At 35.9% G+C, this 72,089-nt stretch overlaps 2 protein-coding genes across 7 annotated transcripts; both read right to left on the reverse strand.

Annotated features, from left to right (window-relative positions):
- Nucleotides 1-7,997: 7,997 nt before the first annotated feature.
- On the reverse strand, nucleotides 7,998-34,627 carry CTC1 (conserved telomere maintenance component 1). 6 transcript variants are annotated; one of them, XM_088716123.2, is made up of 17 exons: nucleotides 32,866-34,110; nucleotides 32,498-32,616; nucleotides 32,318-32,392; nucleotides 32,131-32,209; nucleotides 31,965-32,027; nucleotides 31,436-31,513; nucleotides 31,149-31,349; nucleotides 25,527-25,631; nucleotides 23,204-23,491; nucleotides 22,670-23,107; nucleotides 21,924-22,541; nucleotides 21,744-21,835; nucleotides 14,056-14,272; nucleotides 13,743-13,860; nucleotides 12,733-13,061; nucleotides 8,292-8,404; nucleotides 7,998-8,170 (listed from the first exon to the last, which is right to left on the reverse strand). In XM_088716123.2, the coding sequence occupies exons 1-17, from the start codon at nucleotides 33,970-33,972 to the stop codon at nucleotides 8,140-8,142; spliced, it is 4,071 nt and encodes a 1,356-aa protein (XP_088572249.1). In that variant the 5' UTR covers nucleotides 33,973-34,110; the 3' UTR covers nucleotides 7,998-8,139. The 6 variants fall into 6 exon arrangements, with proteins under 6 accessions (XP_088572249.1, XP_088572253.1, XP_088572251.1 ...); XM_088716127.2 differs by lacking the exon at nucleotides 32,866-34,110 and adding an exon at nucleotides 34,609-34,627 and having other exon boundaries at nucleotides 8,101-8,404; XM_088716125.2 differs by having other exon boundaries at nucleotides 8,101-8,404; nucleotides 32,929-34,110.
- A 495-nt stretch (nucleotides 34,628-35,122) lies between these two features.
- On the reverse strand, nucleotides 35,123-52,493 carry LOC148714767 (P-loop containing nucleoside triphosphate hydrolases superfamily protein). The gene is made up of 28 exons (XM_088716128.1): nucleotides 52,287-52,493; nucleotides 51,893-52,082; nucleotides 51,010-51,156; nucleotides 50,761-50,913; nucleotides 50,270-50,523; nucleotides 49,929-50,110; nucleotides 49,714-49,838; nucleotides 48,533-48,569; nucleotides 48,333-48,424; nucleotides 48,139-48,252; nucleotides 47,955-48,068; nucleotides 47,526-47,612; nucleotides 47,281-47,413; nucleotides 46,289-46,389; nucleotides 45,685-45,783; nucleotides 45,494-45,607; nucleotides 45,306-45,422; nucleotides 45,143-45,223; nucleotides 44,020-44,091; nucleotides 43,845-43,938; nucleotides 43,662-43,693; nucleotides 43,444-43,529; nucleotides 40,928-40,999; nucleotides 40,602-40,829; nucleotides 39,635-39,776; nucleotides 38,174-38,272; nucleotides 37,135-37,740; nucleotides 35,123-35,871 (listed from the first exon to the last, which is right to left on the reverse strand). The coding sequence occupies exons 2-28, from the start codon at nucleotides 52,025-52,027 to the stop codon at nucleotides 35,551-35,553; spliced, it is 3,837 nt and encodes a 1,278-aa protein (XP_088572254.1). The 5' UTR covers nucleotides 52,028-52,082; nucleotides 52,287-52,493; the 3' UTR covers nucleotides 35,123-35,550.
- Nucleotides 52,494-72,089: the final 19,596 nt, after the last annotated feature.

A 72,089-nucleotide genomic window follows, 5' to 3' on the forward strand; every position in this document is an offset into this window, starting at 1 on the left:
CTTTGGAGGCTGATAAAGATTACAAAAACTATTGACTACCAAAAATATGCAAGGAATAGAAGGATCATAGGAGCTCCATGTGGCAATCTTAGACATCCCATTCAACATGGTGAAATAAGTGTTAAAAAAAAAAGATTGCCTTAGCTGTAATTTTTAGAGTTGATATGCCTGTGAATGTATTTGGATTAATTGAATAACATTAATATGGATTTCTAAGGTCAGAGTTTTGATTAGATCCGGTTTATCGTATTAATACCAATGGCTCTTACTTCAAACGAAAAAATTCAGTATGCACCAACATTTGATTTCCTTCTAAAAAACAGTATTTGAAGGTACACCTGCATCTGTTTTTTTGTAGGAGACAACATTTTGCTGCTTTATATACTCGCCCCTTATTCAGTTCTCATCAGAACACAAGGAAAAGATTCTTTTGTAAAAATTATGGCCAATAAAGTGATATAGAAGGGGGAAATATTTTCTGTAACTCCAACCCGTAAGACGGGAGCATGACAAAACTCTAATGTTTATTCCATTTCTCTGTCCCACTAGATATCCACCAATAATTCATGTTTAGTTCTCAGACATTTTAGCAACAAACGCTATGAATCAAACTCCAGTATTTGATGTTTAAATTTCTTGTTGAAAATTGAAAGACATTTGATCTTCTATTAATTATGTATCTCAACATGACTACTCAGAGTACGCGCTACAGCTTGTTTCAAATACTCGGCAGCTTCATAACTCCAAGCCTCTGCCATTTTAGCATCAACCTGAGGATGCAGCCTCCTAGAATGATGATGCATAGGCTAACTCAGAAGACCCACAAGGGCCACCTGCCTTAATTCAATAATACAGATCATGAAGACAACTTGAACAATTGATGAACATCAGTACAACCCTTTAAGCTACATCCAAGAAGTACCTGTAACATGTCTTCCCAATCACAATGCAGCTAGCAACTTCTAGCTCCCATTGCACCAAAAGTGTTGCCAAACAGTCTAGCCACAAGATCTAGAGGAATGAAGACATCAAGGGGGTGCGTACAGCATCAATTTCATCAATTGAGTGCCTCAAAGACGCATGCACGTAGAGATCCATAAGAATAATTTTGTTTTCGTCATCAGAACCTTAGATTAGAAACTTGGTAATGCGATCTTCAACAAGAATGTTGATAGAACTTTACAGAGATATCGTATGTTTATGCATGCGTGCATGTACGATCCTTGTAGTAAAATTTAAAAAATTAAAAAATTAGCTAGTCTGGTAGCTAGTTCGTATTATAGAAGATGGAGTCATGTACGAGCCTATTTTAAATAATGCATGGATTAGAGAGGTCCCAAAGTGATCTGGAAATTGTTCATAGATATCTAATATGAGAGATTCCAAGGGAAGCTACAGATTTTATCTTTGAAAGTTTTGGCTTTCTCTAGTTTTAGAGAAAAGAATTGGGTTCGTAAGGCTTCTAAAGATTCAAGCTAGTTCCTAAAATACAGGCAGCTCGATTGCGTATAAGTAATTCCCATTACTTATACGCTGCTTTTATGTAAACCACCTAAAGCCAAAAAGATCCGTATCTAGCAAATGGATTTGCTGCTCTACCAGGACCCCTCGGTTTACCCAAGAGCACCGATGCCCGGTACTTAGGAATGGGCACGGGTCCGATTCCTGGGTTTAGACCCGCAAGAAGAAATTCTTAAAGATTAGAAGCACCAGATCTTTCACAAACCCCCCAACAACTGGCACTCCAATTCAAGTCCATGAAACTTGGAAACCTAGGGAGAGTTCTTGACAATATGCACTGACCTTCGTAGGCTCGCTGAAATGGCGAGCCCTAACGGAAACATTGCCAAAGTCCACAAGAATCGTATCATTATCGGAAGTGAGGAAAAAAAAAAAAAAAGAGGCAGGCATATATTTGTACCTAAGCTTGGGGTGGCCGCCGGGGCTTCCGGAACTCCTTCCGGTGACGCCCGCTGATGTCTCCGGGGAATGGATTGGCTCGCCGAAATCTTTAATAATAGCAACCTCGAAGCAGTTTCGGCATTCTGAGTGCAGGAACTAGTTCATAATTAACAAAAGCGAACTTAGGATCCCTATAAATTTCATTATTGTGGTTAAGCTCCTTCATACCATTTCCGATCTAGTTCAGTCAGCCTTTTGCCCAAATTAATTCAGAATTGATATAAGGATTATTACGTGGGAGACCTGACTTAGATAGATAGTTTTCTCCTACTACTACTAATATTGAAGTAGCTCCGGCAGTTCTTATATGGCCTACCACTCTAGAAATATATTGTGGGCTGAAAACTTATTCTTATGTTGCCTATAGCACTCCAAAACTTATTATTTTCTGATTTTATTGGAGGAATCCATACTCGTAGTGTATGAAATATCCGTTTTAGAAAAAGAAAAAAAAATTTTCAGCCACTAGAATGATGGAGCAAAAGATCATTACTAATTTAAAATTAGTGTAATGATCCTTGGACATAAGTTCCTCCTAGTTTAATTTAATTATTAGAACAAGGTCTCTTAAAATAACTTCGAGCTAGTTCCAGCAACTAGAGTGATGGAGCAAAGGTAAAGCTTAGAATGATTATTATTTATTATAGGTGACCGCAGCTGTTTCATTTCCACCGTCATGGTGTCACCAAAGGACGGGGAAGGAGCGGCAGGACCATCGCTCGGCAACAGTGGGGTAGGGCTTGGGTCTCGACATGATAACCATGGGTTTCTGGACAATTGCCTCTCGTCAAGCATGTATTGAAATTTGACACCTTCACCCCTAGCACCTAAGTCATGATTATGCAAAATCATCTATTAAAATCAAAATCTCACTAGGTTTTGGCATATATTATAACCATAGATTTAAATAATGAATATCACAAGGATGCATGTGTTAACGAATAATGCTATGCGGTGTAATTCATGCAGATTCGTAGGATAAGATGCACCAAGCACTAGTGATATCTTATGCGGATACTATTGTGAGAATCTTTGTGAGTATGTATTTAATTCACATTAGTTATGTATTGGATAAATCTTGGATACTTATATTGGGCCAAGAAACTTATTTCTTTCGGCTAGCATTTTTGAATAAGGTTCTAAATTGTTAAAAATAGTAACAAAATATATGCGACTCATGCTGTGGTATTTATGATTGGATTTGGACCATTTGCCTGGCGAGAATGCTAGGACTTAAATACGAAGTGTATGTGAGGATCTCTGTGGGCATCTATTTAATCCTATATCAGCTATGCATGTTCAACACAATCATGGGAACAAACTTTATTGGATTCAACGAAGTCATGCGAGCTCTTGCAGGCTTTTTACTAATAGGTCCACCGCTACAAGCAAAACTGAACATGAGACCGTTTTAGTAGGTACTTCACTGAAGTGGAGGTCTTGGGTACTCGTTGCGTGGTTAAACATGGATGTCTTACCATCGATCTACAATTTTTTCCAGAAAAACTAGCAATGGACAATTTAGCATATAAACTTCAATGGGATGATAAAGACTATATCAAAAGATGATTTTGTGAAAAATAGCTCAGGGAACCTGCGCATCCACAAAAAAACAAAAAATGAGGCTCACAAATATTGATTTGATAATTTAATAATCAACCAATCTATGTATGGTAACAAATTTATGATCTATACCAATCCATTTATACAAGGTGGTTAGAGATCTATTTGTGGGCACATAACAAGAGCTGATAGCATTACTCTATAGAACGGCATGTTACTCAGTGTAAATCAAAGTCCACGATCCAAAACAAACATCAATTAAATCAAGCAACAACAATGGAAGAAAAAAAATTGGTAGACAAAAATAAATTTATTTAAAAAAAATAAAGCTCTCAAAGAGATTTCACCAAAACTCGAAGTCTAAAAAAAATTCTTCCAACTCTCTTCATGCAACTCTCACCATCTCTTTAAAAAATTATACTCTTTCTCTTACTACAAGATAAAATAGTCACCATCTATATTAAATAATGAAAATATCACTATCCCATTTTAATGAAAAAACAAACTCAAATATACTTAGTCTAAAGCTCAACCTAACTTAATGTAGAATTGAATCCTAATAAGACTAGAACTTGGCAACAATCTCAACACTCCCCTTTCATGCAAAACTATACCGACAATACTAAATTTGTTGATATCGTGAAGGCCAAAATAGCCTTTGTTATTATTGCCACAGCAACAGCAACATGTAACAACTTGTCAAACCAACAATTAAACAATATAGGTTCTTTATTGACTCAAATAATAACACCTTCTCTAATGTATATGTCGAAAAAGATGACATTCTCCAATACTTCCACTCAGTATTCACTCCATGATCACTATGTCGAGATTCCGAACAACCGGTTTATCTCAACGAATATTAAGTTGCCAATTGCAATCACTACTCAATATAGCATCGAGCTTACCTATACACAAGTAAAATCAAGAACAAAACTATACCTATATCCACATGCCTCTAGTTGAGCAGCTCCACTTATTTGCATATAGTTGACTGCTATATACAAAATCAAATTCTCATGCGTAGAGTTTTTTAATAATTTAAACTTTGAAATAGTTTCAAAACTAACTAGTGCAGCAAGAGTCATATCAAATTCCAAGGGACAATATGAATCATCCACATCAAGCATTCCTCTTTATTGCTTAATCTTCGAAGCTACTTTAAAATCCATCGACTCTTCATCAGCATGGCTGACTAATTCTCAAAAAGAAGCATACTTATCTTGGATAGCACTAGCATAAAACTCTCCTACATGATTTGACTCCTTAACATAGATCTCCATGGCCGGATCAACTGTGCCATCCTTTGACCCTTTATGAGCAATTTCAAAATCAATAGGTTCTTCAATAATAATCTCTTCTAAATTTGCAGGAACATCTGATCAAGCTTCTTTTGCTCCAAATTTTATTTTTGAACTGATTGATCTTGAGCTGATCCACTCTACCAAATGTTCTAAGTCTTTAGAACTTGCTACAGTCTCTAATTGATCAAGCTTCCTCTGCTTCAAATCTTCATCTTTAAACTAATTATACTCTTCTTTCGGATTTTTAAGAAAACCTAGAACTTTTTAGACAATTTTTGTTTGAGATATATTAGCTTGTTGGATCTCGAATTGATGGATGCATGAATATCCCATGATTTCTTCGGTTACATTATATCCTAAATATGAAGATAATTTTTTTTTATCAACTACAACTTGGAGAATTTTTATCACTTTCTTAGCTTCCAAATTCAACTTTCTTCTTGCAATCTCATTGTTAAGGGTATTTTTTGGCATCATCTCTAACTCTTCCAAGATATCCCATAAATCTTATCTCATCAAACATGTTTTGATATTATGCATCCACTTTGGATAATTAGTAATATTCAGCATAAGGAAACAAGTGGTAACAGCAAAAGCAATTATGTTGATATTGGTCAAGTCGATCATCATAATCTGAATATGGAATCATAATAAAGTCCACAAGTTTGTACACACGCGCAACGAAATACTAGAAACTCTAGAACTATGCCGAACAATCACCTTCAAAACTACCAACAATCAAGTTGCTGCTCTGAAAATTGTGCTCTACATAAATCTAATGAAGCCACAAAACACTTAACTACACTCTAACCTCGCTCTTATACCATGTGGAACGACATGTTACTCGATGTAGATTAATCGCACCGGCCCAGCATCCAGAACAAGCATCAATTAAATCAAGCAATAGTAGTTAAAAAATTGGGAGACAAAAATAAATTTATTCAAAAGAAAATAAAGCTCATAAAGAGGCTTCATTAAAACTCTCTCAACTATAAAGACATAACAAAAAATTTTCCGACTCTCCCCGCATAATTCTCTCCCCCTTTTTATAAAATCATACTCTCTCCTATGACAAGACAAAAGAATCACCATCTCCTACTAAAAGATGAAAATATCACAATCCTACTTTAATTTAAGAAAAAGCAAACTCAAGTATATTGAGCCTAAGCTGAATTCTAATAAGACTAAAACTTGGTAATGAATCTCAACGTACTCTTCCCAAAATAGATTTGGATCATCAAATGCCACTTCCTCTAAAATCTAAATTTTCACTCTTCAAGATTTTTCAGCATTATAATTATCAATCAATCCAAATATTTAAAAGGAGAATGTAACTTTGTGTAAAAAAAGACAAACACAAAGCTCCAACGAGAAAAAAAATTCACCATGGCTCCCATATTTATCTGGTTAGGTTGTTGCCAGATGTCTAGTAGGCTGAGGGTTCATGTCATGATGCTTCAGGAGGAAAAGAAAGGAAGAGGTAATCATAAATTCCTCCATTTTTATTTTCCTAAAAAAAATATTTTTTTTAAAAACAGAGAAGTAAATTTCTTCTCATAATAAAATCATTATCTGCATAAGATTCAGCCTAAAGTGTATTTCAAAATTAAAAATAATAGTAAATCAGTAATATACTAACAAAAGACACTTTAACACCTGCCTTTCCACAAAAATAATAAATAAAACTATTTTCAGGGTTCGGAAATTATTTTGAATGAATGAACCCTGACATTATCTCAAATGCGACCCTAAAAACTTACTACTAGCTGCTGCCTTAAAATAGTACATCTTTCTAAACAAATATTAAATTTTCTAAATAACTTTCTATTTTAGTAAGAATACATTTTGGGAGGAAAAGAAAAGAAGTAGAGGTATTCTAAAATACCTCCAATTTTGTTTTCTTAAAAATAGAAAGTAATCCACAAAGGTCAGTATCTTTATATGATTCAGACCAAAGTGTATTTCAAAACAAAAAATTAAAAGGAAATTCTGTTACTAAACAACATAGACAAAATACTACCAACCAAAGAAAATTCTATAACACCCGCTTTCCACGAAAAACGATATATAAAACTATTTTCAGGGTTTGGTAATTTCTTTGAAAGAATGAAGCTAGAGATTATCTCAATTGTGACCTTAAATTCTTATTACTAACTTCTGCCTTAAAGTAATCCATCTTTCTAAACAAATATTACATTTGTTATATGAATTTTGCGTTTATTAAGGATGTATGTAAGTGCATCACCACATACAAAGATAAAGAGATACATTTTGTATTTCAGAAAATTGACAAAATACCTTTTTTACAAAAATAGTTCTAGATATTTTTCAGGATGCTAAAACCAATATGATTTAAAGGAGGCCTAGATAGCCAAAAACTTATTTGGTCTCTTTTAATATATCAAGAAAATGGATGTTCTATCCATAACCCCATTGATAAAGAACACCATAAATTCTAATCATTAACACAAGCAATTAAATTAATTTACGAAATTATTACAATGCCATTGGATTTTGTTAAAATTAAATTTAAAGGAAATTTAAAGTTTAATTTAGATATTTTGCATTTACTAGTAATCTGGCTCCACTTTTACAAAGTCACATTATGCAGAGAACTGCCGGGAAGCAACATCATCCATGAGAGATGACACAGTTGGCTGCGGGGAGGCCTTTGGTCTAATGGTCTACTTTTAAGAAAGCTAAAAAGGAAATCTTTTGCCGACATGGGAAAACCACCACATCAATTTCCTAACAAATTGCCAACCTTAAAGAAACCCCACTAACTTTTGTTCTCGTTCCTGCTTCAATCTAACACTGCTCGACCACACTAACAACATGAAATTTTTAACTCATACGAATGCTAGAAGCTTGACCAATATATTTCTGAAACATGCAAGACTCATCTTATTATCCAACTCTCGTTGCAAGAGGTACTTTTGCTGATTACAATAAAATCTTAGACATGTGGAATCAAGGATTATATGATTATATATATCAGGAAAAGATCCGGTGCAATTTCTACATGATACAAATTAAATAAGGGGAATCAAAACTCAGTCACTTCAATAAACATGAGTTAGCCAAAGGCATGACGTGTTAAAAGAACCTACAAAAACTGTTGGGCAAAAAGGTTATCACAGCCTTGCTTGCTGCTAGTTCTTGGCACAGAACTGAAAGGCCCAGTCACAACTTGCAGCCTCTAAGCCTCAAACTAACGTCCAGTTCAGGGTTTCTTTCCTCCTGATAAAAGCAAAAACCATCTCTTGGCCTGTAGAAGCAAAAGCTTGTCCTGTTTGACATAAAAGCTGCTTTACACGAAAGCTTTATTTTTACGACCACGCCTGCAACCAAGCCTAATTCCACCCATTATCTTTCTTCCACCTTTGAAATAGAATATTAAAGACTACCTGAATAACAGATCAAAGAAGCAAGTTTCTAGCCTCATTCAGAGGATTTACATACCAAACTTCTTTAACCCATACATTCTGCAATGACTGAATTGGAACCTGCGATTCTAGAAGCTCCAAATCCAACTGCTTTAAAGAATCTGAATCCAGTTTATTGCCCAGGATGTTCTGTCAAGTAAAAGAAATAAAATAAAATGGAAGAAAACTTTGCAATCAGTAAACATGGTACAGCTGCAACCACCCTGCTATAATTATTCCACATCCCATAATAACTGGGGCATGGAAAATATGAAGGCAAAACTGGGGAAAAAAAGGGATTAGCTCAAATATTCAATACTCATTGCTCGCACCAACCACTTATTTAATGGCTAGAAATGTTGAAGGAAATATACTAGAAGATATAATAAGCTGATCATTTCCACCAATCAGTGGTTTACTGACATGTATAACCAACTTCCTTGAAGTTTGCTCCTGCAAGTATGAATGATGGTAGAGAACCTTGGTTAGCGGCCCAAGTCACAGTTCGCCACCACCTCACAAGCGGTGTGCTCTTACTTTTAATAGGTGGCTAGGGTTACAAATGAGTCAGATTGGACCGGATCATGAGTGACCCCGACTCAACCCGGTTCCTTGTTCGAGTCCTAATTTTAGACCGAGACCCAACCCAATAAAAGATCGGGTCGGATCCACGGCTAGTATTTTTGACCCAACGGATCATTCAGGGCGAGTCGGGTCGGGTCCATGAATAATCCGGACCCAACCCAAAAAATTCGAGTCCGGTTAGGATCCGGTTCGGATCCGGATCGGGTCATGCTATAATTCATAATAAAAAAACATAATTCACTATTTTAAGGTTGAACTTTTTATTTGAAATTTTTCTTTACCAAGATAAGCAAGTTTAAACACATTTTAGAATATATGCCATTGTTCCTTTACTCCAAGAGGAGCTTGTGGGTATAAAAATCTCTACAGTCAAGGCCATGGGACAAACACAGCATTGTGGGTATGGAAATCTCTCAGCCAGTTTTCCAACGTATTGCTCAGTACAAGGCATGCATTGTCCCTGTTCAATACAAAGATAAACATTGCCATCAGAAACTCAACCATCTTATAACTCCGATAATATTATTCCTTTTAATTCCTTGTGAAATGAAACAGGCGGAGGGTTATACTACACCCTTTGCTCCAAAAAAATATTACAACCAAAAGCTCTGTAAAGTCAACCATATTCATCATAGCACTGGCTTCTTGCCTCCAATCTGTAGAAACTCCCACTTCCAACAGAATCCGTTTTCTAAATATTTTTAAACTCAATAACACAAAGTTTTGACTCCTCCTAAAAGCCATGTTCCCTCTGTTCTTAATCTGTCTTTTTACCTCTAACCTCTTTCGATATCAGCTTGAATTAAATGGCACAAAGATCTTTTTCAAACTTTGACTGCATCACAGGGACTCCTAAAACAACTCCTAGAGAACCTTTCTCATCCCAGTAGCACTAGCATCCAACTTAAGAGAACATTCAAAAGTAGAGACTTCAAATAAAACATTATAATTTTCTTCCTTTCGAAAGAGAGACTTTATTAAAACAGAATCCCCTCTCCCTTCTCCTCAAACAAAAAAAACTTTATTTCACTATCACTCTATATAACTCACAAACAACTTCCTGTCTCCATGTTTGGGATCTGAAATACTATAGTTCTGAAACAAAATTGCAACCTTTTTTCCTTGCAGGGTACCATATGTGAAGAAGGGGGGATTCAGGTTCATCATCAATGGCCACTCCTACTTCAACCTGGTGCTGATCACCAATGTAGGTGACGCTGGGGAAGGAAGGGTTTTGCACTTTCGTTAAGGCTCCAAATGGTCCTCAGAGGAGATCGAGAGAGAGCGATTGGGAAAGCCGAATGGCTAAAGCAGTGAAGATTGAAGAAGAGATTGGGTCACGGGCCTCATGGAGTCGGAGCGACAAAATCGTAGTCTCACAATCACTGCACCCCTGCAGCCTGAGACCAGAGAGTCTCAAAATGGATAATCCCCTGCGGCCTGCGGGCCCAAAATGGATAATCCAGATTCGGGTCAGGTCGGATCGAGTCGTTGGGTAAACAATCCAAAATTGATCCAAAAAACAACGGGTCGGGTCGAGATTCAATAAACCCAGACCCAAACCAAAAAATAGGACAAGTCCAATTTGAGACCCTGACCCGGCCCCATAGGTCCTCAAAAATGGGTCAAATCAAGTCGGATCATGGGTCAACCTGACCCATTTGCAACTTTATAGGTGGCCACAACCCCTGTTTTTCTTACTACAGGTTGTAACTTGCACCCCACCACCTCTCTCTCTCTCTCTCTCCCTCTATCTCCCTCCCTCCCTACTATCTAGTCATCAATGCCTCTCCCATTCCTCTCTCTGTCTCTCCGCCCCACCCCCCTCCCATTCCTTTTTGATCTATCCCTGAACACCAACACGAGCCGAGAGCCTTTGCCTCTCCTTCCTCTTAGACCTAAGCGCTACTAGATCCCAACAACCGGGCAGCTAGCCATCCACTGCTGGATTTAACCTCCAGTGGCTGCCAGTGCTGTTTCTTCTTAACGGAATGCACTAGCAGAATCCCCTTATCGATTAATGTGATAATAGCCATTGTAATCCTTCTATTTGTGATTAAATAGTATCATTTTTAGAAATAAATAAATGAAAGAATTATGATTAAATATTTGGATTGGTATCAGACAGTTTTGGATTTAACCTATATGAGCCTTTAGCATTAAATAATTGTTTAGCTTTACTTTGAGGTTAAGAACGACCTTCATTAATTATTATAAATAAACTAAGAAAAGTTAATTGACGACTCCACAAATTTTAGAAATTTTTCCTATCTTGCCATATTTGTATAATGGTTTATTAGATCTTGGAGGGAAAAGTTTGGCATAGTTGGACTTCCACATTCGCAAGGCAAGTAATGTTCTGCACTCTAAAGTATTTTATTAAAAAAGAATTGTTGAAAATATTTTATGCACAATAATGCAAAAACTATCATAATTTAAGTTTAATTATTAAGATTTTATTTTTGAATTACATGAACTAAATTTGCTTGAACTTACTACTAATAAATATATTTTGCAAATAATCTCAATACATCATTGGCATGCATTAAATTATATCTTTTAATTAGCTGCATTGTTTCTACATGTTGTGGTGCAAATCTTTCTTGTATTTGCAAATCAGGTGACATGTTGAAAAATTGTTGTAAATTGTGCATGTTTAGAAATACTGAACCTCTAGAAGAATTTTATTTTTGAAACTGCTTGGATAATCCTAAAAATTGGAAAAGCACACATTTTTGAATTTGATATGTATATGTGTGTGTGTGTGTAAGTTTGTCTAGCTACATTCTGTGATCCACTCTGCAGGGTTAAATACAGTATGTGACCTACTTTACAAGAGTTAATTGTGATAAACTGATCCTTTTGCAGGACATATTTGCAATGTAGTCGTATAACCAGTAGAGTTAAATGGATTTGAAATATTAATGTTTGTGATAGAATATTTGAATATAAGTACAGATCCGAATATGGAATTTAGATTGTAAACTTTACTCCGACAAAAATGTATGATTGCACTATATGGATATATTGTAAACTTTTACTTTGGTAAAAACATATTAGTTCACTATATGGATTTTTTGCGATGAATTTATTGGTACTCGCTTGATTCACCTTTTTACAGTAGACTTTTATTGAGCTATTGAGCTCATTATTTCACTTTTATCTTTTTGGATTCAGGGGCTTAAAGACTGGCATGATATTATTTTTCAAGAGTGAGACAGGAGATAAGACTAGATTTGTAATATAGACTAGACCAAGCTTTATTAGTTTGTATACTAAAGCTAATTGACGACTATGTATAAGTAAGTACTTGTAGTTCAGAGTTGTAAAATGGGTGAACTACTCTGCCTATGCCTTTTGGTGATCAGTGTGAACATATCAAATATTTCATTCAGAGAGTTTAGCTGTTCTGATATTCATTGCTTGTGTATGAATTACAAAATGTTCTCAAATTATATTAAATGCATAGGTGAAAGCCTTGCATACTTATAAGGTCAATTCCCTATGAGTATACAGCAGTTGCCATGCTCTTGAATTCTGATTTTTGGATCGAGGATGTGACATATGGTTTTCTTGATCATGCATGGGAACATTATGTTGTCCTATTAATGAATGTCTTCTAGTGATAAAGTGTTCACTATCTATTTTTATCTATTTTTGACCGGTGAATTCACCCCCCAAACACGACCCAAGAGTTCTCTGAAATCTTTAATCTGTGACTGCATTGTGCAGAGCTCTTGCATGATTGCATGCATACAGTAGTAAACAGGTGACAACAACATTCCATGCGACAAAAAAAAATTCTATAATAGACATTGAGGCTGCATGGCTAATTAAACATGAAATCTGGACAATATGAAGTGCACAAGGGAGAGAGGAAAAGGAGAACTCACCAATATTGAACCACCACAGGCATTAAGGATGATGAACCTGAGGAGTCTCTCTTCCGAAATACTGAATACTTTATCCGAGTCAAAAGAAAATGTTAAATCTAAACAGGACAAATCAGGTACAGCTCCGTGATTTCTTATGATGACTCTATGGTGCTTCTTTAGAAACTTCTCTAGTTGATAAGCAATTGTATGTCGGGAGTTTCCATTTCCTGCCCTTCCTGAAAATTTGTGGCCACGGAAGAAAGCTTGGCAAGAAGTTTCATGCAATCTAAGCAACGTCTCAGCTTGACCATCATCAGCCCAACAACAGCACAAGGATGACCCATCATCTGTGCAAATGAAGATAAATTTATTAGAAAATAAAGGTCCCATCTCATACCACACCCATGAACTAGCAAAAATGCCAGTTAGTATTCTTCTTTCTATGCTGAATTGTTAATGTCTTCTGTTGACCACCCTGGAACAGCCCATGAATCAATCAAACAAGATACAAAGAGCAAGGTAAACCCCTTATAAGCCAAATCATTGTGCAATATTTCTACATAATAATACAACCACTTCTTTTCTTGTGCTTGTTATAGAGCTTGAGTTGCCATGTCCAAACAGGAGATCAAATATCCTAGAATAGGGGCTGCAATGCTGCAGTTACCAGTGGCCGGTGCATCTCACTCACCACTATCATGTCAAAGCTAGCTACAGAATTTCCCCTTTCAAACAATCAAGAGCCGCCACCCACATGAGCCTCCTCCCAGGAGAGGGCTACCTTAATTCTGAACTTTCTAGCCAAAGGAATTTTGACTTAACTACCATCCTACGACTTCTCTAAGATCCCAAACCTTACCATGTCAAAATAGATTATTTAGTCTGTTAAAAGTTAAAATACCTACTGAGCAAGATATATGCCTCCCAAAATCAATAGGGGAGAAACAAATTGGCTACATATATGGAAAATTGTGCAAGACACCCTAACTGTTCACCAGACATTTTATGCCATCACGTGTACAGCTTACCCAAGACAAAACCAGCTAGTGGGATCTTGACTTCTGGCATCTTTAACTGTCTACCTGATTGCAACCTTGCCGAGCCAGTGGCATGGCTTTCCAGAACCAGAGTATGGACGGTTACAACCTGCATACAAAACCCCCACACAAAAAACAATAAGGAAGAAACATTCACCTTCTGGTAACAACAAGAATATTTACAGAATGAAACATAGCAAGTAATAGTCACTAATTTATAAAAGATTTTGAGTAAAATACCCATGGACAATAGAAATTAGAAAGCAATAACACATTGCTTAAGTGTAGAAAGTAGAATTCTTACCCTGCAACGAAAACGAACAAGCTTGCTGTCTTCGCGTTGCTTCATCTGTGAGATCAAACTTAAGGAAAATGTGTTCAAGAAATTCTCATCTAGTATGCTCGATCTGGATGATGATAGAAATCCTTCTTTTCCACGTGGACAATCGACTTCTTTTATGGAGTTGATCACAATGAAAGAAGTCGTGGTTAACACCAATTCAGGCCTTCTGCTAGAAGTGCTGGAATTTAATGGGCATGTAGTTAGAGAGAACTGCAGATAGTTTTTCTCCCAATCTACAATCTGCTTTGCAAACAGAAAATGTGGTGATATCCCATGAGATGAAAGAGAATGTGGTGATATCCCATGAGTAAACAAAGAAGAGACAACACCATATTTACAAGCAAAATATGGAACTTTATTGCTTTATTGCAATATCCAACAGGCAGCATTATATGTTGACCTATGTAGATGCCTGAGCAGCAGTGCAAAGCTTCAACATATTTCCTAGACTTTATATTGTCCTGGCATTCAGTCATTATGAACCAGATTTTTTATACGCTAATGGTAGATATATTGTTAACGTCAACTTTCAAAGAAAGAGACATACTGCACCCTGTGGGCATGGTATCTTCCTGTAACTTGTTGATATAAGAGACAGGAAGTCAAACTAAACCTTCCATGAGATGATGGTAGCAAGCATGATTATGAAGAAGCCACCATCCAGTTAAAGCATCAGATGAAGCGTAAGGGGCCAAGCAACAATCAAATGAACAAGATATTTATCATTTGCATGTTTACAATAAGTAAAATGGTTCTCCCCTAGTGCTTGGGCTATAACAAAATAGCAAAAGGGCTCGGTCCCTTCATGTAAAGCTGGCAATGCAAGTTCTGATTGACTGCCTGGATCCATAGTCAAAAATTGATGTTATAAGCACAGGGTGCATGTTAATTCAATCACTGCCCAGCAAAATCAACAACATCTTTGAAAAGAATAGAAGAGCTCAGAAGAAGTTATACATAACAACACACAATCATTAGCTCAGATGGTAATAAATAGGAGCCGCTATCGACATGAACTAACAATTGGGTGTGGTGCAGTAATCTTAGGGAAAACACGAGCCACCAGAATATCCTCATTACACAAGACAGAGTTATGGAACTATGGAGCATGGACCCCATAGACTTGAAAGAAATTTGAGTCTTGCCAAGTTGAAGAAAAACCAGATTCAACGTTTCGCATTGGCAGATTTTTATCTACCTAATTACAACCATTTGTCAACCAAGGGACCCAGACAGCATCTTGGCATATATTCAACTACTAACATGAATGTTTAGGGGCACAGAAACATTAAATATTCAGGATGTTGGCACCAGTGGAGGAAAAAAAACACAATAGAAATTAGGAAGCTTCTCCTGTAGACGACAAATGCAAAGTAACTGGTAGATGAAAAAAGCAAAGTACCAATGCTCGAAGTGCAGTAGTGGAACAATCATTAATCCATGAACCAATTGTAATACCTAAATACCCAAATAGAATACTTAAGAAGAGGTAAACATCATGTACCCTACCATAAATGTGAACAATGGGAGGCCAAGGATGAGCAGAATGATTTAAACCAATAAGAAAAAGGAATAAGTATACTAAAATATAGCAAAAGCGTCAAGGATATAATTAGAATAATGTCAAATTACACATGAACAACTACACAAGTAGAATCAAAGAAGCCAAAGAAAAATATTGCTAAGTCATGCCAAAATAGAGCCTAGCAAGTCAATTACGCAAGGAAAAAAGAGTGTTGTTAGATAGGCATCAAAACATCAAAAAGAAACCAAATAATTTGATGAGGCAGATAACACCTCCACGTGGGAATCCTGAGTGACAATGAATCAAGGAAGTGGATCCAAAAAAAAACACACACTATGCTAACAGTTTATTCTATGCCCCTTGATGCTCATTATAGGATCCTTGGCATGTATATGTTTTGTAAAGGTAATAAAACCATGTAGAACTTTCTCCTGACTCAAATTAAGCAAAACCAGAACAAGAGGTCGCCCCAACTATATACATATCTAACGAATTCAATTCAAGGCAATTTATTATCAGTTTAGGCCTTCTCATAACTTCCTTCCCTATTATCTTTGGTCCTGCAACTCCTTTACATTACTCAAAACCCTTCTTGCTGGAGCTTCCTCATGTCTTCATTCTACGGGCCCATACCAATATATCTAATTTGGACCATTTTATCCTTGATTAGTAAAACTCCCATGTTTCCTACCTCTCTCTCTCACTTTCTCACTCTCTCTCTCTCTCTCTCTCTCTCTATATATATATATATAACCTGAGATTTACAAAATTTATAACAGATACATTAACAAACTTATCTCAAAAAATTTCATGTCCTTTTGAAAAGACTCTAGACAATGCATTCTTTAACATATTTATCTTTTGTCTTTTCAATGAATTGGCAAAATAGAAGAAAACAATCCTGATATTTGATGCTTCTGGCACGAATTTATCAGCATTCTGATAAGATCTGCAAGGCAGATCTCACCGGTGGATTGTTAGGAGAAGAGAGTGGAGAGAGAGAACGAGAGAGCGTGAGAAAGGGAGAGAGAGAGAGCACGTGAGGAAAATAGAGGGCGTGAGCTGGAGAGAGAGTACGTAAGGAAATTTCAGAATTATTATTCTTTTCCTAAATTGAAAACGATTACAACTCTTATAGGGGTCGGGCGCCTCTATGCCAATTAGACTCCTACCTAACTTGGACTCTTATTATAATGGAAAGATAATGCTTAATTGAGAAAGACAACCAGTTCCCCTTCTGGAGAGAACGTGAGCAACAGAGGAAGCGCTCTACCTGCATTATTTTCACGCCCAGGCTGGTACACAACCTCAAAATCGAACCCCAAAAACTTCACCACCCACTTCTGTTGGTCCATAGTCAAAATCTGCTGCTCCAATAGATGCTTTAAGCTGTGGTGGTTTGTATGAACAACAAACCGGCGCCCGATCAAATAGCTATGCCACTTGTTGACAGCATGTACGACGACCATCAGCTCCTTCTCGTAGGTGGATCGTCCTTGACCCCTTTCTGACAATGCCTGACTGTAATAGGCAATGGGTCTACCCTCCTACATCATAACCGCTCCAATGTCGCTTTTGGATGCATCCGCCTCCACCACTAAGGTTTTGAAAAAATTCGGAAGGGGTAGCATATGTGTAGAAGACATAGCGACCTTGAGATCCTCAAAAGCCTTCTCTGCTGCGAGTGTCCACTGAAACTTGTTCCTCCGGAGGAGCTTGGTCAGTAGCTCGGCAATCTTTCTGTATCCTTGCACAAATTTCCAGTCGTAGCCGGTCAGCCTAAGGAAGCCCCGTAGAGCCCGTACATTCTGCGGTCTCGGCTAGTCCACCATGCTTCGAATTTTTTCTGAATCAGCTGCTACCCCCTGGGCGGATATGAGATGCCCAAGGTAGTTGACCTCCCGCTGGCTGAAAGTTCTCTTCTATTTTGCAAAGAGGCAATGCTCCTGCAAGATCTAGAAGACGTATCGAAGATGGTGCAAGTGGTCCTCCCATGTCCTGCTGTAGACCAAAATATCGTCAAAAAAAATGAGAACAAACTTACGCAGAACGGACCTGAAAATGTCGTCCATCAAGGCCTAAAAGGTAGCCGGAGCGTTGGTAAGACCAAACAGCATCACCAAGAACTCAGTATCGTCATGGGTTCGGAAAGCTATCTTTGGTACATCCTCCGGAGCGATCCGAATCTAATGATAACCAGACTTTAGGTCCAATTTGGTAAAGAATACTGCCACGTGGAGCTCATCCAGTAGTTTGTCAATCATTGGTATCAGATATCGGTCCTTGACTGTGATGTAGTTCAATGCCCGATAATCGACACAAAACTGCCACGAACCTTCTTTTTCACGAGAAGAATTGGAAAAGAATATGGACTCGTACTCGGTCGAATGATACTAGCGTCCAGCATCTCCCGGACAATGCGCTCGATTTCCGCTTTCTGCATGTGTAGATAACAGTGTGGCCTCACATTAGCCGGTCCAGCTCCTGGAACAATCTCGATCCAGTGGTCATGCGATCGAGAGGGTGATAGTCCATGTGGCTCCTCGAATAAGTGGTTGAACTCCTCCAGCAAGGAGTCCATGGGGGAATCATGCTCCTCACTGTCCAGGCTTCCTTGCCCAATATGGCCTGCCATCATAATGCACGCATTGGCTCCTTAACATAGGAGTCGTTGGATCGAATGCAGGGTACACGACAGTACGGGTGCCTTTAAGTCGCCCTCCAACTAGTACTGGACACCCTGCACCCCAAACTGCATAGTGAGTTTCTCCCAATCACAAAGGACCGGTCCCAAACTCCTAAGCCACTGAATGTCGAGGACGATGTCCGACCCTTGGAGACCTAAAGGATACATATAAACCTGGAACAAGTACCCTTGAATTTGAACGTCCGCAGCCTTGCAGACCTCCTTGCATGCTAAACAATTGCCATCAGCTACCATCACTGTGAAAGACGTTGCGGGTGCGATCTTACAATGAAGCTTCCGAGCCAACCGATCATTCATAAAATTGTGGGTGCTACCGCTATCTCTTAGAATCGACACCGATCGACCTCTACCATCCCGACTACTCACATCATCTGAAGTAAGGTACATCCTGACAAAGCATGAATCATGATCTCGAGGTGGTCGAGCAGGCCTTGCTCTCCCTCCGTAGTCGCCTCCTCCTGTACCGATGTCTCCTCTTCTGTCTCCGATATCAGCAAAAACAACTACTGAGATTTGCAGACATGTCCTCGTCCGAACTTCTCATCACAATTGTAACACAAGCCTTTCCCCCTACGAGCTTGCATCTGTTCCCAAGTCAGGCGCCTGAGGCCAACACCTTTTGGAACCTGCGACGAGGCCGCCGGGGGTGGGAGTCGGCCTGGCCCAACGCTCGGGGCCGGTCTGGGCGGGGGCAGGGCCGGCGACGGCTTTTGCACTGGTGTAGGAAGTAGACCCTAACAAGGTGAGTTGCGTCTCACCCGAAGGATCGCCTTCCTATAATCGCGCCAAACTGACTGCATGCGCCATCGTCTTTAGCCGGAAAGGCTTAACCTCCAAACAAATGTCCTCCCGAAGGCCGCCTATAAAACTCCCTAAAAGAGCCCCTTCTGGCCAGCCCTGAACTCGGAAAGCCAGCCACTCAAACTGGTACTGATAATCTCGCACCGACCCCGTTTGTTGTAGTTTGGCAAGAGCCTCATCAAAGTTTTCATATTCAGATGGCCCAAAACGAACACAAAGGGCTTGTGTGAACTCTAGCCAACTTGCTCGAGGATGCATGGTCTCATACCGCTGGAACCATTGTAGGGCGTTGTCATGGAGATGGAAGGAAGCCAACAGTACCTTCTCCGCATCTGGGGTGCCTTGGTAGCGGAAGAACTGCTCGGCCTTATAGATCCATCCCGTCGGATCTTCACCCGTAAGTTTCGGAAAGTCCACCCGCGTGAGCCATGGTTGAATTGTTCCACCGTTATCCAATGAAATCCATCGAGTCGGGCTCCCTTGAGATCGAGGAGGCGGACTCTCCCTATCCTTCAGGAGGAGAGCCACGTTAGAGGAAAGGGTCTCTAGGTTGGCATTGATGAATTCGAAAGCGTCCGCATGTCAGCGTATGGTCATGTTGACGTTGTTGAGCTCGACCTCTACCCTCGACATACGATCTTCATCTGTAATTGAGCGCGTGGAAACCATGCTAGATGCCAATCAAATACTGTAGCGAATCGGCTACCATAGCAAGTCGACTACTGCAACAGATCGGCTACTGTAGCTCCGATACCAAGTTGATAAGATCTGCAAGGCAGATCTAGTTGATAAGATCTACAAGGCAGATCTCACCAGTGGATTGTTAGGAGAAGAGGGTGGAGAGAAAGAGAACAAGAGAGAGCGTAAGAAAGGGAGAGAGAGAGCACGTGAGGAAAAGAGAGGGCATGAGCGGGAGAGAGAGTACGTAGAAAAATTTTGGAATTGTAATCCTTCCCTAAATTGAAAACAATAACAACTCTTATAGGGGTCGGGCGCCCCTATGCCAATTAGACTCCTACGTATCTTGGACTCTTATTATAATGGAAAGACAGTATGCTTAATTGAGAAAGACAACCAAATAAAAGACAACTAATTGACTAATCCTGAATTAAGGCAATTAAGACCTAATTCCGTCCGAATAAGGAATCCAACGCCTCCGATGGTAGACATGTACAAATGGAGGTGGGCGCAAATCCTAGCGTCTATCACATTCATGAGACATGTTTGGAATTTAGAAGTCCAGTTAAAAAAAGAAACATCAATATCTTCAACCCAAATGCGATGTATCTTAAAAAACAACCAAGTCATTGTGTCTGATATACCAACTTGGCAATAACATGCAAATTTCAACATTGTAGTTTGTGCATACACATCTGGTTCTTTACAATGATAAAATGTTTTTGTGTAAAAAATGACAAGTATATATTTCAGTCTTTTGACATTTTAGGCATGCATTTTGTATGTCTCTTATTCTCATAATTGTTAAAGTGTATTTTCGCATGATAATGTAAGCAATAATGCATTACACACCAATGGAATATTTTTCCACAAATGCAGGAAGTACAAATGATAAATCACAGAAGAAAGTACATGCAGAAAGGCAAATTTTATTTTCCTGAGAATAATAATATTAAAACATAAAAAACTAGAATATGCCTACAGGTTTATCACCTTTGTAATATAGAACAGATCACTGAACAGGTTCTGGGACAAGTGGTTCTCAGAGATTTTAAAAGCTAAGAAAAAAAAACTTACAATTAAATATCAATCTAATTCCATTAAATTGCTTAAGATTTAAAATGACAATCCTCATACAAGTTTGATTTACTGAATTATAAATGTTAAGTATCAGAAAGTAATAAAATATTACTACTAAGAATGTCGTTACCCAGTTATGTTCCCGATAATCCATGAGGCAAACAAGGGACATACCTACCTTTTGGCTATTTTTATTTTTACACTAAGTGGCTGCACCGGGACTTGAACCCATGCTATTGCACTTGTCATCCTAAGCCTTCATCATTGCACCAAGCAATGGCAACTAACAACAGACTGGTCAAATGAATGTCAATGTACAACGTTATGCCTCTTAAATGGAAAGTGACTCTTAAGTTTTGACATACATGATATGAAATCAAACAAATCACCAATAGGCTTAAAAAACAAAGCAAAATAGAAAATGATAACAGTAGTGATAGTAGTAACAACGATGACAGCGACACTAACAATAAGAATAACAATAGACAACAATAATAACAATAATAATATCAATAATAATGATAATAATAACAACAATAATACTAGTAGTAGTGGTAGTAGTGGTGGTGATGATGATGATGATTGAGGTCAACAAAAGTCATATACTATGACACACTGTAATTTAATATTTTGGTCCTGCATCACATGCAAATTTACAACATTATATCTTAAACAACACACATTCTGATGACCAGTTACGGAGCCAAAAGTTCATTCCCAAACTAGGCAAAATGTAGTCCTCACCAGACATCTTGTAGTGTAATGTAAGTAAGTTTTCAAAAGCCATTTCTAAACAAATACAAATAAGCTGAGTTGTTAATCTGATAAAAGTGCAATATGAATACAATGGAGGCACACCATGTGACAAGGACTCGGTGGAAAGTTGCATTGGCTCCAGGTCCCATTCCAACAGGACAGGCACATCTACTGATACTACCACGAATCCGAACCTGTGAAGCCAAAATGACAAAGCAAGGATATTGCGTCACTAACCATAATGAAAGATAAGACATGAGAGCATAACAAACAGGAAATTACCATCTGACGATCATCATTGACATGAATACAGATATTGCAAACCCTCCACTGGTCACTGTTGGCAACACATTGAAAGCTCATACAAGAACCAGATTTGCAATCATATATGTGAACATTCTCTATATTTCCATTTAGAGATATCTGATTTCCTTGGAGCAATTTGCTACTCTGTGGATCAGTTAGCCCAGAAGGCCTTATGAACTCATCCGTCATAAACTGGACACATGATGACACACTTAGCACGTCGCCTGAAGTTGCAAGGAACCTGTTCAGTGCATGTTTCACTGCTTCTGTTTCGTCCTTCATTGTCTCAGTTGCACCAACAGATAAATGCAGGTGGACATCAGAAGTCCCATGAACATGGTCCAAAGACTGTAGGAATATTAATTCATTCTGAAAACTTGTAGTTCCACCAACTATCACTGAAGACACTCCAGAAGAGTTATCTTGTGATGGCTTATGTTGCACAATCTCACCACAAGAAAAGGAAAGGCTCCATAGGTTTGTTTGAGAATCCACTAGAACTTTACCCCCAGCCAAACATTCACAATCTTCTACGTAACATAGAAGACCTTTGTTGGAACACTTAAGAATATAATATGCACCTAGACGTAGTAACTGGCATATACATGAAAACATGTTCAGAGATTTCTTGTAGGATGAAGAAATTATAAAACCGCCAAAACATAGGTATATAGTTAGTTTTGGCCAGGGAAAAAGATTGACAAATAGGAACATAGACATACCTGATACTTGCTGAAGTTATCAGACTTAAATTCTAACAAAATCCTTGAAGCAGGATGGCTAGCGAGTAAACCTTTCACTGCACTGCTATGACCGCTACATAGATAACCAGGTAAGAGAGACCCATTAAAATTTGATCTTCTGAATGTAAATGAACAAGAACAAGGAATATTGCAGAGCCTCCTTTCATAATCTTGACAGCTATTTCTTGAAGCAGTAAGTGGAATTCTACTTGATGAATTAACAAGTCTGGGTCGCTTAGAACATTCTTCTGTCAGGTCTTTCTGATGATCAACAGAATCAAATTTTGATTTTAGCTTATCGTGGACAACTTCTGCAAATTGGCTATATTCATTTGTCTCAGGAAAATACAGATTATAAGGAAAGACAAAGGCCTCAGCGAACAAACTTGAGCTGTCTGACATCACCTCATCTTGAAACTGCAACAGCACATCAATAAAGTAATGAATGAAAGAAATTGAAAATATGAAATATAGTGATTATTAAATGCATTCAGAGATTATAGTGAAACATACATTATCATTTGCAGGAAATTTGTGAGTTACAAGCAACAAATGAAACATTTCGGCACCACCACTATCGAGCTTGTTACTCCTAACCGTGAAAGAAGGAACATAGGAAGGAACATTAAGGCCAGTTGCATCCCTGAGATAAAATTGGACGTAAACTGATAGCTGATTCAGTGTTCTCTTATAAGAGAAGTGCTTAAATATATTCTTGCACAAGAGTGGTTCATCAAAATGATAATGCCAATGATCTAGTTGCATCGGCAGACCTTCCAAAACAAGTTTATAATTTTTTACCTGTAAAAACACATGTTTATTACTGTCAACATATGCTGCTAAATAGAATATAACCACTTGGCCAACCTAAAATCCATCAGTCAGATTAAAACATGAGCAAATAACTCTCCACTAGGGAACAAACCTGTAAGTAACATATGAGATTACTAAATATTCCTCAGTTCACAGGTTTTACAGAACTTGGTAGCGTATACAAGATGAAAATGTTCTGTGCTTGGGAGGTCGAAACTGCCAAAGTGTGTCAACAAATCATGCAAGGTACATCTACCTATGATGCATGCATAAAGTGCAAATATCAATGTATAAAGTCCATAAAGAACCAAGTAGTTGATACAGGTTTGGATGTCAAATGAGAAAGTGTAAGTCCAAAAAAAAAAGTGAGAGAGAAGATAATACCTGGAAAGAGCAATCATGAACATGAAATGCAGGGGCGCAGAATAGATGAAGACTCTACTGAACACAACAGATAAAAGTCCTAAACACTATCATAGTTTCATGCAAATGATGAATCATTAAATTTATCTAATATAAAATAAATAAAATATATAAGTCATATTTACCTTGAAAATTAAGCCCCCACACTTTGCTTTAGAATTATTTTTAATTCAATAGTATGCTTGGCCAGTTTCTGGATTAATTTCATACTATATTGAATTTAGATTACAATATGTTATTCGATAGAGATGCTAGAACGGAGAGTCGGAAATCAGGATTCTACCTGAACAATCAATAGCTGTCCGCTCTCAACTAGACTACATGTCAAAATTATTGGTTTTTCTAGCACATCTTAGTAGCATTAGGCATATCATCAAATATTTCACATATCTATGTTGGCGCATACCAAATGTTGGCTCAATATGTAGTTAAGTATAGTAGACATTCCATGTCAAGTATCAACCTTCAAACAATACAAAGTGACATATGATATGCTTTAGTTCTTCGTAATGGTCCATAAACTGTAGAATTTGCAATGCAAAGCAAGTAGCACAACTAGCATTAGTTTGTTCTCCAAAAACAACAGAAAAAATATTTAATCAAATATAGGCCTATACACCCAGCTGGCCCTTTGGAACAGTTGGCAGATACATTTGGAGTCAATAAGATTTCAAACCAAATAATATGGCAAAACATTGAAAGAAATCCAATTCACATAATTTCAATAGAGGTGGCATCACAAACAGTGTTAGCTATAGTTTTCATTCATGAAATGGGATTTGAGTACAGGGAATGACTCGATCATTAAGAGAACATTATAAGACTTTTAAGGTTCTATAGAGTTGTTCAGGTAATTTTAAAGGGTAATGAATCAATCCTGTAAACCTATTGGTAAAGATCCATTCAGGATTAGACTTTCATAAGAGTTCTATATAAAGAGTATGATATGTAAATAGAGAGATGATATTTCAAATAACAGTGTTGGCCACTTTGAAGCCTGCATTCGGCAAGCACCATGATATCTGTTGACCTTCAAGGGCCTACAAACCTTTCTTTCTCTTATCCTTCTTTGTTTTCCTTGTATTTTCAGTTCCCACCTATTCAATCTGTTTGACGACCTTTAATAGAACCTGTATTTCTTCAATCGGTTTCAAAATTCAAAAGGACATGTATTCGTAACAGATAAATGGTAAAGCCATGCCTTAAAACAATTTAATCATGCCATGAACATTTGATACACTAAGAACCAGAAAGCAACCTTGTAAAATGTGCTCCACAGACAAATTTATCAAATTACAGATATGCATGAAAAAATACCGTTCACTTTAAGAGATAAAAATGGTGTGGAAGTAATCTTTATTGCCTACGTATGGCTACGGCCACCTAAGATGCTGTCATACTATTGTATGATTCAAATTATTTTTCCAAAAATTGAAAAAAGAATTGATATCTGAAGGAGACATGATAAATCCCAAATCTAGAAGGAAATATTGGTGAAAGAAGATAAGGAATACAAAAAACATTAATATAGCTATATATATGAAAGTGAACTTGACATTGAAAAAGAGATTCTGCAGAAGATGGTGAAAGTGCATATCACCTCATAAATATTCTGATCAATGTTATTTGATAGTAAATCAGGTATCACAACATCTACACTTCCTGTTGCATCGACCAATTGTAACCTCCCTGAAGAGGGAGACATCTGATTGCAAAAAATCAACATGATAAAATACTTAGATAATGTAATGCATATCCATACGACAAAAATGTGTGTTTGTGTGTATGCATTCGTGGATGTATGCATGTGTGTGTGTTTGTACAATGTTAATTTTTTGAGTAAGTTAGCCAACAAGTGCAAATCATAATGAATGAGAAAGACATTACGTAACTCTTGTTCTTCAGATAATACAGATGCCAGTTAAGTTTTTGTTTACCATATCACATATGCTTTCAAATTGCTGACTCTGATGGAGTACATTGCCAGAGAGAATAATATGGAATGCCAAACAAGATAACCATGGATAAGGTCAATTAACTATGGTTAAAAGAGAAATAAAATTATTAAGAATTATATATAGGAGCTAGGGCTTCACCATACAAAATGTAAAACAAAGAACCATGAAAATAAAATTCTTGCATCATCAGAATCCACTGACCAGTCATTGATCTGGACCACCTAGAGAAATGTTTGTCCACCAAGATTCATACAGTATAGTGGACATCAATGCCAGCCTAGGATTGCATGAGTGTATACACACAAACATGCAAATATGAATGCATTAACATATACATGCAACCTTCAACAAATAAAATATGAAGATTCAATAAGCAGGATATAGAGAGACCAGTGAAAGATTCACAACTTGACAACATTGGAGAGACTCGACTCAACAGCATTTTGTCAGAAAAAGAATCAAATCTCTAGCACCATGTTTAGATGACAAGTTTGGAAAAAATGAACAAAACTGTGTGTTGCCTAGTAAGTCTTACCTATAAACAAACACATAACAGATAGTACAATAATGCGTCATGATCCCATCATGATTCACACGACAATGCACAAGAATGTACGAGAAAACACTTCGGATTATTTATATAGAATAGGTCAAGCAAAATCCAATAATTGGTTTTATGGATCCACTTTGCTCATCCGTTTGGATCAACCCCTGTTCTCTATTGAAGCATGCAATACAATCTTTTCCACAATAGTATTGACCTCGCTAGCTCTAGCTCTCCTTTCAAGCCTCTGCGTCCTCCATTTTGACATTTGAAAACTTGGTTTCAGTTTCAGTCCACTGGATAGAATTTCAGTTCCTGCAATCTTGCTCCGAGCTTTTCAGTTCAGGTAACAAAGGTCAGAAAACCCAAAAAAAAATAAAAAAAAGGGAAATCAAAGCAAGTTTTTTCACATCAATTTGGGTAGTTTTAGGCAGAAACCAAATTGTATTGAAGTTTAATTCCTTAAATATATAATAATGCATTATATATAAATACTAAACATCACTCTATCCAGTATACTAGCAAAACAAGTACATAAGAGCATAGAATGAATTACATATACCCATTCAATACCACAAAAATATAGTACTTACCCACCTAAGCAAGAAAAACCAATCTAAGCATATGTCATTTTAGTAACCCCTCTAAGAATGCTCCTCTATGTCATTTTTAATAACCCAAATAAGCCCAGAAAACCCAATATGATGACCTAGGCTGACCCAGGCCATGAGCCAGCCTAGGTCAAATTGGGACGGGAACCACCTCAACCTCTCCCAATCCCTTTCCTTTCTCCTCCCTATCGCATGCTGCCTCAACCCCTGAAAAGAGCTCTCCTCTCTGCTTTCTTCCCATCACTCAAAGAGACCCCTGAGCTTCCCCCATCTCCTCCTCTCCGTCATCGAGTCGTCGCTGGTGTCTTTCACCATACCATCATTGTTCACGAACCATCTCCTCTTACATTTTCTTTTTCAATGCCTCTTCTTATTTCTTCTTATTTTCTTACTGACCAAGAGCCCCCACCGCCTGTGCCTGCTCACAAGTGTGTCATTGCCATCCGGCAACCAACTCACCGGCCTTTCCCGTCTCTCTCTCTATGAAAAAAGAAGAACAAGAAGAAAGACAAGCAAACGAAAGCAAAGGGATTGCGACCTCTCCCCACCGTCCCTCACCCTCTCTCCTTCCCTATCTCATTCCTTACTCTATCTGTCTCTCTATGTGGATGGGGGGACTGGGTGGGAATAGACTGAACACTCTCTCGACCATCCCTCATCCTTGCTTACCCCCAATTCCCGCTCTCGTTTCTTACTTTCTCTCTCTCTCTATCAATCTCTCTATGCATGGAGGAACCAAGTGGGAAGGGACCAAGCCCTCTCCCCACTATCCTCTCTCTCTCCCCCTCCTTCCCTCACTCATTTCCTACACTCTTTTTCCTCTTTCTCTCTAATTCTTTCATTTTTCTCACATAATCTCTTGTCGTCTGCAAAGGAAGCAAGTGGGCTATAGCCAACTTCCCCTGTTTGATTACTAAGGTAACAACCACTTCAATCCCTACATTTATGATTAAACAGTATCATTTTCATGAACGAGTATAGAAATTATGATTATATATTTAAATCAATTTTAGACAATTTTGGGTTTGTCTAATAAGGGCTTTAGCATTGAATAATTGTAGGCTTTCTTTTAGGCTAAGAATGGCCTTTGTTAATAACCCTAGATTCTTAAAAATAAATTGAGAAAAATTAATTGGGAACTTGGAGAATTTTAGAAATTCTTGCCATCTTAATATAATTGTATTATGGGTTATTAGGTCTTGGAGGAATAATTCTGGAATAATTGGACTTGACTATAGTAACCTTAACCTAACTACAGTATTTTTAATTATAAATATCTAAAAAATGTTTGTTTATGATAATTATTATAAAATATTTTTGAAAATTGTGTATTTTGTCTTGTATTCCTAATTTACAAGTAAATTGAATCAAGCAAGAAATTATCCTACTGTTGAAACTCTTAGACATTTTTGAATTCGCGTGCATCTGTATTTATGGACTATTCTCATATTCATAGAAAATACTAGCATCAAGTGAAACTCCTACATAAATTTAAATGTTACATTTTGAAAGTGCTAGAATACTTTGGAAACATTGCATGTATGTTAAATATTTGGAGCTTCTTTTGATACTCATATACTTAAAAATTTTATAAATTGGTGAACCATCTATATAAATGGAAATGAAATGATATTGTAAAATAATTGGATTTTGTGTGCTTGCTTTGAACTCATAGTCTGGCGACATAGTGGACCCCACCAATGGGTATTATATGTTGGCACATTGGTCGTTCTAGAACTTGATTATAGTGGACCTAGTCCACAAGGGTTAAATGCGGTATAGAGGATCTACTCTGCACAGAGGTTAAATGCAGAACCATGGACCAACTCCATCGGGACTTAATACCATATACTGAACCATATCACAGGGATAACACGGTCATAGTCTCGCAAACTGATGAGTTGTTAAATAATGATTTTGAAAAATAATACATAAGTTGCTTTGAGATTATATGAGAAAATGATTTATTCTTTATTAGAAATAGTTGTTTAAGTGTTATGTTGACCATGGAAACCGAATTGTAAACTGCTCTTGAAATTGCAAGGGGATTATTGCTTAGGAAAATAGTTTATATATACATTGTCATTTGCAGATAATTATATATGAGATATTAATAAGCTTTTATATTGTACATGTTTGACCCCTGTAGCTATGGTTTTTGGTTGCTTACTGATCTCTCAGCTCACTCTTTGGGTTTCGTTCCTTTTATAGAGCTAGAGGTGTACGAGGGGACGGGTAGAGGTTGGATTGTGAACTTAGAGTGAGCCTAGATTTAGTTTGGTCAAACCAACCTTTACAGTTTTGTTTGGAACCCTTCTTGACAATATTGTTTTGTAAAACTATATGGACCCCTTAATGAACATGCAAAGTGGCTATGCCAACTGAATTGTGGGTTTACCTAAACATATAACTTGTGAATGTTTTGGGAATTGGAAATGTGGTCAATTCAAGTTTGGGTAAAAATTAATGAGTTTTGCAATTTTTTATCCTACTTCTGTTATTGAATTATTATTAGTTAAATTATATTTCTATTATCTCACAGGTAGTTGCATCGCATACTCGCGGGGCCCTGCTCAACATGTGTGCAGCAGGTTCACGCATCCCTTGGCTTGTGCTTTAAGTCAGAGGCGTGACACCCATCAAAGCATTTTTATTGTATCTCATTTTTATAACCTATCTAAGAAAAAATTCATCTAAAAAAGCCATCATATTTCATTGCTTCATTTTAATATTTCATTCTAATTCTAAAAAAAGACAAAAAAAAATTGCAAGAAAAGAAGAATAATCATATAAATATGTACGGCTTTCTAAAGAAAATCAAAGAAAATATTAAACCTATGTGTTCATTAAACTCAAAAATAATAGAAAAAAAAGTTTCGGATAGTTTCAACCAAAACTATTGCATTGGATAAAACTGTCAAAACCAATTGAAACCAAAAATTTTGGTCAATTTCGGATCAATCTAGCCTGAAAGTAAAAATCTTGCTCACTGAACATCATGAAAAAAATTGCAATCAGTTTCTTATCAACTTACAGGATTAACATTATTGGTTCAATTCACAGGCTTCCCTTAATTCACTCCACCAAACTAATTTTCACACACTCACAAAGGATGCTTGCTAATAATATGACTCAAATCAAGACTCCAAAGCAACATCTTACGGTAAACCAAACATCAAACATGTTTACCAAAGGTTTCATAATGCCTGGGCTAAATTTGAGTCTACAAGCCCGTGTCAGATCCACCCAGCTTGATTTAGGCTCAATGGAAGCTGAAATCCAAAATCATGGTTTGAGTTTATTTTTGGTACCTAAATCAAGCTCTCCAACAAAGTCAAATATGGATACGAAATACCAGATTAAATCCAGATAGATCAGATGTGATGCAACTAAAGATGAGAAATATAGTTCTGCATATCAAGTTTAATCCATTGAATATATATGACAAATCCATTCAAAAATAAATATGAAATTAGGCACGTCCAAATATAAACAGACTAGGAAATTGTTTGAGGGATAAATCCTTATTCCATTACAATTGCTCACAATGATAATACGCTGATCTATTTTTCATTTATGTTTCCAAAGCCTCAGTTTTAAAAATTTCAAGTGTTTATCTATAATCAGTCTGATAATTTCAATATAGCATTAAGAAATGCCTCCATCTCATAAATTAACATTACTTCATCCAGAAAGAGCACAGACCACTAATTCCTGGTAATCAGCTGTTGATCAATCAATGACAAGCTTTCCACTGAAATGTCAGCAGATAATTCACCATACCATGTGAAAATATTCATATAATCATAAACCTCACACTCAGCTCAGCAAAAAAGAGATATATCGGAAATGTATTTATAACCTTTACGGAGGACAAGAAAATTATCTTGGCCAAAAAAAGCAGTAAGTGAATAAAACGACTATGTTTTCAAAAGTCAGACTTCAAGGATTTCACTTAGGGTTCAGTCACTTTTTACGTGAAATTCAGCAAAAATCATGGTTTCCTTTTCTGATGAAGAAATCATTTTCTATTGCTTTTTAACATGCAACATGTCTGACAGAAGAGATTGGTGCATAAGTAACATTTGCATTACTGCATTACTACAAACCTTGAGTGTACCCATCAGAACAAACCCTAGATCTTCACTTGATATAATTCTCCTTATCATACGGTAGTTTGATATTCCCTCACAAATGAAATGGTCCCAACAATGGTTCCTCCCCACCATTTCTGTGTCCTGCTGTTTTTGTGAAAGTATCATTACCCATTTTGCTTCACATCTGCTGATGAAATTAGATATAGGTATTGCCTGATCATAAAATATCATGTCAATAAATAATAAATAAGATCCAAACAACTCCCTCACCTGACTCAAATTCTAGAAAACATAGTTACCAATTTAAGGGGTTCTAGGCTTGATTCACTTCTACAAGGACACTGGTCATGCTTACAGAACTTCATGAACACTCCATGCTGCAACAAGAAATATGGTCAAAATAACTCATGCTATTGCACAAAAACATGAAGCATTATCAAGAATTTAAAAAGACAGCCCCCTGAAAAAAATAACTTTCTAATACCAATGAACAGGGGAAGATATAATAATTTATTGATCTGGGCAAAAATTAACAGTTCTAGTCAAACATGTGTGAGGGGAATAATACCACCTACATACTAAGCTAGGCTGAAGAACCATGATTTAAGCAAAAATATGGTCTGAAATTCATTGGTTCCATCCAAATGATTCATTTATGCAAGGCGGATGGACCACCATTCTCAACCAGGATGAAATGTGACAAATTAAACAAATACGAAAAGAGGATGATTTGCAGATGGTGTTAGGGCATAAAATGGAAGAAATTACACATACAACAATGACAACTTGAAACTACCATCTTGACCTGTACTGAACAAACCAAATCACCTGAGACTGGAAGGCATCTGAAGGCAAATATTTAGAAGCATAGGTCTGAACCAATCCTTCCTTCTGGTAGCACTAATAACTGTCAGCTTAATGAAAACTTGATAGCAAATAGAATGCAAAAATTATTGGAGAAACCAATGAGAATGTATACAGGAAAGCTAGTTACATGTTTTGAACCCAAAATTTCCTTGTCAGAAATGATCATTGCAAATTTTCTCTTAAAGCATGAGATCAAAAGCAATACCCTAACATCAAACAAAATAGATGAATGAGTCAACTGCACATAAACAGTATAACTAGCAAAAACTAAAGATGTTTATCTGGAAAATAATAATCTCATATCAGTACCCTACCAGAATCTGGCAGAAAATGTCAGAGAATCAATAAGCTTCCCCAAAGGACTCTGACTCTGACTCCTAGAATGACACCTAGAATTTGGAAGATGAAAAAAGAACAAAAACATTGTACAATGACAATATCAACATACCAAAGCGAAGGAAAAGGCTTGAACTACATAAATCAGTGGCTGCTACCTTGTTTCAGATAGTGAAAAAGACTCAACACCAATACTTGTTCTAGTGCAAGTCCCAAGCAGAAGCATCCTTATCCAAGAAAACTCGGGGCGTACCCAATGAAAATTCTGAACAGAAACCTACAATCAAAGACAGCAATAACTGTTCAATAAAAGAGAGGAGTTAAAATAATTAACAAACAATTAAACTAACAGATGAAATTTTGATATACGAAGCATATTTACTTAAAGCAAAAATTTAAAAGAACCACAATAAAGCACATTTATAAACATTAACCAAAAATTGAAAGATAAAAAGGATGAAACTCAAATCGTCTTCAAACACATGATGATAAATTAAACACTTCAAGAGAAAGAGAGGAAACACACAACAGCACCAACTCTAAGGCAATGCTGCGGAGCAAGTTGTGGATCAGTAACTAAAAGCCAGACCTTCCCATCCAACTCCACCGTCATTCCTTGCATGTAAACCCCAGTAACAACACCTTTATATACTCCGCCACTAGGACTAATTACTCTTCCAACCAGGGGCTTAACTTTCATAGGCAACCGGGACAATGATACGACAGATTTCACTGTCGTCACAAACATCACATATGATTCTTTTCCTCCAACAAAGATTAACTTTTTCTTCAATGCTGAGACAATAATTAACTTTCCAATCAGCTTACAGAGCACTGGGCGCCACCAAGAAGTGGGCCTTAGGAAGTAGACAAACACGGACTTGGTGAAAGAATGGCAAGTACTTTCTTCGACAGAGCTGTGGCGATCAGCTATTGATGAAGAGTTGCAACAAAGCTCACACGAACAAGTAAGCACATCTGCAAGGAACCCGATGGAATCCTCATCATCAAATGAATTCCTGCAAGAACTGTTCTTGTAGTCACGACTCTGTTTAGCACAAGGCACGCTGAAGACCGGGCTGATTGATCTCAGTATACCAAAGGCACGTAAACGGGAAATCAAATTGGTATCTTCGGATGAAGAAGTTGATGGAATCGATAATGAGGCAGCCAGCTCCGATGGCGCTTCAGATGCCGGAAGGCTCCATCGGATAACCTCCAAGACTCCTCCTTTGTTGTCTCTAAAAGGAACAAAGTTCCAGGCCAGAACATGGACCTCCCGGCCGATGATCTTGAGGTCCAAGTCAAGAACGGAGCAGCAAACCCTAGAGGCGCCATCGGAAAAGGAGAGGCAATGGTTTCTAGACATGCAGCAATGATCAAGATCCTCACGAAATAGGTCGATGATGCCGATTAGAAGAACGGGGTGCTTCAGAGGCGAAAAAAATCTCGGGTTGGGGTTAGGATCGGAAAGGAGGAGACGGGCATCAGGAGGGTTTTCTTGGATGAACTGGAGCTTGGATCTTTTGGATGGAGGAGGGGAAGAAGAGGAGGAGTGGAGGGAGGCCGCGCCGGTGATAGGGCGAGAGAGGCGGAGGAGGTCGGAGACGGAGAGGATTTGGACGCCCTCCATGGAACTGAGCTTACGGTGGAGGCATTCTTTCGGAGGCCGAAGGAAGATGGGATGGGTTCTCCAGAAGGAGAAAGAAAAGGCCAGGAATTTTGGATTTTAGGGTTTCAAATTGGGGGTGTTCGGGAAGCCAGGTGTGCCAGGGCGGGAAGCGAGGGAGTATCTTGTTTCGAAAGACGGCTTACGGCTTAAACTGGACGCCGTCGGTTAAGTTTCCTATTAAGTTTTTGTCGCATTATTATATTAAAAAATATTTTAAAATTATAATGTTGTATGAAATTCTTGGGACTTAAGAAGGACTTACAAATTTTTAATTAGGCAAAAAATACTTACAAGCAAAGTGTGGAGGAGTTTTTCCTTTTTCTCTTTTTGTTTTTGCGACTATGCAATCAGGCATCTTGATGGTTAACGTACGTGCAAGAGATCAGATATACAACTTTCTTCTACTACTAAACCATTTAGGCATTCTATTGATAATTTTTAATAATAAATAAAGAATATAGACTAAATAACAGACAACTACTTTTAATAAATATTTTAGACAATATACCATTCTTCAAAGAATTGGTGTGGTAGAGCAAAGTTTTGCAAAAAAGGTAGTTTTCACAGGAAACTTAGCGTTCAGTAGTAATTCTGCACCTTTTAAGCATAATCCTTTAACTTCCTCAATCAATAGATCATGTCAGCACAATCTTCGACCAATCCAAAGTACTCCATTCAACCAGAGCTAGCCAAACTTGATTAGACTGAAGTAGCCTTCAGATGGGAACTTGCTCATTAACCTCTTCACTCTTTTCAGGTATTGCCTCACTGAATTATCAGCTTCGACACGATATTCAGTTCCAATTACCATGCTGAATAGGATTTGCTCCCTAAAATTCAACAAAGGGAAAGGAGGTGGCGACGTACATTGAGGGCATGAATACGATCATATGCTGCTCGAGATAAATTGAGTCATTGCCACCTAGAAAGTTTCAAACCTCTATAGCTCCAACAAAAACAAAGGACAGACTCCATTAAGATATTCGTGCGACCTAAAACCGCTGGATGAGGGAGTTGGGTGAACCTATCAGCAGAAAAAAGAAGGCATAGGTGGCAGCAGCCAGCCAAGGAGGGTACCAAAAGAGGTTATCCGGGGCCATTGGATCACAGCTTGCAATAAATAGTTTGTAATTCAAGCCCGAAATGTTCAGGAAATGGTACAATTAAAATGCGTTCCGTTAAATGATATCTTTTTTTTTTTTGTGGTGGTGGTATGGGGGGGGAGGGGAGGGGGGAGAACCAACCGATTTTCTGGATAAATACATCATGTGAGGACCAAAACTTATCTTTTCCCATCAAAGATATTTTGATTAAAAGGCTTCCCTGGAAGATAACAGTAAAACAGTTACCAGATATAATCTTGACTGTGGCTTCCAAAAACCAAACCCAGCTTCTTCCTTCATGCATTCTTTAAGGAGAATTGGCCCAACGCATACGTAGCTGCTGTGCATGGGTAGTACACACCACAAGATCATGGGCAACAATGGATAGCTCAGCAGAGACTGTCCAGATGTTTAAGGGGAAGGAATGTTTGGACAGTTACATCATATGGTTCTCCTTCTCATCTGTTGCCTTCCGCAACCGAACTGGTGATCTTGAAGGAATGATGCCGCCCCTACTATCCTTGTCGCTACTCACAGATCCATCAGCTTTCACAGAATTAAGATCTGCCAGGGGAGGGTTGTCAACCAAGGGCACAGAATCCATAGCACGCGGTAATCTAAGGGGGACATCACCCCTAGTCCTAGGAGCTGCATTACTTTCTCGCATGGAGGACGGCAGAGGTTCAGATGGAACAAGTTGAATTGTTGACTTGCGCCATTTCTTCCTCAGGTTTTGCTTAGAAACATTTTGATTAACCTAGACAATAGCAACTCAGTTAGCATATCAAGGTCTAAACTACAGAGCTAAATAAATAATTGAACCAAAATAAGGAGATCAAGAAGGCAATTAGCAATTACCAAAACACAAACAAAATGAATGATAGCACAAATCAGAAGAGCAAGCCTAATTTAATCTTGCAATGAAAGCATCCAGTCCATATAACGACTATGCATGCATTATAGAAGGCTGCAGACTTGCATGAAATAAATTTAACTTCAGCAATTTGAGAATACAAAATAATCAAAAACGTTTTGGGTATTAAATCAAATCCCAAATTTTGCGCCGTAGCCAATATTACATCAAGAATAGTCCTTTCATAAGCTAGAAAACAACTGCTGCATATCACCAAAGTAAATAAAATTTTGGTCAATGCTTGAGACTAAGCCAATCCAGACTTTCATGGTTTTAGGCAGCATTTTATCCCAAGAATTTCATATTTTCGTGACTAGTAGGAATAGCATCTCAAACAAAAACAACCTTGGAGAAGAACAAGGTTTCTACATTTTGTTGTTTAAAGTAGTCTTTCTAATAACTTATCCTGATGTTTGTGCATAACCAAGATGTCTACTTTGAAAAGGGAAACCTACAATTGCTTGAATGCCCATTAAAGAGTAAATCAAGGACTGGGATTACTATACAGTAAAAACAAAATCATTGCAGGTTTTTTTTAAGAACTTTCAGTTTCACTCTCTACTGCTATGGAAAGAAATCAGAAAAACACCAGGACAATTCAAATTGTAGAACGTCAGCTCTATATGAACTTTCAGACATCCACGTACAAGTGCTTGAACCTTACTGAAAGTTACCTATGTTTATAGATGCTCATCCAGACATGACTTGAAAGAAAACAATATACATGAAAGTAAAACAATATAAAATAATTATTTTTTCAGTCATACAAGCGGATTTTTTAATTGTTCCATGTAACAAATAATAATGCTGTTTGGAAAGTAATAACTTAGTACTTGGAAAACCAAATATTGAAGCCCATAAAAATTCACAAAACCTGAAAGGTAGTCTTAGTTCAGTATATGACAGACCTACTAGGACGACGCAAAATGATGTTCTAAACTAAAAGAACGAGAGCATTATTACAGAGGCCTCAGTATTATTATTGCAGAATGATAATAGAGGATACTTAATATAAATCAATCAGGCTGTGCTGCTATTTTGTTCTTAATGCAGGAAGAATAATTAGCTAAAAAGAATTCTGGATCCTGGGAACAAAATAAGACATACCACAGTATTCCCAATATCAGTCAAAGGCTTTCTTGGCCGCACGTCATGATTTTCTTTGACTAGCCTCTCACTTAGTGCACTCTGAAGCAGCATGGCTCCATTAGAAACAAGTTCCCTGCTCTTCTCATCAACATGATCAAATGAAGAATGACTCCCACCACTCTCTGTCGCCTCTGCATGGGATGTCCCTTCCGAGTCATTATCAATGAGGCCACCTTCTCTGTTACTACACTTTGAAGGTATGCACCCACAAGAAGCAGTGCATGTACTACCAGCAGCTCGGCACTCACATTTCTTAGTTTTACAGAATGAGCTCTTTGAACAAGAGCAGCACTGATCAAACCCATTCTTTTCAACTTTAGGTTTTCCCTCCTCACTAGATATCTCCGATTTTGAATTTTCTGAAGCATGAGCATCTTCCAAGTGGAAATTCATATTTTGAGCTGCTTTAGAACGTGTTTTCACCATCTTCTTTCCAGATTCTACCCAATCTTCATCGCCCAAGTCAGATTCAAACTCATCTGACTCAGTGTCAGATATATCCATATCATCCAACAAATCCACAGTACTCCGAGCTTGGTTGAAAAACTGGGAGGTTCGTGGAGCCTATATCGAATGGATATATATTAGCCATGAATCATATTGTTAGGAAAACAACTACGGATGAAAAAATTACAGTATTAGCAAATAAAGGAAATAGAAGAAAACAAATGCAACAGCATGATCACAAGAGAACCTCTAAGTGAGGATGGATCACAAATACATCAACATCATACAAAATTATGTCTCATATTATGACCAGACATTCCAAATGCATTGTGTGAAATAAAATCTAGACGGCAAGATCTCTAAAACAGGTATTATGAAAACCGTTAACCAAAAGTAGAACTTAAGAAACCACCAGCACTGAGTAGAGGAATATGCATCCCAGCAGAGTATAAAAAAGCTGACAGTAGCAGAAAAATAACAAAACTAAGCAAATATGAACTATGATTATATAATTCTACACCAGACATGCTGAGATGCATTAAGCAGATACCTTGCGCAGTACATAGGCATGCCCATCTTCTCCAGAGCCAGAAATATTGGTCCCAAAACTTCCAACAGATTCCTTAGAATTCCTCTTCAAAGATGATTTCTATTTGAATTTTTTAAAAAAAATACATAATCAGACAAGGCATAAGAATTGATATGGTAATGAAACAGAATCCCAGCAATGTTAACAAAAAAAAAAAAAAAAAATCAATAAAAGCTACAATATAAGAAGAAGAAAAAAAAGCCAACAATCGCACATTCCTGAAGACAGGTCATGATAAGACCAACAATCTAAGAACTTCAACACAATGGATCAGAATATTTTGAAATAAGAGGGCCATTACCAAATGAAACATGTAGCATTAGTGGAAATTATGTGGAGTCTATGGAAGGTAAAATGGCATGCAACCGATATGACTTTGATATGTGCGGTGAGGGATTAACACTTGATTATTTGGTGTAACTAAAAGCTGCACTAGTAATGATGAATTACATTGAACTTAGTCAAGACACTCCTCTCCCAAATCAGAAGCAAAGACTCACTTTAACTGCATCTTTAGCCCCTGCCATGAGACAACTCTGCATAGTAGCAGAAAGCTGTAAAAGCTGAAACTTATTTTCATACTGTGCATGTTGCCTGACATATGTAATTATTTGCACCATGCAATTACAGTCATGAACCTGGATATGAATAGAGATGACACGTTATTTGCAGGACTCACATGATATACGAAAATTTGACCCAATACCTCCATTCCTTGCGTCTCGCATTATTTACTGAGGGCCATATAATTCATTTTACTTCTAGATCATGTGAGATCATTCGTAAGCCAATCAGACAATCAATTTAAGGCTCAATGGTTATAAATATGGAATGTGATTGTCGCATGAAACTGGTGACTAGGGCTTCAATAAAGCTGATTCCTTCAAAAATTTTGAGTTAAAAAACTCCACTTAAAAATTAAAGTGTGAAAGCAGTCTTCCCTCATCTGATTTAAGGGAATTAAGAAGACTTTTCATGGCAACAGATAAATAGTTATAGGATCACAATTCTGAAAAGGGTTTTCTCAAGTATTTCATGTGACTGTTAGCAACTCTAATGCTGGAGAGAGTTTACAAAATCATTGATCCAGTCAAAGGTGAAAAACTGAATTGTAGTTCAACAGGAGTGACACCTCTGTATATAGTATGAATACAAATATAGAAATGGAAAAGACATAGTTACTATCACAAATCTCCAAAATTTGAAAAGACAGGTCTGATGCTATCAGTCATAAGAAATAGATAAACTTACAAAGAGAAAATAGTGTCCATATTCAGGGACTGTGCTAGCAATTGTGTAATAACACAAGAGAATGTCAATTTGGTGACAGTTCAAGACATGGATTTTCTCATATAGGAGAGAAGAGGGGGGCACGATAGAGTGAGAGAGAAGAGAGAGATCTAGGGGGAGGAAAAAGAAAACCTGCTGGTTTTGCTTATGCAGTTCAACCATTTGTGCTTCCAACTGTCTAACCAGGCTATTCAGTCTAACCACCTTTTCTTTCAGTTCACTTATTACTGAATCCTTCTCTCTGCAGTTCACCTCTTTATCCCATAATTGGCACCTAAAAAGAACAAAGAAGTAAAGGAGCAAGATAAGTTGCAAGTAACTTGCCAGATATAGAAGCATAGTGATAGTTCTTGTTCATTTAAAGATACCAAAATATTCATTTTCGTAAGTATGTACACAATCTGTTTATAAAGATGACAGATCAACATACAGAGATCCATAATTCCGTTCCAATTTTCTATTGTCAAAAGAAAAAAAAAACAGTTCAACTACAACACAAGAGCCAATTTGGAAAAGAAAGGCTTGTGTGAAGTTAATATATGCCTCAAAATGCAGAAAATGTTCCAAAACTACTAACAAGGCCCTCAAAAGTAGACAAATATTTTATATATAAATTTTGGGCACAGTGTAGACAGCCCATAGTTTCAAATAGAGATGGTGTAAATGAGCTAAAATTTTAAGGAAACAAGAGATAAAATTGATTAAAGAGTCAAAAGCCAATTCAATGTCGTTCATTACACGTAACTAAGGCTAGTTAATATATGCAGAGATCCATAATTCCGTTCCAATTTTCTATTGTCAAAGAAAAAAAAACAGTTCAACTACAACACAAGAACCAATTTGGAAAAGACAGGCTTTTGTGAAGTTAATATATGCCTCAAAATGCAGAAAATGTTCCAAAACTACGAACAAGGCCCTCGAAAGTAGACAAATATTTTATATATAAATTTTGGGCACAATGTAGATAGACCATAGTTTCAAATAGAGGTGGTGTAAATGAGCTAAAATTTTAAGGAAACAAGAGATAAAATTGATTAAAGAGTCAAAAGCCAATTCAATGTCATTCATTACAAGTAACTAAGGCTAGTTCAAGTAGTACCTTGAGGAAGACACCAAGTTAAATAGGTAGTTCATTAAATTTTTTGCTTCAGCAAGTGAACGGACTTGATTCCAGCGCCCTCTTCCACTAAAGACACGTTCACGCTCCTCAGCTTCTGACAGTTGCGAGGCCATGGATATGAGAGTGCTAGATGAAGTTGCCAGCATATTTTCAAGTGCTGAAATCCTGGAATTTCTTGCACTTGGAGACATAGTCTGAGGACAATCACTGAAAGTGTAGCATTCTATTAGACCAAGTTCACAACTTAAAAACACAAAATAACTCTTAGCCACTAATGGAATCAAAGACAAGAACCAAGTACAGACCTCATAATTTTCTGTTTAAATATTTCAGAATCTTCCTTTAGTCTTGCTACCTCATTAGCCATGGCAGCCCTCCTGTTCACACACAAAAAAAAAAATATCAGGTGGTGGTGATTTAAAGCATCAAACTCACTGAACAAGCATGTTTGGTATAATCTTTATAGGACTTTTCTTTTTTCTTGCTTTGCCTATAAATATTTGACACATGCCCATGTGTGAAATGTGTAAATCACACATCTCCGTTTGATAGTAACAGAGGACCAACTTCAAAAGTTGAATAAATAAATGACATATTTGTTTTAAGAGTTTATGCCCAAAACACATTGACTATGGGGCAATGCTGTGAGTCATCACCCATGTGGGACCCCATAATCCAGCATCCTCTTTCAGATCCCTTAAAAGACTTTTGCATCCACTATCTTGAAAGGGCTTTTTAGTAGCGAAATTTTTCCTTTTTATTCTCCTTTAGTAGATCTTTAGACAAACAAATTGCCTTCTCAAATTTTGTTTTATTTGGAATCACTTCTTTATGAATATGAGTGTCTCCGCTCCTCAGTTGCATCAAAATTTTTATGATAAATATAAGATAAAAATGACGCACTGCAAACTTATGATTTTTGCCACATGCATATTGGCTCATTTGAAGTTCTATTTCAACAAAAGACTTTTAACAAATACTTCATTCTTCTACGGTCAGCATGCCCTACCTGCCCCATGAATAAGGGAAAAGAAAAATAAAGAAATTACACATATGTTTCGAGCCTTTATATTTAGTTCTAGACTTTTATTTGATCTTATTACACATAATAAGCACATGTTATCTTATTACACATAATAAATACATGTTATTCTGAATCCATTTACTTGGAACAAAAATACCTTTATTAAAGGTAAAAAAGATCATGTTGCAATAATATGCTTTTATTCTAAGAAAACATGTTTTTCATACGTGTTTTGCACCTCATACCCCCACCTCTACAATGACTATAAATTACAAATTAAGAAGATAGAAACAAACAATCAACTAAATATAACTAAAGTTAAATGTAAACAGCGATATACGTAGATAAGAAAAAAGTACAACACCAACTCAAAGCAGACATCCAAGAAAAACCCATAGTGTTCATTTTATATCAACAATCTAATATATAGAAATTTAGGGAAAAAAGAATTCAAATCTAAAATATAGAGTGGGTCATGAATTGGAAAGGAGCCATGCTAACTAACATGTGATCTTATCATTGCCTCAATTCTAAAAATGAGGATACTTGCAGTGTTGCATGAAACAGTATGATAAAGGAGTGAGGAAACAAAATGAATGCAGCAAACTCTAGAACTAAGGCTTACATACAGAGCCAGTTAGAAAGAAAAGTATTCAAATTAACTATATTGCATCAATTGAGATAGAAATTCTAAAGACATGCAATGAAGATATTAAAATTGTCATTATAATTGTTCATAATAGGGTGTGCACCGGTCTGGTTGGGTCGTGTCGGTTTGAAGCTAAACCCAAAACCGAACCAATTTAACCTGATTTCCTAAAACTGAAACTGAATCAACCATCTACAAAAATTGCTTGAAACAAACTCGAAAAATTCGGTTCAGTTTATCGGGTTGATATTTAATGGGCTGCGCTAAACAGGTTGGGCTAAGTCTAAACACAAAAAATTCCATTTTATATAGGGCTGGTATTAAAAGGACCGGATTAAATGGGATGGGCTAAGCTTAAAACATAAAAATTCTATTTTTATATATCAAAGAAAATATAAAAAAAAATTAAAATTTATACATCGACACATATGGGTTGGGGGTTGGGTCGAATCGGGTCGAGTCAAGTCAGTTTGAATATCAATATATATATATATATATATATATATATATATATATATATATATATCTTTGTACATATACACATAGGTCGGGTTTGGGTTGGTTTGAATGAGTTTTCTGAAAACTCAAACCGAAACCAAAACCAAACCAACTTTCAAAAAAACTGATATAAACCGAACTTAAGAGACCGATTCGAGTTAGGTTCGCGGTTCGGCCGGTTTTTTGCACACCCCTAGTTCATAATAGGAAGTGGACGTTTGATAAATTCATGGTTATGATTATAGATGTTCATATCACATTATTAGCATCCCCTCATCTCAAAAAAGATGTTCATATCACGTTATGTCCATTCAAATGCAAATCAAGTCAAAAGGGGGTTCGATAAATTCATTCTTGCTCATTCGATAGATGCGTGCTTGCCACATAAATCTATCTTGACTCCAAAAGCTTAGACAATAAAGCATAAAAAAACTATCTTAGGTGGTTTTGCCCTTTATTCTGTATCTAAGTGCTAAGAAAATATAAGCAAACTTAACCGTACTTATTGGTCTTTTCTTGTATAAGAACAGCTTTTTTCTTATCTGAGTAGCCTGAGTTCTAGATTTGTTTCTTTCAAATTTGTATGAACTTTCAGGATGTAGATGAGTGCCAAAAGAGGGGAGAAACTACTTCCAAAAAATAGGCCTTACTCTTGCATTTGTCGCTCATATTCCGAACGTACTTCATGGACCCTTACAGTAACCTCAAGTTCATGCTCAATGGCCTGCATCAATGCCTTTTAGAAAACAGTAAATCAGTAACACTGAGATATATGAGAGCATGAATGCACAAATCAGTAGAATGAGTCACAATAAGATACCACACTTATACAGGATAAAAGGAGGGTAAAAGTTTTGGTTTTAGGTACCTGAATTCCTCGGCCATTTCCATTACCAGAGCCTGCATGAAAAATAAGCAAATATATAGATCAAAATAATGAACAAGAGAAAGACCGAAGAAATTAAGCAGACATTAATCAGATCAGTGAACAAGAAAAAGACCGAAGAAGATACTAATTACACCAAACAATTGTTTATCCAATTCTCCTTACTAGATGCATCACGAGAAGAAAATTTCTTCGCTTCTAGTAGCTCCTTCAGTCTTTTGGTGGCCAATGCAGCTTCTTCAGTTTTCCTCTGCAAGACCTTCAAGACCAAAACTAAAAAATTCAATACAAACTAAATGATAACACCTACTGGTAAAATACGTAAACAAAATATGTCTACCATCTTTTGCCGCTGATTCAAGGCCAACAGCTTATGCATCTCATACTCATTCCTTCGCCCTTCCTTCTTAAGCTATTTAAAGAAAGCAACGGATTTCATTAGCAACCTATCATTATATGATAATATATATTAAAAAAATGACTACCAGTATGATCAGAGAAAATAAGTCATAAGGCCACTAATATGGGATTTCCTTACATAATCTTAAACTAACAAATATGAGCTTACAAGAGCATTTCTATGTTAACAAACAGAAGAATAACAGGCTCTACGTCTAAATATCTTGATAATAATGCCCAAAAATTTTGAATAATAGAAAAGAAGTACTCATTCAAAAAAGAAAATAGAATTAATTACATAATAAACATGAAAGAATGCATGCAGGCATACATATATGTGAGTGTATATCTGAATTAGAATTCCTTGAAGTTACTCCTAAATAAATATTGGTGAAGAAAAGATTCCACGAAGTTAAAAAAATTAAGGTTTATCTCATCACTACTTGCTTTCCTCCAGTTATTCCTTATAATTAAACTTCTTTTTCCATATCCTTGTTTTTGGATAAGGTGCACAGAATTTTCATAACATGCCAATACATATATTTCCAGCTACAATTTTTCCTCCATTTAAGACCTTAGTTGTCAAAAATTAGGAGTGAGTGCAGGAGACGATGCAGGTGAGGTTTCAAGGAAAAGGAATATTTTAGCAACACATTTAAGGAAGCAGGTGCCAGTTTGAGATAAGGGGACACGTTACCCTAGGTAGAAGATTCCACTATACCCTAGCTACTAAGTTTAAGACATATAAACAACATACAATACTTATACAAAACTTATATTGCACCATACAATTAACAAAGTTATACACTAAAAACCAAGTATTGCAGTCTAGATTTTAAGTTTGGCCCATGACAGTATTAGATAGGCGAGGAACAAAATTAATATTGTCAATATTAGTTCTTGAACCTAATAAGCAAATAGCAGATCTTAAAAGAATTAAACAAAACATCAAATAATTGAAACCAAGCTTTCGCGAAAGCATTAATATCAATAATAGTAACAATTGAATCGCAAATTATTAAAAAAAAAAGAAAGAAAGGAAAAATTACAACAGCACAAAGTACCTGCAAAACTTCCTTTTCACGTGAAGCCTTCCATGATCTAAACTGTTCTGATTCTTGCTTAATCTTGTGTTGTAATTGAACCTAATTATACACAACAAAATCAGAAGTCAAAATCAGTTTATATACAACAAAGCGGAAAATATTTTATTTAGAAGGCAGGAACCTTCTGGGTCTTTATCCTTTGGATTTCTTCTTGCAACCGTTTAGCTGCTTCGTCACTCCTCTGTTTTTGTCTCAACAATTGACCTTGAGCCTCCTGTTTTTTTTTCAACTCAGAAACCTGGAAAAGGGATTCAAGATTTAGCATATGAAATGACAATGATTAAAGAAATTAGACTCATATATACAGACCTGAGCCTCAAGCATGTTTAGCTTTTGAAGATAATCTTGCTTCAATTTTTGAGCACTCTCATCAGAAGTAGACGATATGTTTGCAAGATTAAACCGGAGTGCTTCAATCTCTTTCTGAAAGTACATAGAACATAAGAAAGACACATTCATGAAAATTTTTTAAACTAGAATATCTTATAAACAAATCTTACCTGCAATGCCCTCTTTTCTTGCTCAAGCTCTAACAACTTCCTTTCATAATGCTGCTTTAGAACTGATGTATCAGTCTTAGCAAACTGTTTCATTTCCGCCTTAAATCATAAAAGGAAACAAAGCAAAAGGAAGTCATGTCAGATTATGTGGACATGATTACAAATGTAAACAAGGAAATAATGTGTCCCAGAACTCTTCAGCCAAAAGAATTTCACAAAACTTCGAGTATATGAAAAGTGTGATCAAAATTAGGCATCAAATATGAGTGTAACAGAAACAGCCAGGCTTCCAGAATATGCTTAATCATGTTGAACATCAACATATCTGCAAATATAGATTATTCATATTGTTGCATAGTATCTTGTAGCACTGTTGTGCTTTGAAAGAAGTTCCTAGGGAAGATAATGTAGTTTTAGCTCTTTGATATGAAAAGACTGAAATTTCTCATTCTATATCACTCACAACTGAAGCAAGAATCTCTTTGATTTAAAAAACTATGCCTTCATTCATACTGTCTAAAGGACACACATACACAAAAAACTATCATCAGCATCAGTCAAACAGTCGACAATCAAATTAAGCATCATCTGAAATTTCATTTACCTCTTTTTGCTCTAGCCGTTTATCCAATTCCTGGAGCTCTTTATCCAGTTTGTCTTGCAGTGTAGTATGTTCCCTTTCCTTTTCTTCCTCCTCAGCTTCACCTGGGGAATACACACCAAAACCAGTAAATGGAGTTGGTCTTTGCAACATGGACAAGCTGATATACAGATCGAATAAAAATAACATCTTCCTCACAGTAGTAAAACCATGGTCTGCCGTACCGATCTGTACCGGCCGGTACAGGCCGGTACGTACCGGTCCGGGCCGCCACCGGTATGCTGACCAGTACCGGTACGGCGGATCTTGAGTAAAACCAATAGAATAATACCACAAATAAGTTAGTGACCAATATAACCAACACAAATAGTCCCCTATATAGCAATATAGGTTGTACCTATCTGTTCTTGAATCAAAGCAGTCATGAGATTTTTTTATAATAAATTTAGAGATTTAACAAGATGAGTAAATCATGTTTTAACAAAATATGAGATTCAAAGGAAAAAAAAATGAGGGTGACCTTAGCAGATGCCTCAAGGACTTTAAGATGCCTGCCTTTGTTAACCCAAGTAACATGTCAATAGCCGCATGGAATGTGAGGTCCAGAGTAATGTTAGGGATTAAAATAACTAATTTTTCTACAATACCTATCTCTCTTAAAATTAACTGTAAAAAAAATCTAGCATTTATGCTTCACTGAGACTAATCTCGACCATTTTGGCATCAAAAAAAAAATTACAAAGACGAATAAGCACGAGACAAGGCAGGTTTGGTGATTAAGATTGAAAATATGGAAAATTTCGTGGGAAGAAATACAGGAGTATATTTGCCAGCCAAGAAATTTGATCAACTGCAGTTAGATACCTGATGACAGTAAAACAGTTGATGTGTAAAAATCTGGACAGCCACCTTAAACATTTAAAATGAAACCTGTAACTAATGAATATGGTTCTTCGATAATTTACTGCAATCATTAAGTGTTTTCCCATCACAACCTGATGATGTGTCATCCAGAGCAAGGTGATCCATGAAGCCATTTCCACTAGGGTTAGAAAAGTTTTGCACCCGCAGCAACTCTGCTTCTAACTCCTGAATCTTTGATACATAACCTTTTACCAGATCCAATTCCTGTGAAAGTACAGACCAAAACAAGATTAACACAAGGAATACCCTAACCATTAATAATTAAAAATCGAAACTATCATAGAAAATAACTCATGGTACATTTTCATCTACAAACCTGAGTTTTGTCCATTTTATCAATATCATCCCATGGTTTTCCACTACGAGCTGACTCAATCTTCAAGACCAGATTATCCTTTTCAACCTGATCCAATAAATCAAGGATATGAAGGCAATAAACGTATGAATGCACAAGCATTTGCTGAAGATGGAATGGATCAACTCTTTTTCAAAAAGCAACAAGATGATGAAAATCCTACCAGCAGAGTTCCCTAACTAGAATGCCCTTACCCAAAATAACTCTATGTCCACTCAGAAATCAATGTCCCCACTAAGGAGAAGACAAACATTATCTAAATATACAGAATATGAGGTAGAGGATATTTCTTAAAAAATTTCTTTTTCATTCCTAATAAGTGGTATAGGCATTTAAAAACACTCCATAAACAAATATGGACAATTAAGTTTTTAATTAAAATTTATTTACCTGAGCATCAATGGCCTGTTGTGCAAGACGTTTGCAGGTGATCTGACACTCTTTTAGCTCCTGATGGAGCTCTGTGTTGCTTGCCTCAAGCAAAGAGATTTTGTGCCGAAGAATCTACGAGAACAAACATTAAATACCACAAATACTTCTACCAGCAACCAGACACCATAGTAGAATTCTGTACCTGAAGTTCCTCTAGAGGTGCACCACCACCGCGGCAAAAGAGCAGCTCAGCCTGCAGCTGCTCCAGTTGACTACGCATTCTTTGCATCTCTGCAGCCACTGGATCACGGTTTACCTGCAATTACAAATATTAATTTACATCCAGTGATTAGAACGTTTACAGTCTCATATGTCCACGTCTATGAAATAACATACCACCGCTTTGTTCTGGATATTGCGTGCACGGTTGGCATACTTGAGAGTATTTATGGTCTCTTCAGCATTAGAGTCAGCGGGGCTAATGCAGGCTGAAACCAAATGGATATTAGAAAGCCACACCAATTCCAAACCAAAGAACACTTGAAACCTATTTAGTAATTGAGCATAAGTGTAAGAATAGGAGAAAATCAACTTACCAATCATCACTGTTTTGCTATTACCACCAAGAGAATCCTGTCAAATAGCTCCCAATCAGAAGTAGCTCAATTGAATATTTTACCTAGCCTATGTATTTATAAATGTGTGCATATGGTTAGTGGATGCCTGATGTCCAAGTGAATGTCATGTTTGTAGGTATTCAAGTCCTGGTTCTAGCCAAATTTGATTTACAGCATAGTGTGTGGTCTTTATAATACATAAAAATAGGATAACAGTTGTAGTGTGTGAGGTATAAATGTGTCTACTCCCACATAGATTTCTTCCACATTTTATTCCCTTCCATAAGATTTCAAAATTCAAATAAATCATCAGAAAAATATAATTCAAAAATAAGATTCACTAAAACTCCCATGTAGACCATTGTAGCAGGAATCTTCCATTTAAGGTGGTCCAGACATTTCTCCTCATAGTGTTTACAAAGCTTTAGCTTTACCTACATTCAGAAAACTCCCAACTTTCCACAAAGATAGCCCATTTCCACATATGTAATGTAATAGCCTTCATAAAAACTAATTAGAAACAACCACATTTGCCTCAAACCTCAAACTCTGGTAGTCCACATGAACTTGCAGATGAACTTGAAGGCCTTGTAAACAACAAGTTTTCACACACCTTTTGTTACTACAATGAATTTTAAAAGAATATAGGGTCATAAAATGGTGAATAGAAATAATCATGCTGCAAAATTAAATCATACATAAAATATTGGTGGCAAGGATTAAATGCATTTAACAGGGATAGCACAGTTTTCAGACATCATAAATGCCAGGTCAAATCCTGGCAATAGCTTCATATTGATATTTAAGTAGCAACATAACCATAAAAAATCATGAATGGTATTTACCGTAAAAGACAGACACAATAATTGAAGTTTACACTGAATGAAAACTTATTGGTAACAATATTCGACAATCAATGGCACATCCTGCATAATGTGCAAAGAGATACTCCAACGATTACCATCATACCACTAAACATTATAAAAAGAACAATGGGAAGAAAAAACTGAAAAAGTTACTTGGCAAGCATCTATGTTGAGGATGACTTGGCAAAATGAAATATGAAAAAATACAAGCAAATTCAACACCTTGACACGCTAATGGCCGGTTACTTGACCATTAAATTGCAGCAAAAACAAAAGGAAAGTTAATTTCCTTGCCTGCAAAAGGCGAGTTAACTTGCTATCACGATACGGAACATGTCCCCCTTCTTTTCGCTTCTTCTCATCACCTAATGCACTAATCACATTGCCAAGAGATAGCAAGCCCTTGTTGATATGTATTCCTGTATAAAAAGTTATATCGATTGCCTAAAACTCCTAGTGGCAAATCTAAAATAGAAAAGTGCATAGGGATGAAAAGAAATTTTAATCACCTTCTTTGAGTCGCAACCCATCTGCTCCAGTACGTTTTGCACGTTCAGAACCAGCAAGATCCACTAGATGAAACTTTGCAATTAATATATCATCACCAACATCATTGTTTATCGCTCCATTGCATGGGTTATTAGCGATTTTCTTTTGCTCCATGCATATCGTAAAGATGGCATGCGAGCGACTACACAAGGCAAACACAGGCACAATAAATAAACAAGAGAAAGAGAGAGAGAGGTATATCAGAATAACCATCGAACAATAAGCCAAAGCTGGAATGAGCATAGATAAAAGCTCTAAATGATACAGTTCAACCTTGTAAGCACTTTTGTCCATTACTAACCTTGACTGACTATTCATATTTGTACTTCCAGTTGCACGAGATAAAGACCCACGAGCCAGATATAATGACATCTCCTCTTTTGACCTGACCTCTGCTTCAGTAACACCTGCAAGAGTGATCCCGCCATTGGCTGTTTCTCTAATTTGAATGGGAGCTCTGGATGGCACTGCTGGCTTAGCAAAAGAAGCAACCTCAGCTCTCAGAGCAGCATGAGGTTGTGAGTCTAACAAATCAAAGACCTCTTCCTTAAAAATCTGCTAATTACAAATCGTTAGTGAGAAAGATTCTAATTGAGATTTAGAAGATTTGCTCTAGATGAAGCAAATTAAAAGGGGAGAACAAAATCACAACTGTAAAAAAAGAACCCTGTAAAAGCTTAAATGACTGTAAAAGTACAAAACGAAGCTAAACTGTTGAATATGTTTATGTATCTAACTCAAGATTTTGATAGGTCTAGATTTTAGTGAATGCTCTTATGTTGGATAGTATACCTCGATAAAAGATACTCGTATCAGAAACTCTGTAGTGTCCTTCATTGTATCAACTTTCTTAAAAATCGTTTCCATCACTTGCGGGATAATACCAAAGCTATTATCTTCACCAGTATAGTTGGTTCCCATTGTATAGGTTTTCCCAGAACCAGTCTACACACAGAATAATCAAATGTATGCATCAAAAAATAAAGGACAACATGGAACATATAAGAAATAAGAAAAGGGTCAGGAACAATATCAAGATACCTGTCCATAGGCAAGTACAGTGGTGTTGTAGCCACGGAATAGTGCATCTATTAGAGGGAGAACGCATTCTTCAAATATTAAAGAGGAAGGAGAGCCTGAACTCCCATAGACATGATCATATGTGAACGCATGCGAACCAATTTGCACCTGTCTCAGCAGTCAGTAGAATTAAGCAATGAATAAAATTGGATCCATGAAACATGGTTTTGAAGTAACATCGTGGATGGAACAATCATTTGTGCAAGCATGGAAACTATCTGAAGGATTGAAAAGGAAAAAAATTCAACGATCCAACAAAGGAGCACAGTGCAAAGACTCAGAGTTTTGTCCACGGTAGCAATCATGAAGATCAAAATTCCACAAAGAATATCTTTCTTCACGAGAAAGTTGATCAGAGCATATGAAACAAGATAACTACCACAACCTAGAGCAAAATTTTCATAAGGATCAGAATTGACAAATCGTTGAACTCCACCTAATTAACATGGTTTTAAAGTAGCATCAATTAATTACGCAAGGGTGCAAGAAAACCTACAATCCCACAGGAGCACACTGCAGAGTTTCAGTTGAGGTCCACATCGGCAATGGCAAAGTTCACAATATCCCAGACAAAATTCAGTTTCTTTTCCAGCGAAATATAATCAAGAGCCATCAGCATTAAGAGAAATAACATTTCTTAGAGAAAAATTTTAATCAAAGATCCGAAAAGGAAGCGAAAAAAATCTTGAAAAAAAAATCAGGGAAACTTCAAGAAACGTCTCAGATTAAAACAAGTGTTGCAAAACAAAGAACTTCTTATATATTATACCAAATTTATTCAGGTGTTGAAACATAGAAAAGAGGGGAAGGGGCTAGACATAGGAGGAAGACGAGTGATCCAAACCTGAGGTTCCCCAGGAACAACGGAGACACAATCAGTGCAACCCATGAGAAGCTCCGTGGTGATCAAGGGCCGGATATTGACGGCAACCTTGACGCAGTCCTTCTGCGACGCCTTAGCCTCCTCCGAGCTCTCCATCAGTAGCTCTCAACGCAAGATCACGGGACAAGAAACCTCAAGAGGCTTCGAAACCCTAAAAATCCAAAGAAGAAAGCTTAGGGTTTCTTGACGTCAGATCCGCAACCTCCATAACCAAAGAATTTCCAACAAAAACAAAATCAAATGCCAAAACCTATAACACGCAATCGAGAAAAAAAACAAGGAACGGAGGAAAGATCGGGGAACGGAGGGGCATCAGACCGGAAACGGTCGAAGAGAGACGAGTGGAAGATATTACCTTCGAGCAATCGGGGGAAAATGGGTAAACTAAAACTACGGTTTTCCTTCTTTCGTTCCTCGCCGTCTTTTTTTGCCCCTCTTTTCGGCGGTCGCAGAGATCGGAGGTGGGGAAGAGAGAGCAGGGAAGACAATGAGAGAATGGAGGACCGCCCGCTAGCGATTTCAAAATAGGGGGAGTGTCACGTGACCGAGGTCGCCGTTGGCCGCGGATCTGAAGGCTGGCACGTGAGATATAGGCTGTATTTATGTCACATAATGGTTAGATGACTCAAATACCCATGAAGGGAATCTTATTTCCTAGAATTCCTTCGCGGATGGGGTTGTCGCCCGTTACTGATTCGAATTCAAATGGAGTGAAATGACACGTATACCCTTCAATGGATTTGGTGCATGCATGACGCCAAATGGGATGAGAAATTGCATGATTTGGACTTGATTCTGGTTTAAAACTTGGTTTCATGGACCGTGCATTGTTCCGGGCATCTAGATCTGCTTCCAATATTGAAGTGTAAGAAAATTTGAATGAGAACCCATTTACATTGCATCCAGACCAACAACCAACAACCAACAACCATGAGTCATTGACCGATCAATAGCATGCTTTAGAATGCCATTCAGTATAAAACGAGTACTAGGTCAAATAAAAGATTCTAAAAGGATGTCGATCTTCTAATAAGTACTAAAGTGCAGATGTTGACCAATGTATCCATGCAGCAAGTTAAAACTATTGGGCAACCCGTTGAAGTTGTGCCCAGTAAGCAAGCAGGCTGAAGTTGTACTCGACCAGCATATCGAGTACTATAAGAAGGATGCCAATCTCATATTGAGTACCAAAGTTGCCAAGCGCTAGAGATACAGACTGAGAGGGTGAGATACTATCAACTTAGGATATGGCACTAAGTGAAACAAAATAGAAGAGGAATGGTTTGTTTAACTGTTATCATTACGTAGAATATGGGAGGAACGATAACATTGCCTAAAATATAGAAGTAATAGAAGGAAGGTCCGGCCTCCGTGATCACAACCTTCTCTTTGAGTTTGTCTAAGTATGGTTGAGAGTTAGAATTTAGAAAAATAATGTCGAGCCTCCTGATTGATGTATTAGGCATGCGGCTCCTTAAATATATCTCTTTCTTCCGTATGTTGTCAAATTTTGGCTCTTCAGCTTAACTATAAGATTTTTTTAGGAATAAATGATGGCCGGTCACCCACTTGCTTATTTCCTCAAAAAAAAAAAAGATTTGATCTATGTTAGATATATTTTATTTTTGATTGAAAGCTTATAATCACAAGTCAATAGTATCCAATTTCATGGCTAGATCAAGGACAGATATTTGTTGGTGCAAACATGACTAGAAGTGTGAAAAAACAGATCCAACCCTATTTGGATCAAGATCCCGTTCTTATTTCCTTCTCTCTCTTTCTTTTTTTTTTCCCCATGGTCTTGATTTGAACTTTTTGACCAAGATTCAAAGGGGTTGGATTTGAGATAGAACTTAATCTGACCCAAATCAAATCAACATGCTAGAACATCAAGCTGCACGATATCAAGCCAATATACCATAGTTGGTTTTTCAGTACCTGTTTAAAAGCTTCGGAATCACAGTCCTGACATATCTTTGATCATAGGTTGAACTAGGCTTTCTTCCACCCTTCATTTTTATGGGGAATCTTGCATCATCCAATTCAAAATGGGTTAGTTAAGTAGGGAAAAATTTAAAACAAGCTACGAGTTAGTGATGCCCGTCAGGTCTTGCAATATAGAACAAGAAGGCCTAAGCCTTACAGACCAGCTGGGCTCTGCATAAAAAAAAAAACCTAGCTAAGTTGTGAGTTGCTCTAGCTTGGCTTGTTAGCTGACATTTCCGAGCTCAATCCGAGCTCAGTTATTTAGTTTCTAATTTGAACAAGCTCCTTATCAGGTTTGGATTGAGTTTAGCTTGTGTTTTCAAGCTCCTTACATTTATAGGGATATTTAAGCCTTCAACAAGTGAAAGAGTTAATGTGCCCAACAAAGCCAATATTATATTAATAAAGTTCTATTACATGCATATTGTGGGTAAATTAATTTTATTATATGATGATAAAATTTGTCCATAATTACGTTGTATGGAGGTCATCTAATAATGGAGATTAATACCGAGAGATATGATACTCCAATTTCTTTGTAATCTAAAATAGTTCACAATCTAAATAAATATATATTGGGCAAATATATTTATATTATGGTTGTCACATGTTGTACTACTATATGTGATAGGATGATGTATTTCAATCATCAGAATAGAGATTCTTAGTAAATATGTCGGTATTTGTAAGATGACAAATATTGGACAGGACCAAATATTAAAACACTCTTGGACCATAAAATCTGTCAGAATGAAAGAGTAGTTCTAGTCACATATTCATAATCCCTTAACGACCTAAGAATGTTACATAATCTCATGTGGAGTTTGTGTAACTTTGACATTGTCAACTGTTGATGTCTAGTAAAAGACTATATACGGACATGTTGGATTGCATAAATAAAATATGGAGATTTGTGAAGAGTCATGAAAATCTAAAAAGGGGATTCATCATTCCTTAGAAAGGAAAGAATATTCAAGACTGTGTTTCTTAGAATTGAATTTGAAACCCTGCCGGTACAATTTTGAGAAATTGTCTAATTCAAATTAAATAAAGGAACACACATATGAATTACTAATAGACAGTCTTGTGGTGGTCCATATCAATTAATAGTTTATATGGAATATTAGTTGATGAAGGGAATTATGTGGACATATAATGTGACAAGAAATACTCACTACATGCTCTATTTTTCGGGTGAGACTGTAGTTTGCAAATAGGCATAATTGTAGTTGCCAAACCAAATTAGATTTTGGCTTACCAGAGAAAAGAATATCCCTAATGGGTCCCACACAACATGCTTATTCTCTTACTAATTAGCATCCAGAAGGTCGTAATATGAAGGATCATATTATGAATAGTCTCTTACTACTCATTAGATGAATGTGACTGAATTTGATTAATTTTTCATTCATTACAATGGAATGAATATGGTAGACTAAACGTTAGTATATGAAGAGACATGAATAAGAGAGGTTTCATTATAATGAATGTCATTGAATGAGATTTCATTATACTTCCTCTATAAAAAGGAAAGAGCAAGTAGAGATGAAAGACGAGAAATTTTCTCACCAATTAAAAAGGATAGCCAAAGTTGTAGAAGAAGCATCGCGTGTGAACTTAGGAGGACTTTGCATTTGTGAAGTCTTTTGTAAGTAATATCATCACAAAGGTATGTCCCATGACATGAATCCATGTACATCAAACAATGATCTAGGCTCTACCAAATTTCCATATTATGAATATGGATAAAATAAAATTATTTTGAATAAAATTTGAAATTCTGCTGCAAACTATCAATGGTATCAGAGCCCAGGTTCTTTGATGTACATGGCTTCATAAATAATTTTTGAATTATTTGTTTGTTGATTTTTGTTGATATAATTGGATTAGACTCATTCATCATATGATATACTTCTTGGAATGTTAAATTCATGCCTTGCTTTGTATATTTAATGTGATCTTATTTTATTTGATTGAATGAGATTGTGATTTAGAAATTTTTTTATTTATATGTATTTGGAATATATTTTTGACTTGTGTAGCATTGCAAAATATGATTTTAAGAATTACACAAGTTTGGAATTTTTTTATGGCGATGGATTTGTCTATAGGATACACTAAACATTTATATCTAATTGTATGACAATTATATGTTCCCTTATTTTATTATATCAAGTATGGAGATAGAGATATAATCCTATGAAGATTTTCTCTAAAGGTCTTCCATTGTTGATAAATAATTGTGATGATCTTAGAAATGAGTCGATGCTAAAATGATAAGACTTATTTCGAAGAATCATTGTTGCTATTTATTTTATTGGATAATAAATATGTCATGGCTAGTGGGAGCTACAACTAAAATGGGGTTGCTACCTACAGTTACATGATATATTTAGACAATGGGTTTGTACTTGAATAATGGGAGTGTGACAATCTAAAATGAGAGTGGTCTACTCTGATTGGAGGCCAAATTATAACATGAATTCTTTAATTGTTATTGGTAGATAAGTTGTATCTGCTTCTTGTAAGAGCTTAATATATCCTAAAATGGGTTATTGAGTTTTCTGAATGAAGTTCATGTTACTCACAATAGTATTTTATGAAAATATTTTAAGCATCAATAAATGAGGGAATTATGATTGTAAGAAATTGTGAGTGCACCATAAAAAAAAAATCCCAATTTTAATGGTTATATGCATGTATATGTTGTGGAGTTAATTTTTTCTTTTATCTTATCGCATTGTGATGTAGGCATCATGTCCAACTATACTCCTTTAGTAAAGATTTTGGATGACAATCGTTTGAAGGGTTCAAACTATAGTGATTGCAAAAGAAATCTGAATATTGTGCTTACTTTTGAAAAATTGAGTCATGTGTTGACTAATGATGTACCCGAAAAATTCGAAGATAATGCTTCCCAAGAAGCACTAGATACTTATGAGCATTGGAAAGAATGTAATTCTTTGGCAAAGTGTTACATACTTGCTTCACTTGAAAATAGACCTCAAAAGCAGTTTGAAACTTTGCCAACAACTAAAGAAATGATGGAAAGCTTGAAAGAAATGTTTGGGCAGCAGAATTGTTTTGTAAGGCAAAGTGCTATGAAGTCACTTATGTCTACAAAGATGTTGGAAGGGACACTGGTTCATGATCATGTCATGAAGATGATAGGATACATTACTGAATTAGAATCCCTTGGATCTGTGATGGACAATGAAACTAAGGTGGATGCCATTTTATCCTCACTACCTGAATCGTTCAATCAGTTTGTATTAAATTTCAATATGAACAATTTGGTGGTGAGTCTTCCAGAACTACGTAATATGTTACAATGTGCGGAAGATTTGATGAAACAAAATAAACCAGTTGTTATGGTATATGAAAAAGGACTGTCCTCTGAGCCTAAGTCCAAATATAAGAAGAAAAGAGACTTTAAGAAAGTCCAAGATGAAAATAGGAAGGGAGTGAAGAAGGATAAATCAAATGATGCTTGCCATCATCATGGTAAATATGGACATTGGAAAAGAAATTGTTTTTAATACCCTGCTTCACTCAAAAATAAGTCTTCTAAAGGTATGTTTGATACTCACATTACTGAAACCAATATGTTGGTTAATTATTCTGACTCTTGGTGTATTCACTCCGAAGCAACGTCTCATGTTTGCAATACAATGCAGGGGTTTCAAAAAAGCAAAAAGCTGAATAAAGAGGAAGTAACACTACTTATGAGAACCGATGCAAACATTGCAGCAGTTTCTATTGGAGTGTTTAATTTGGTGTTACATGGAGGAGCTATTTTATTACTAAAAGATTGCCTTTATGTGCCACAAATTAGACGAAATTTAATTTCTGTTTCAAAGTTACAAGAATGTGGTTATTTTATTTTGTTTGGAACAAAAGTTACTATTAAATTGAATAATAAATTTGTGGCTAGTGGTTTTCTACAAAATGATCTTTATTTTATTAGTTCTTTTTGTGATACTTTAACATTTGATGAGAATGTTGTTGTGAACAACAAAAGAAAAAGAAAAAGTGAAAATGTGATTCCTACATATTTGTGGTCCTTACAATTGGGTCATGTTAATGTAGATCGGATTAATAGATTGGTGAAAGATGGTCGTTTGGTTTTTCTTAAAGTGAAATCTTACCCAATTTGTGAATCTTGTCTCCAAGAAAAAATGACTAAATTACCTTTTAAAAGAAAAGGTGAAAGAGCCATAGATGTTTTAGAACTCATACATACAGATGTATGTGGCCCTATAAACCATATGGCAAGAGGTGAATTTATCTATTTTATAATATTTACTGATGATGTTTCTAGATATAGATATGTCTATGTCATGAAACATAAACTAGAATCCTTTGAAAAATTTAAAGAATTTTAAAATGAAGTTGAAAAACAGAAGGGAAAAAGTATTAAATCTCTTCGATTAGATCGAGGAGAAGAATACTTATCCAATGAGTTTCAGGGCTATCTAAAAGAACATAGGATCACATCTCAACTTACCCCTCCTGGAACACCATAACATAATGGTGTTTCAGAAAGAAAAAATCATACTTTATTAGATATGGTACATTCAATGATGAGTATGTCAGATCTTTCTATATCTTTATGGGGTTATGTACTACAAACTGTAATTTATTTGTTAAACAGAATTCTAACTAGAGCAGTTCCAAAGTTTCCATATGAATTATGGACAAATAAAAAACCAAGTGTAAGACATTTGAAAATTTAGGGTTGTCCTGCTCATGTCAGGAAACAAAATACTGATAAATTGGAATCACGAACAGATAAGTACTTATTTATAGGCTATCCCAAAGAAACTATTGGGTACTATTTTTACAATCCTATTGAGAAAAAGGTTTTCATCTGTAGGAACACATTTTTCTTAGAAGAAGAATTTGCATTAAATAATAACAAGGATAATAAGATTATTCTTGAAGAGACACATGAACGAATGGTAGAAGAGCCTACTAATGAGGTTCGCAAGGATAGCTCACCTGGTGTGATTGAAAATTCTATAATTCCAACACATAAGAGTAATAGGATTATTCGTTCTCTAATAAGACTGAGTCTTCTGAATAAATGTATGACAATGATCTTTATACTTACCAAGATGCAATGTTAGACATTGATAAGGATAGATGGATAATTCCCATGAAATCCGAAATGGACTCAATGTACTCCAATGGCGTTTAGACTCTTGTTGACTGCCCTACCAGAGTTAAAACAATTGGTTGTAAATGGATCTATAAGAGAAAAAGAAGTCCAGATGGAAAAGTAGAGACCTATAAAACAAGACTGGTGGCAAAAGGCTATAATCAAAAGGAAGAAATTGATTATAACGAAACCTTTTCACCACTTGCAATGCTAAAGTCCATTCGAATTTTGTTAGCTATTGCTGCCTATCATGACTATGAAATTTGACAAATGGATGTAAAAACAGCCTTCCTAAAGGGATATCTCAATGAAGATATTTATATGGATCAGCCAGTAGGATTCATCTGTCAAGGGCAGGAGAATAAAGTATGTAAGCTTAATAAATCCATTTATGGGCTAAAGCAAACTTCAAGAAGTTGGAATATTAGATTTGATGAAACGGTCAAAACATTTGGTTTTATTCAAAATTTTGATGATGCTTGTGTTTACAAGAAAACACAAGAAAATTTAGTCACAATTTTGGTTCTTTATGTTGATGATATTCTACTTATTGGGAATAATGTGGGAATGCTATCAACAGTGAAATTGTAGCTATCAAACTAATTTTCTATGAAAGACCTAGGAGAAGCATCCTATATTCTTGGGATAAAACTATATAGAGATAAAGCAAATAAATTACTTAGTTTATCCCAATCAACTTATATTGATAAGATTTTGGCCAAGTTCAACATGCAAAATTCTAAAAAGGGATCGATACCATCTCGACATGGAATTGCTCTTTCTAAGAAAATGTCACCTCAAAGTGATATATATGGAAATAGAAAGAATGAGAAAATGTCCATATGCTTCGGCTATGGGTAGTTTAATGTATGCTATGTTGTGTAGTAGGCTAGATATTGCTCAAGCAGTAGGTGCTATGAGTAGATATCAATCCAATCCTGGAGAGAATCATTGGACAGCTGTGAAGCATATTTTTAAGTATTTAAAAAGAACTAAAAATTATTGTTTAGTTTATGGAGGTGGTCCTTTAATGGTTGAAGGATATACTGATTCAGATTTCCAATCCGATCCAGATGATAGAAAATCAACATCTGGTTTCATCTTTACAACTTGTGAAGCAGCAAAAGAAGCAGTCTCGATTAAAAAAATTATCATGAAATTGGGAATCATTTCTTTCATAGAATCTCCTATAGCTTTGTTTTGTGATAACAATGGAGCTATTGCTCAAGCAAAAGAACCACGAGCTCACCAAAGAACAAAGCATATTGAAAGAAAGTTTCACTTAGTGTGGGAGATTATCAAAAGAGGAGATATAATTATCTCTAAGATTGCTTCAGTAGATAACATGGCTGACCCGTTGACTAAACCTTTAAGTCAGAAGGTGTTTGAGAAACATTTAGATTCAATGGGTGTTAGGCTTGTATCTGATTGGCTTTGAGTGCAAATGGGAGATTGAAAGAGTTAATGTGCCCAACAAAGCCAATATTATATTAATAAAGTTCTATTACATGCATATTGCGGGTAAGTTAATTTTATTATATGATGATAAAATTTGTCCATGATTACATTATATGGAGGTCATATAATAATAGAGATTAATACAGAGAGATATGATACTCCATTTTTTTTAATCTAAAATAGTTCACAACCTAAATAAATATATATTGGGCAAATATATTTATATTATGGTTGTCCCATGTTGTACTACTATATGTGATAGGATGATGTGTTTCGATCATCAGAATAGAGATTTTTAGTAAATATGTGGGTATCTGTAAGATGACAAATACTGAACAGGACCAAATATTAGAACACTCTTGGACCATAAAATTTGTTAGAATGAAAGAGTGGTTCTAGTCATGTATTCATAATTCCTTAACGACCTAAGGATTTACATAATCTCATGTAGAGTTTGTGTAGCTTTGATATTGTCAACCGTTGATGTCTAGTAAAAGACTATATACAGACATGTTGGGTTGCATAAATAAAATATGGAGATTTGTGAAGAGTCATGAAAATCCAAAACAGGGATTCATCATTCCTTAAGAAGGAAAGAATATTCAAGACTGTGTTCCTTAGAATTGAATTTGAAACCTGGCCGGTACAATTTTAAAAAATTGTCTAATTCAAATTAAATAAAGAAACATACATGTGAATTATTAATAGACAGTCTCGTGGTGGTCCATATCAATTCAGTAGTTCATATGAAATATTAATTGATGAAGGAAATTATGTGGACATATAATGTAACAAGGGATACTCACTACATGTTCTATTCTTTGGGTAAGATTGTAGTTTACAAATAGGCATAATTGCAATTGCCAAACCAAATTAGATTTTAGCTTACGAGAGAAAAGAATATACCTAATGGGTCCCACGCAACATGCTCATTCTCTTACTAATTGGCATCCAAAAGGTCGTAATATGAAGGATCATATTATGAATAGTCTCTTACTATTCATTAGATGAATATTACTAAATTTGATTAATTTTTATTTATTATAATGGAATGAATATGGTAGACTAAATGTTAGTATATGAAAAGACATGAATAAGAGAGGTTTCATTATAATGAATGTTATTGAATGAGATTTCTATTATGAATAGTCTCTTACTATTCATTAGATGAATGTGACTAAATTTGATTAATTTTTTATTCATTATAATGGAATGAATATGATAGACTAAACGTTAGTAGATGAAGAGACATAAATAAGAGAGGTTTCATTATAATGAATGTCATTAAACGAGATTTCATTATACTTCCTCTATAAAAAGGAGAGAACAAGTAAAGATGAAAGACGAGAAATTTTCTCACCAATTAAAAAAGATAACCAAAGTTGTGGAAGAGGCATCGCATGTGAACTTAGGAGGACTTTGCATTTGTGAAGTCTCTTGTGAGTAATATCATCACAAAAGTATGTCCCGTGACATGAATCCATGTACATCAAACAATGATCTAGGCTCCACCAAATTTCCATATTATGAATATGGATAAAATGAAATTATTTTGAATAAGATTCGAAATTCCGCTGCAAACTATCAACAAGATCAAGCTAGGCTCGTTTTCTAGGGGACCAACTAGTTATTGAGCCAAGCATTATTTTCTTTACAGCCCCTAGCTAAGCAATCATAACATATTGACAGGTTATATTAGGTGTTGCCCAGTAGATACAACCCAAGAGGGGGGTGAATTGGGTGTTTTAAAAACTTTTTGTCTGATTAAAAGAAAACACACAAGTGTATGTGCAAAAGTGAAACTAAAGTTGTAACCACAGTCAATCGCAAACACAAAAGTTTATAGTGGTTCGGAGCTTCCACTGCTCCTACATCCACTCCCCAAACACCTTTGAGAATTTTCACTATAATCAGCGATTACAGTCTGGTAGTTTTGCGAGTGCACTACCCAACTCGTTGTTTTACACCGGGCTAACAACGAACCCTATAATCCGGTAGTTTTTCGAGTGAACTACCCAACTCGTTGTTTTGCCCCGGGCTAACAACGAACCCTACAATCCGGTAGTTTTTCGAGTGAACTACCCAACTCGTTGTTTTACCCCGGGCTAACAACGAACCCTACAATCTCCCAATTTTAACTTAGGCTTGGGATGCCTATCCCTTGTTCCAAGTCCCTTGACTGGAACAATCACAATATTGAAAAAGTTTTACAAGGATTTAAAAGCTCTAAATAAGCAAATATAACAATGATAAGCAATAGAACCCGGAAGAACCCTTTTAGCCGTTGGAAGCGTGGGAGATGATGGTTCTTCCGATGTGGATCGCGTTGGCTTGAGTGTGAGCTTTGAATCCCGAGCGGAAGAGAGTAGTTGAGCTTGAAATCAGTTGGGAAGCTTGAAGGCACTTGATTTCTTCACTTGAATGCACTAACTCCCTTGAACCTCTCTCTCTTGCTTCTCTCTTGAATGATCTTGTGTTGGGTTGGTGAGAAGTTGTTGAGAAGCACTTAAGAGGTCCCTTTTATAGCCCAAAAAGCAAATATAGCCGTTAGAGATAAAGTTAAAGAGATTTGAAATTCAAAACATCTTGCAAAAAGGTGTCAGTCGCGTCCCAGGCGCTCCGGAGACGTCTCCGCTTCAACGCGAGACGTCTCGGCTGTATAAATTTACTTTTCACTTTGTTTGGGGTCGACTCGGCACTTTACGGGGACGACTCCGTAGTTTTATCACCGAAAAACAAGTCCTCTGGAATCCCTGAGAGAGTCGACTCCGCTCTTTCTGGGGACGTCTCGGGAAGTCTGCTTTTTACTCGCGGGGACGACTCTGCGTCCTTTGGAGACGACTCGGGCGCATCCCTTGAAATCGGTCTTTCTGCCGCCTCTGAGAGAGTCGACTCCGCAGAGTCAGGAGTCGACTCCGACCCTGCGAGACGCCTCGCCAGGTGCCGGGGATGTCTCCAGACGTGCCAATTCTTCCTGTTCGTGCCAGAGACGTCTCTGTGACAAACCGGAGACGTCTCGGCTGTCCCTGATCTGTTTTCTTCATCTCAAAAATTCTTCAATAAATTCTTGAAAAATATGGGAACTTGCCTAGACATTTCTTAACAATATTCTTAATTAAACACCTGAAATCCTCAAATAAATTGTTAAGATAAAGGGAATTATACTCTAGTGTTTTGTGTTCATCAAAATCCATTAGGGGGTCAACAATCTCCCCCTTTTTGATGATGACAAAACACTGAGTATATGCAAAATTCAAAATTTAAACATATACACAGTATTTGATCAGATGTACAAGTATTGTGTTTTGGTTAGAGCTAGATACAGTGTGCATAATTCAAAATAGTCAACTTTCAGTTCTATCCTTATGCATAAGTATTGATCTTAGTAGCTCTTGAGCAATTTTAGCATATCAACTGAATTTGAATTAAATTAAGATGTAAATTAATGAAATATTGATGCTAACAACAATTAAAAACCAAATACTTTTGACTCCTCCTTTCTTTTCCAGAAGGACAATTGTCTTAAAGCCAATATTCTTCAATTTTATTTTTTCATTTTGTTGATTCTAATTAAAATTTCAAGTATGAGTTTAAATTTTGCATTTTGCATTCCATATTGGTTCTACTCCCCCTTTTTGACAAAACTTGGAGTAAATGCAACACATAAAGCATTATGAGCATATACTCAGAGATTTCTCCCCCTTTTTGACAACATCAAAAAGATAGTGAAACAAATTATGCTCAAGGCAATAATGTTAGAAAAAGATAAATGAGCATAGATCAGAGCCATTTCGGATAATTTCAAAGCAAATTATGATGAGAGCACATCTAATGTGATTCCAAGGATAGTTTTCAACTCAAGTGTAGATGGAAGTTTTTTTAAGTTAATTCAAGAAGTACCACAAATGATATTCAAGGAAAGCACGAATGGAAATCTAACCTCTCTTCAATAATAAGTATGAAAGCTTGTTCATTTAAGATCTTTTGCCCAATATATTAAGTATTTTATCAACATGAGAGCAGTTTAACTAATTTTCAGAGTATAAGAGCAGTATATTAAGTATGATTGCAAAGTTCTTTTATGGTGTAAAAATATTGTGGCATAAATGCCAAAACATGAATTCATGCAATTTATGATATATCTTAGAGCATACATAAAATTCAAAGCTTTGAAGGTTCTTATAAAGACTTTAATCCTTTAAAAAGAAAACACATTTTGGTACATATAATAATGAATTGGCATAAAAATTGAAGTTCTAGAGAACAAGCCAATAAGAACTCATCAGTAAATTCCAAAAATTGGTTTTCTAAGAGATACTCAAGAAAATTCAACACATTATTCTCCCCCTTTTTCATTAAGTTAGAGGCTCTTAAGATCAACTGTTTGAATTGCAATTTGGTTCATGATTTATGCATAAGATATATTAACCAAATAATAAGCCTCAAGGTGTATCATAAAGATTTTCAGATTTAAATTTCAGATAATACATATTGGAGAGCATTAGGATCACTTTTCATTTAGTATGCTTTCTCTCTCCTTTAGTTATAGATTTATGCGATTAAGTTCCATAAGATCTCTCCTTCTGAGATTTTCTTTCTCCTCCTCAATTGATCATTCCATTTAAGAGTTTAAAATTTGAAGATAATGTTCAATAAAATTGTCAATCTCAAAAAAAATATATTTTCTATAGGTTTCAACTTATTTTCATAAGACTCAATATTTGAGATAAGACAACCTTTATAGAACTCATCACAAGGTATAAACTTATTATATAATTAAAGCAAGTCTTGCAATATAAGGAGGTTCATCAAAATCAATCCATAAAAATCAAGGTATGAGATACTGAATATCTAAAGCTCCCCCTCAAAAGATGCATTCTTCTTTAATCATTCTTTTCTATTGTTGAATTTCAGATTTTAGTGATAAACGTGAATAAAACTGAAATTCTATGATATCGAGAATGTAGAGTAATCTAGTATTATTCAAAATTTGTAGCAATTACTCTTTCTAATCCTTCAAGAACAAGTTATGCTTTCTCTTAATCTTAGAGAAAATGTATAGAAATATTAATCAGAAAATGATTCATTTGAAGCTCAGTTTCTTTCAAAAGCATTTACATTTTCTTTCTTTTAGACTCGTTTGAGTGAGCTGAAATATTTCTAGCTTTAAGATCATTCACTCTATATATATTCTGATGGAAGTCTTTAAGAATGTAGGAGAGAAAAACATATAGATTACCATTGGGGTATATATATTTATAGAGCTCAATTTCTTAATCACAATTTTTCAGCAATGTATACATGAAACACAATAAATTTTTTAATATCAAAATAAAGTCATATATTTAGAAATTTTTGTTTGCAATCAAGATCATCGAAAGACACATCATTTGGACCAATATTGGTACACGCTAAAGATAAGAAATGATATGTTTCGGATGCGTATCGGAGCAATCAACCAAGGCATCAAAATTAGTTCTGTTTTTCTTACATTAAGATTTTATTTAGAAATCATATTGAGTTTAAGCTTTTATACAAAATCAGATTCTGAATTTCATAAAGATTTTCAATAAAGGCTTTCAAAGTCATAATTTGAGATATGTATCTTCCACATTGTAGCTCATCTTAAATCATTACGATTGAAAACACATATTTCAAACATATAAGAGCATATTCAGAATATTTGTATTTATGTTGAGTTTTGGTATGAATTAGAACATTATATACTAAAGTCATTGCCTAAATAGAGATATCCTTCTCTTCTCCTTTTTACAAATTTATTCAACTTTCAGATTTTGACGATGATTGTGTACGACAAATCTGGAATTTCTTTTCAATATTACCAAACAAAAATTTTATGTAGTATTCCAAACATTCAATCAAATTGTCCAAGCATGGAGCATTACAAAATATTGAGAACTCATAATTCAAGACATCATGCCACATGCAAAATATATTATTTTTTAAGTCATGCATTAAAATAATAAGAAAAAGAATGTCAAGGATCAAAATCAATTCTTTTCAAATAAACTCCCCCTATTTAAATATAATTTTGCACTGATTTCATCTTTGAGATGTGTTTTCAAGTGATTAAAGCTTGACTTGATTCTTCTTATATACTTTCATTTACTTTGTCATTCATTTTTACTTTCTTATGCTCTATACTCTATTTACTCCCTATCCGGTGGAGTTGGAAGGGGCACGAGGTACTACCACTAGCCTCCCTCTTGTGCCGTCCCTAATATGCCCTACACCGAATAGTTGGGTCAAATAGTGCCGGGTACTACCACTAGCCTCCCCATTGGCACCATCCCTATGATGAGCAATATAGAAAGGTTAAAATATTTACTTTAAACTCTTTCTCTATTTAAGTATAATTCATTACGGATTTTATCCTTCCAAAAGAATGCTCATACAAGTCTTACAAATGTGCTGAATATATTATGCTTGTTTTGCTTTTTTCTTAAGATTGGAGTATTTGCCTTTACTTAGATTTTACTTCTCTTGAATAATATCCATTATCTTTTCTTTATCTCTCTTTCTTTTTGTTATTCTCAAGTAATTTACTTGAAAGAGCAGAATAAAGAAATAATCAAATGTATCATATAGAGGTATATCATGCAAACACATTTTCATTATGCTCAAGAATTCATAGCTTCTCACAAGTCATTTTAAATCAAAATTTTAAGCATAAACTTGTATAGTTCATGGTTATGACATAGGTAAAGATATATTTTAGTTTGGGCAAACCATAAAACAATTTCTAGAAGCACAAGTCAATCAATACATATATAGACATGATATCAAGAAATTAATAATTAAAGACTTTAATCATGCCATAGTAAGATTTAAGTTAATGACTTTGCTCAGCTAATTTACTTGAACTAAAGAGATAGTTTCATTAACCAAGATGGTTCAAGGACAAGCATGTGAGGCAATAGGAAGATTTATCAAGGTCAAATCAATTTCTTATTTTCAAAATCAATTTAGTTTAGATTTTATTTGCTTAAGATAATTATCAATAAGACACGCTAGCTAAGTTTTAATCAACTTATCTTAAACAGTTGTTTCTATCAAAATTCAGATTATGATTTATTTGTTATCAATAAATTATGATTCATTAGAGTTAGATTGAAATCTTGCACATAATGAGCATACAATCTGGTCTACTAGCTGTATGATAAAATAAGTATTCTATCATGCTTCAAGACAACTTTAAAAACAATAGATCTACCTTGCTCATTCTTTTGAAATTCTACAAGATGAGGTCATAGAATACCTTCTTCATGCCAATCTTCTATAAGAGTTTTCTTGTGGACTAACTTTGGTCAATGAAGATCCTCTTTCTTGTTTCTCTTAATTTGGAGTTTGAGAGAAGATGTTAATTCATTCATCATATATTTTTCAAACTCACCTTGCATGAGCTTAGTAAAATCTTCATATAAATCCTCGTTTGTAGAACCAAAAAGTGATATCATCAATGTATACTTTGAGCAAATAAGATATCACAAATTCTTCTTTTTAATGCATAGATTTATCACTATTACTTTCTATCAAAAAGTTACTCAAACTTTTATGTCATGTATATTGGTGCATGTTCCAAATCACATATTGCTTTATCATATTTGTAATGAGTGTTTTCTACACATTCATTTGACAGACTATAAAGCTCATGAAGCAAGCAAATGATAATGGTGATCTTTACTTCTAATCATGCAAGAATTTCATCAAGATCTAATTCATCTTTTCTTGATTGAATCTTTTAGTAGTCACCAATTTTTCTTTATTAAGTGCATTTCTGAAAACTCGATTTGGTTCTAATTATTAACAAGTTTTCAGATTTTATCGACAAGATTTCAAATTCTCTTTCTTTTAAAAATGATTTAGTTTAACTTGACCAATTCTAATCTTGTTCATTCTTCTTAAGGTATTTTAGTTTTAGATTGTTATTGTTATATGTAAGAAAAAAGATCAACATATACATATATAATCTGATTTTAGTGACTTGATGAAAGATCATTAGTCTCATAAAATGAATTGATATTTCTACAACTAGGATCTTTTTATTGAATATTCTATATGCATTGCTTGATGAATGATACCCAAAGATAGAAGTATCTTTATCAGATTTGGCATTATTTTCATAAGAACATATCAAGCATAACATGTACGACTGAAAAATATGAAAGATATGCAATAGTTCATTTTCTATTTTTCACAAGATCAAATGGAGTTTTCATCAAAAATAGACCTAATAGAAACCATATATATGACAAGCAATGATGATAGCTTTTAACAAAAAAAAAGTTTTAAGTAGATGACTATCATACAACATTGCCTTTTTCATTTCTTCAAGGATTCTATTAATCCTATTTTACTTATGGTGTTCTTGGTGCAGAAGCAATTGTATTCAATATTATTTTCTATGCACAACTTAATACAAAATTGGTTTTCAAAACTATGCCATGATACTTCGTTATTTTCATAGTTTGCAAACCTTTTTCATTTGAACCCTTTTTGTGAGTTTGTGCCAATGTAGAAAATATTTCAATTTGAGTGCCAAGAATAAAGCCAATGTAAGCTTTTGAAAACTTAGTGTTGGAAACAACATCTTTAGATTTAGAGATTGGTTTTTGTTTGTTTCCTTAGTTAATATGCATAGCAAACTTTGACCTTGCAAAAGATAATCTAAGTAAATCAATGACAAGATCTTTTGAGATTAAGTACATACTAGCATGAGTTGATTTTATATCCCAAGGATGGTTTCTTTAATCTTGGTATTCATAGTGCATATATTCAAAGGCATACCAAGTGCACATTTTCATATTTATGATCGATAAACAACAATGCCATGGATAAAAACTCTCAATCAAGCATATAGAGAATTCATAGAGTTATTCTTAGCAACTTATCCAATAGTGAGTAAATCATACTATAAAATGAAGTGATTTGATTATATTTCCAAAAGTATTTTCCATATCACAAAGTTGATCAATACTTGCAATTCATATTTTAATCAAATACTAAAGCAAAAATAATGATGAGATGCAAGGGTTACTGATTTCATTATTATTATTTTTAATTACTTTTCATAAGTATATTTTAAGTTTCAATTTTTTTGACGTGTGTCTAGAACACCCATTTGTATGAAAGTTCTATTTGTTCCATGGGTATCTTGGCATACCTACATCTATATCCTCATATTTTCATTTTGGGTACCCAAGCTTGCTTGGGTCCTTGAGAGTTAGGACATATGGTTCCTTTTGGAACCCAAATTTGTTTAATTGTAATAACTTTACCACTTGATTTAATTATGTTAGAACGATAGGTAAAGTTGTTATGTCCATTCTTTTCATGTTTGAAATAAGTTATCTTATTTAATGGTTTGCTTGATGCATTGATAACCTTTTTCTCTAGAGATTTATTGTTAAGTAAAGGAGTCAAGCCAAGTTTTGGTTTATCATAAGCAACATATTGGCTTTCAAACATCATTTTTAATCGTTCTGAACCTACAGTAAATTTGTTAATAAAAGATTTTAATTGATTAATTTCTTTACTTAAGTTTTGATTTGTTTTGATTAAGCTATGATTTTTCTGAATCAATTCTTCTGAAATTAACCCTATGCTTTTATATTCAGAATTTAGTTTGTCATGTATTTCAGCAATAGAATTTCTTTCTTTTGAAATTTCCAAATTAAGTTTTTTAAGATTTTTATTTTTCATAGCTAATTCTTTACATTCACCATACAAATCATGAAAAGCATTTAAAAGTTCATCATAAGAAAATTCTTCTTGAAAATCATTTGATGCAAAAGTAGATTCAGATTTTACCTTATCTTATTGTGCCATAAAGCAAAAGTTAGTCACCTCTTGTAGTTCTTTGGAGCTAAAATCATCGTTGTTGCTCCTAGCTTTCATTTTCTTGCTTGACTCTTCCTTGGTCAAAACTTTATTCCTTTTTATCTCTTTCTTTCTTTCTTCTTGCTTCCTCTTCTTCTTTGTCTTTAGGAAGCTTTTGAATCTTTCGGTATTTGGGAATGGATCCTTGTTTCCATTACCGAACTCTTTGTTTTTTGAACTGATCTGCCTTTCAGACTGTTCTTCTCTAGGAGTCGACTCGTACAAATTGGGAGTCGACTCGGCTAATGTGGAAGATTCTGCAATCTCATTGTTAGTACGCAATTGAAGCACATCTGAGCTAATCTGAGATTTATCATAAATAATTGTTAAAGTATCCCAGATTTCTTTAGCAGATAAGCATGCAGAAATCTTATGAAATATAGATTCATGGATAGCACAATATAGAAAGTTCATAGCGTTAACATTCAATTGTGCTAACTCTTTTTCATTGACATTTTGAGAGAGTGTGTGAGGTCCATCTATAATGATATTCCATATTTTATAGTTTTGTGATTGAACAAAAATTTTCATTCTAGCTTTCCATTGAATATAATATGTTCCATCAGACAGTGGAGGTCTGTTTATGGAAAGTCCCTCGGCAAATAATATGTTATGTGGGGTTGTCATAATCTTTAGCTCTAGTCGGTTAAGACTATAATTTATAGAAGAGCACCTGCTCTGATACCACTTGTTGCCCAGTAGATACAACCCAAGAGGGGGGTGAATTGGGTGTTTTAAAAACTTTTTGTCTGATTAAAAGAAAACACACAAGTGTATGTGCAAAAGTGAAACTAAAGTTGTAACCACAGTCAATCGCAAACACAAAAGTTTATAGTGGTTCGGAGCTTCCACTGCTCCTACATCCACTCCCCAAACACCTTTGGAAATTTTCACTATAATCAGCGATTACAGTCCGGTAGTTTTGCGAGTGCACTACCCAACTCGTTGTTTTACACCGGGCTAACAACGAACCCTATAATCCGGTAGTTTTTCGAGTGAACTACCCAACTCGTTGTTTTGCCCCGGGCTAACAACGAACCCTACAATCCGGTAGTTTTTCGAGTGAACTACCCAACTCGTTGTTTTACCCCGGGCTAACAACGAACCCTACAATCCCCCAATTTTAACTTAGGCTTGGGACGCCTATCCCTTGTTCCAAGTCCCTTGACTGGAACAATCACAATATTGAAAAAGTTTTACAAGGATTTAAAAGCTCTAAATAAGCAAATATAACAATGATAAGCAATAGAACCCGGAAGAACCCTTTTAGCCGTTGGAAGCGTGGGAGATGATGGTTCTTCCGATGTGGATCGCGTTGGCTTGAGTGTGAGCTTTGAATCCCGAGCGGAAGAGAGTAGTTGAGCTTGAAATCAGTTGGGAAGCTTGAAGGCACTTGATTTCTTCACTTGAATGCACTAACTCCCTTGAACCTCTCTCTCTTGCTTCTCTCTTGAATGATCTTGTGTTGGGTTGGTGAGAAGTTGTTGAGAAGCACTTAAGAGGTCCCTTTTATAGCCCAAAAAGCAAATATAGCCGTTAGAGATAAAGTTAAAGAGATTTGAAATTCAAAATATCCTGCAAAAAGGTGTCAGTCGCGTCCCAGGCGCTCCGGAGACGTCTCCGCTTCAACGCGAGACGTCTCGGCTGTATAAA

The sequence above is a fragment of the Phoenix dactylifera genome, chromosome 2 (genome assembly GCF_051530095.1).
Source record: "Phoenix dactylifera cultivar Ajwa chromosome 2, Ajwa_hap1_PhDact_Kaust_v1.1, whole genome shotgun sequence".
Classification (NCBI taxonomy): domain Eukaryota; kingdom Viridiplantae; phylum Streptophyta; class Magnoliopsida; order Arecales; family Arecaceae; genus Phoenix; species Phoenix dactylifera.

Coding starts and splice junctions, on each gene's coding strand:
- LOC148714767 (XM_088716128.1), bottom strand. CDS start 52,027: ATGGAGAGCTCGGAGGAGGCTAAGGCGTCGCAGAAGGACTGCGTCAAG. Junction 48,425..48,532: donor TAGCAAAACAGTGATGATTG/GTAAGTTGATTT, acceptor ATTTGGTTTCAG/CCTGCATTAGCCCCGCTGAC. Junction 45,224..45,305: donor AAAGGATAAAGACCCAGAAG/GTTCCTGCCTTC, acceptor GTGTATAATTAG/GTTCAATTACAACACAAGAT.
- CTC1 (XM_088716122.2), bottom strand. CDS start 33,972: ATGGAGGGCGTCCAAATCCTCTCCGTCTCCGACCTCCTCCGCCTCTCT. Junction 25,632..31,148: donor TTCTGATGGGTACACTCAAG/GTTTGTAGTAAT, acceptor TTTTGCAATCAG/ATGTCTCCCTCTTCAGGGAG. Junction 23,492..25,526: donor TTGATCAGAATATTTATGAG/GTGATATGCACT, acceptor GTGTTTTTACAG/GTAAAAAATTATAAACTTGT.